Below are 70,779 nucleotides of genomic sequence, written 5' to 3'. Positions count from 1 at the left end.
ATGGTGAACAGAATTCAACCCGTGTTGAAAAAATGTGTTGATCTTCAAAATTGAGGTTTTGCAAAACCTTAGTTGGTCTGGTGTCTAAAGATATTGATGGTGAGGTAAAAATTTATGAGAATGAAGTTCTTCCTTGACCGGATCAATCACAAGTGGGAGAATTGTTATAGTTTAATGAGTTATACACAGTAAATGACTATATATATGCATATTAGAAGATTATATCTCGTAAAGGTATATATACAATAAACTGAACCATATATATCCTTAGAAGCAATGCTTTGAATCTCTGTGTTCTCTATTACTGTACATACTTGAAATCATCAATATAAATCTGTAGCCAATATCTCTCCTTGCACTTTCTCTATCTTGTTCTTCATGTTCTTCATGTTCTTCATCTAGATTGAGCGCGTGAGTTGTTTTACGGTCGTAACATATTACTCTCTACCAATCTCTTCATTTGAAGTAATTTACTAATATATGTGGGTACATCCTTTTTAATCTCTAGGGTCATAGCACTATATTGTTTGTTTTATGTTTCAAGTCATCTGACTGAAACATCTAATTTTCCTAAGCAAAAAACATTTTCAACCGTATACTAGTGTTAAGTAGCCTACTAACCTCTTTCCGAAAGACTATAACTTCATAAGCACAACACGAATCTCACTAAATATAAACAATTCCAAATCATCAATACATCGTATAAGATTCACATTTCATGCATGCTAAGTCATTCATTATAATTCAATGGTATACCTGACGGTGACGAGGCATCCATTGCAAAGTCATGGAAACATAAGGACTATGACTTAAAAGAGGAAATCTAACTATCGTAACTTTGTTCAACCTCTTCAGCTAACACTGTCATCCATACCTGGGAGTCTTACCATTACCTAAAAAAAATATAGTAACTAGGTTTGATTATTTAAACATACTAAGTAGTTCCACTATTGAGATCAAAAGTTTAATCACATAGAATCATGATTCCTAGTGGGGTAACTTTTCGTGACTATTCCTTAGGCTCTACTTTCTTTTCTTTACAGGGTTGGATGTGTAGTACTTCTTTACACATGGTTCACTCACATGCAGTGAACCTAGTGGGCAGACTCATATAAGTAACTCCTAGGCTTGACGACGAGCTAACGCATGTTCATATTGTCGGAAACAAATGGAAGGAAAGGAGTGCATATTGTATCATGGTGTACATGTCTAGTACAAAATATATTGGAAAATATCTCATGCTCGTGACATACGACATGCATGAGATCCCGAAGTTCAAAAATATGGTATATGGTTATGATGCAAACTATACTTTTATTTATTTATTTTTTTTTTTTTCATGATGTAACTCTCCTATGAGACATGCACTCATCACTTTCACTATTATTATACATAGCTCAATGTTTTTTCATAGCATAACACAAACATAGTATCGTAACATACATAGTATAACATACTAGTAGTACATGCATTAATAATACTCGTATCTATCACTTACTCATGGTAAACATCTAAGACCTCAAGAATGACTAAGACATCCAATGCCTTTAGAAAGGTTTAGAAAACTTTTGGAAAATAAATGATAAGCATGCAAAAATGTCATTTTTCTAATTTGAGTAAGCTTGGGGCAAGTTCTTCTAGCTTTACTGAGTGAAAGAGTGAAAGAAGGGGCCCTCGCGGACATGCTACGTCTCGACAAAGAGGACGGAAAGGAGAGGTCCCTCGGTCAATAACACGCTGGTCAGGAAGTCGAGCAGCTTGGCTTCTTTTCCTTCAGAAGAAAGATGAATCAGACAGATTGAACTCGGTAAACAAGACGATTCTCCTGACAGAGTTTTAACTCCTATTGGATAAGGAACTTCAAGATATTAAAGGATGATAAAATTACCAAAATGGGTAAGAAAGTTTTAGAAAAAGTTTGGATTTTCATTAAACATGGCAAAATTACCAAAAAGTCCATGAAGTTTAAGATATGTACGAAATTGTCCATGCACATAATCTACAAAGCGGATTTGATTTCTATACGAACCAAGCTCATAAAATCTTTCATATCTCTTCATCCAACCGTTCATTTTTTCTTAAAATTCGATATGATCGAGAAGACTCAAACTTCAGATCCAACGCCTAGAATTCGAGACCCTCTGATCCGAGAAGATATTTTTATTTTTTTATTTTTTTTTTGTGAGAACTTTAAAATTTTAAACTTCAAAATCAAGGCGGTCCGGACGTTTGAAGGAAGGTGCAAGCTCCTGTAATTTAGGAAGCAAGGATTGTCGTATAGGACAAGAATCAAGCTATAAATGTTCCATTTTTTGGTATCTTTCCTCGAGTTTCTTCTCAAATTTGAGGGTTTTAGTCCACCAATTGACTCCAAACCTATTCCTACACATCTTAAACAAGATTACTCACAACTTTAGGAAGAAAACGAGTGCTTAAAGTGTCCAAACACATTCTCGCAATCCAATTGACATTAACGCTAAGGGAGGGTGCATAAATCGATATCGTGCCTACACACAAATTCGTCCCCTACAATCAATTCCATTCGCTTTCTAGACACTAAAGGAACAGATCTTAACAAGATCACGAAGGCCAACAAGCTCAGAACAGAAGAAAATTTGAAAATTTCGTTTTCGGGAAACAATCAAATGAATTGGGGGTAACTTCTAGTTCCTTTTCTCCGGTTCTTTTCATCTCAAATTAACCTTTATTTAACTTCATAATACTTCGACGAACATCTTTGATGAGAGATTGAAGTCTATTAAGGTCATGTGTGAGCTAACGAAGAAAGAAACTATCGAGTGTAAATTTTGAGTTTGGACTCGAGAGAAACACGTGCTAAAAAAACCGAATAACGGTCAATGTTTTTCAAAATTTTCGTGGGAAATGATCAAGCTTGATGATTTAAAATGGAATGTCAAAGAAAATGAGTGTATAAAACAGTAAAAAAATGCTTAAAATCAAAACTCTAATCTCGAAACCCTAATCCAAGGGTGGGCAAGCTATTAAACAAAAAAGATAACTCTTCTCGAGGCTCCGGACTCTTTAACGTTGCCGTCTGCAGCCACGTCTAAGTGTTTTATAACAAATAAATTAAATTTAGTCTATTTTTAGCCATGTATACATACATCTATATATATATATATATATATATATATACACATGCATCTATGTTTGGAGAAAAGTTCTAATTATCCCTTAAAAGCATGAAGTCCCACCATAGTGGAATAAACAAATGATCAATGAACAATAACATCAAGGCTTTGCTCTCTATTTAAGCTCAGCCAATTATTTCAGTTTCAGTTAATATTAATTCATAGAAGAAAAGAAAAATTAGCTAAAAGGAGTATATGATCTTACACATAAGCCTAATCATCAACAGCATATAGTTTCAAATGCTCTTTTCGCCCCAAGTTCCTGAAATCTCTGGTTGAGACCGACCTCCGAATCCGACCAGACATATGTGTATCACGGTCTTCGATGTTAAAGGTTGAGTATCTTCTCGACTTGGGTAACGGAGGCAATTTGAGGTTGTTGGTAGCCTCAAGACGGCCTTCGGTTCGCGACGGTTTCTTATTAGATGTGGTTGGAGATGGCAAGAAGTTAGAGCTCCCCTTTCCTGATCCTCCCCTGTTAACGCTTGAGGAGGTGCTTGTCGTAGTACTCTCTTTTCTCCCTCCCGTGTTAGCACTCGAGGAGGTGCTCATTGTAGTACTCCCTCGATCTTCACTTTGTTCGTCAGCATCGACCATTTGCTGTGAAAGCTAAAATAACATTAATGTCATTACATACAGCCAAGGTGGTTGCCATGACATCATCTTTGGGCTTTCCCTTTCAGGCTTCCTCTCAAGGTTTTTAAAACAGATTTGCTAGGGAGAGGTTTCCACACCCTTATAAAGAATGTTTCGCCCCCCTCTCCAACCGACGTGGGATCTCACGTGCTTTGTAGCATAAAGTAGTGTCCATTTTTTTATTTCTTATCGACCAACTCAATTGTAGCTATACAACTTTGGGGATATGCTGAAAATTCCTAAGGAACGGAGTCAAAGGCGGGTCAAACTCACATAAGTAGAGCATACCTGTTTGCGAATGTTCGACTCTTTTGGTTTTTCAGCAGCTAAATCTTTCCTCCGACGCCCTTGGTGTGTAGAAGAACGCCTTGTCGCTTTAGGATTCTTGGACCTGTAAATTGATCTACGTAAATAAAAACGTCTCATAAAACCGAAAAACTACAAGACTTGTCACTTATTTCCAACGACAAACAACTTACTTCGGCTGATTCGTTTGATTCGGTTCATCGGGCTCACTATGGATAACAGGAAGACCCGAAACATCACATGCCAATGGGCTTGTGTAAAAGAACTGCAAAAGCATATAGTTCAGGTACATTGTTATACAACTTTGCTACCTAAAGAAGCTTAGATTCTAAGTTGGACTTTATACTTCATTCTCGAGAGCTAACGACGCAGAACCGCGATATGAAGGCTCTAAAGCAAGTAGAGTGCTTAGGAGACCTAAAGACGAGGACGGCAGATGCTTAAACGATTCTCGGAGACTAGGTCGATACGACTGCGGAGGCTTGAAACTCGGTGATAGCTTGAGTTTTCTCCAATATTCCTCAGATGGTGTTCCACATACCTTGAAAATTTTGTGGAGTTGTTCAACCTGATTCAACAATAGAACAGTTTTATCATACATCAAAACATAGTTCAACATGGCTTGAATTATAATGAACTTCACCTCTGTTCGACCGGGCAGAATCGGCCTTCCCGTAAACATTTCGGCCAAGAGGCATCCAGCACTCCATAGATCAATGCCAACTCCATAATCTGTAGAACCTAACAATAGCTCCGGGGCTCGATACCTGTTAAGAATATAAATAAAAATCTGAACAGACCATAATCTATCGAATATCGAACATAGTATCGATCGAAGTTGATACTCATGAACCAATTTGATATCTAAGAACGCACATGAGGGATGTGTTAAGAATAGACATGAAAAAGAATGAGTATTATTAGGAATCACGACTCTCCATAATATGATATTGTTCACTTTGAGCATAAGCTCTTGTGGCTTTGCTTTTGGTTTCCCCTAAAGGCCTCGTACCAATGGAGATGTATTCCTTACTTATAAATTCATTATTAACTCCTTAATTAGCTAATGTGGGACTCTCTCCCGACCATCCTCAACAATCTTCCCCTCGAACAAAGTACACCATAGAGCCTCCCCTAAGGCCTATGTAGCTCTCAAACAGCCTCCCTCCATTAGTTGAGGCTCGACTCCTTTCTCTGGAGCTCTAGAACAAAATACACCATTTGTTTGACACCACTTGAGTCGCTTTTAACTACACCTTCGAAGTTCACAACTTCTTTGTTCGACATTTGAAGATTCTATTAACATGGCTAAATTAAGGGCATGGCTCTGATACCATGTTAGGAATCACGACTCTCCACAATGATATGATATTATCCACTTTGAGCATAAGCTCTCGTGGCTTTGCTTTTGGATTCCCCAAAAGACCTCATTACCAATGGAGATGTATTCCTTACGTATAAACTCATGACCAACCCTTTAATTAACTGACGTGGGGCTCCTCTCCGAACAATCCTCAACAAGTATCCCCGAACCTATCAACGTAAGCGGTTGAATTTAAGGGTGATTAACAATACCAAAGTGTCACAACACGATTTGTAAGATGTATCTTTGGACCGAAAAAATTGGCAAGACCAAAGTCACCAATCTTCAGCATCCCGTTTTTGTCGATTAACAGGTTTGATCCTTTGATATCACGGTGTAGTATCCCCTTATCATGGCAATGCTTCAGACCAGAGAGTAGCTGATGCATATAGCATTTGACCTGCACAAAGAGTTAATACAACAGAAATAATAAACGGCGAAAAATTTGCGTCCGAAACGCCCGAACTGTCATCATCATGTACTGAAGAGAACTAACCTGAGGCTCCGTAAGCCGTACTCCGGGGCGAGAAATAACCCGGGCCAAATCAGTCTGCATAAACTCGAAAACAAGATAAAGACTGAACTGCATTCTTGAGGTGGCCAATCCTTCAAGTTTGACAATGTTGGGGTGATCCAATTTCAGTAATATCATAATTTCTCTTGCCATGAACTTCACACTCTCAGGCTCTGTTGTATCAAAACGGACCTTCTTAAGGGCAACAATCCTTCCACTTTCCCTATCTCGAGCTTTGTACACATTGCTGTAACTTCCTTGGCCTACCTATTACATAAACATTTCAAAACTATCATAGATATTCATCAATAAATTACAGAGATCTTTGAAACATATAATTTTGTTGCGATCGATACCATTTAGAGGTATTAACGTGAGAGAATTGATAAGGAATCAACTCGAAGGAAAGCTCTAATACCAAATGATAAGGAATCACTACAAGGGAAGTAAGATTCGGATTACCTTGTTAATCGAATATCTCAAGGCAAGAACACTTGATTAAGATTCGAATCACTCTACAAGCAAGATCGATCATGTCAAGCTTGAAGGATTTTAAACAAGCAACCTAAACTACATAGAATTGTATAGAAACTTAGCATTTGGCCAAGGAAAGGTAACAACACTTAGCCCTAATGATAATGGAACAGCCTAAACCCACCACTAGTAGATATTGTCCTCTTTGGGTTTTCCCTTCTGAGCTTTCCCTCAAGATTTTAAAACGTGTCTACTATGGAGAGGGTCTAGTCCTACTCCGACTAGTGTCTCGCACCGTTCGGTGACTGGCTCTGGTACCCTTTGTAACAACCCAAGCCCACCGCTAGTGGATATCATCCTCTTTGAGTTTTCCTTTTCGGGCTTCCCCTCAAGGTTTTTAAAACGCGTCTACTAGGGAGAGGTTTCCACACCCTTATACGGAATGCTTCGTTCTCCTCTCCAACCGATGTGGAATTTCATAGATAAGGAATCACTCCAAGGAAAAGTAAAATTTCAATTACCTTGTTGATTAAATATCTCAAGGCAAGAACACTTGATTGAGATTCAAATCACTCCACAAGCAAGATCGATCATGCCAAGCTTGAATGATTCTAAACAAGCAACCTAAACTACATAGAATTGTATAGAAACTAAGGAAAGGTAACAACACTTGGCCCTAATTATAACGAAACATCCTAAACCCACCGCTAGTAGATATTGTCCTCCTTTGGGCTTTCCCTTTGGAGCTTCCCCTCAAGGCTTTAAAATGCGTCTACTATGGAGAGGGTCTAGTCCTACTCCAACCAGTGCCTCGCACCATCCGGTGACTGGCTCTGGTACCCTTTGTAACAGCCCAAGCCCACCGCTAGCGGATATCATCCTCTTTGGGCTTTCCTTTTCGGGCTTCCCCTCAAGGTTTTTAAAACGTGTCTATTAGGGAGAGGTTTCCACACCCTTATAAGGAATGTTTCGTTCTCCACTCCAACCGATGTGGGATTTCACAGATAAGGAATCACTCCAAGGGAAAGTCAAGGGAAAGTAAAATTTCAATTACCTCATTGATCAAATAACTCAAAGCAAGATCGATCAGGTAAGCTTAAATGCTTCTAAACATGAAATCTAAACTACGTAGAATTACAAAGATCACCCCTAAATCAGAGAAGACATCACATGTTCCGTTCTAAAGTTTCAAGAACCTCGTAAATCCCAAATGCCAAACACTCATAACCTACAGGGTCAACATAATCATAATATCCTTAAAACTTACAAAATCATTGCAATAAACAGAGAATCCAATTTCAAGGAAGACAATTAAACAGACACTAGATTTTGAGCTAAAAAAGAAGGACAACCTTATCAAGCTTGTCATAGGCCTCCACACTCTTGGGAACCAAGCCAGCCAACACATGCTTAGGAATATTGCTAGTAAGCCATTTGGGCCATCCATCCACCACCACCTCACTCTTCTCTAAACCTAATCCGCCATTACCGCCGCCGCCATCACAACCGTGGGAGTTCACTGCTTCAGAGGCCTCCCTGTTGACAAATCTCCTCTGCGCCGCTGGCCTCCGATGAGCATTAAAATCCCCAATCCCAACATACCCATTTTCCAATTTCAGGCTCTGAATTCCCCCATTAGGTGAATTCATCGAATGCTTCGCTTGCGCGCAGCCCATCGATTTGGGGGAGAAAATTAGGGTTTGGAATTTGAGGAAAAGGGGATGATGAGAAGCATTTGGAGTGATGGATATGGATGGGGAAAAGAAGACGAGCTTGGCTGTCCATGGCCGGCACTTTAGAGATCTTCTTCATAGCTTTCTCCGCTCAATGAGTGAAGAGGATTGTAGGCAACAACTTTTGTTCATTGATAATTTTGAGAGAGAATCGAAAGCGGAAATTGCCGTGCTGGGATTTGAGAGAAAAATGGAATGATGAATGATCGAATCCAATGATGGCGAATGATGATGAACGCTAATTTGAAGTTTGATCCATTTGCGTTAATTTACAAAATTTACTAGTCACTCCTCTTTTCGATGAACTTCTATTGCAAAGACGATTCGTAGGCGCATTTCTAAGCAACACAAAACGAAGAGGATTTCGGTTGAGAAGGTTTGTTTAAATTACAAACAGATCAAAATAGTAATAAATGGAAATCTCTGTCATAACAGTTAAAATATCTAGATATTTGTATTTAATAAAATATTAAATAATATATATGCTAAACTATAATTTAATATTAAATATCTTTAACACTCCCGAAAGCTGAGCGTCGGATTTGAATGAACATGAAGCTTGGATCTAAAAAATTCAAAGAGAAATCGAGAAATACTTTTTGTGAAGATGTCAACAACCTGATTCGGAGGAGGCATAGATGAACACTTTCTTGCCCATCGAAAACTGCGGAGGGATCGTCGCTTAGCGGCGATGCTGCTTTGGCTTGGGAGAGAATACGCCTAACCCATGAAGAGCGATCGTTGCTCAGAAACGATGCTGGGCTTCGATGATAATATTTCTAACCCAAGAAGTAGAAGGGGGAAACCTAGAGCAAGGGACAAAGACAATGTTGAAGCCGGAAGAGTCGTCACAGTGGGCAAAGAAGCCAATTTTAGCAAGAACGGAGGCGACGACTTGGTTGGCAAAGAGGCCAGTGCGACACTAAGATTTCGAAGGTAAATCTTTGTAGAAGGTCGATAGCCTTCTCGAGATTATGTATATTTTCGATGAGAATGTTGATGAGGATCATGAGGTTAGGGTTTTTGTGAATGTTGAAGAGAAGATTGGGAAGAAAATGAAAGATGCTATATTGGTTAAGGAAAAATCGATTGGGTTGGAAAAGGTGAGGTTGTATGTACAAAGTATGGCAAAGGGTGATTTGGAGGTCAAAATGGTGGAGCCAAAAAGTAATCAATCGGGTCCGCTAGCAGCAGCCATGGCGACTGCCCCTGCGGCGTCAAAGCCAACAATGGTCGTGGAGAAAAATAGTAGAATATTCAAAAGCCATTGAAAAGCCGAAAATGGCTCTAATAACATGGGAATGTTTGTTTAATCCACCACACCTAGATGATGTGTGAAAATTTTGTGTTTATAATCAAATAAATTACAAGAATATGGCAATTTAATAAAATATCAAATATAATATATATGGTAAACTATAATTTAGTATTAAATATCTTTACCAATAGGACTTGAAAATACATCAACTCAAAAATCATATAAAGAATCAACTCATGACCAATTTTGACATTGAAAAACATGAAAGTTTGTGTACACAAAAAGAAGACTAGACTGACGTCCCGGGACATGTTTTCCTATGTGACAATCCACATCTATCAAACACGCCCTCTCTTGACCCGTCACCTCATACACCTGGAAAGGAAAATATAGCAAAGATGATTATAAAAGTTATTTTTTAGTAAGCCACCTATTTGTAGGCTCTCATTGGCTCTAGAACGTTTAGTTCTAGTCTTAACCCCTGGTGCTATTCTGGTTCTCCATCCTTTCATTTAAACCTTGAGAGTTCCTTATGCTGAACTGTGAACGACCGGTGTCCCTCTATGAGGTCCATAATAGTCCCCCTCATTGAGGGGCACAACCCCTCCCTTATCCCATGTAGCTAATGGGTTGTATGACATGGGTCTCACGTTCACCATGCAAAACGACTAGGTTCAGTCGGTTAGATCAAAAACTCTTATTCTCCCACGAAGTTATAGACATCGTTCACACATCTAACGACCTAAGGACACTCTTAAGGTGGTTCTCGTATGTCGTGGTGATCTGTTAGGCTCATACGGGAAACGTTAGGTCAAAACTTAGTGGCTTGTCCCTCTAACCACAAATCCCTAGTCTTAACATAATACTGGATCATGAAAATTGAATGTGCACACATTAAATTATCTAGAATCAACAATACATAATTCATGCAAAATTAAACGTACATGCTCATCGGCGACAACATCCATCAACACCCAGAGCAAAAAGTTCACATATTCTTCCTTTCAGCATGAATTAATCACGTACATATGTATTTAACGGAAGCATAAAACACGATTACATTCTCATAGCATTTCACATTATTCATCCATACTCATATTACCTAAAATCATTTCATGAAAAATCTACAACCTAAGATGTTTTAGCACGCATGTGTGCATCCAAGCGATCCCTACAAGTATTTCTTCCTAAAAATTTGTACGGTGACTTATATGATTGATGCATGCCCTTTTGCTTAGCGTTTCTACACAAATAGGGTGCCCAAAAATATTGATTTTCCTCAATTAGGTCCTAATTCACATAAGAATAGGGTTTGAATTGAAATTAGGATGAAAATTGGGCAAACACGAGTCAAATAGGACAATATCGAACTTACATGGGTCGGCCATGCACTGGGGGAAGTTCTAGTCGTAGGCGTCACGCGCGTGTACTTTCTACAGACACGGGTTAGGTGTTCTGATTCGGGTCGGTTTGGTTCGCAGGTCAGCTGGTTCGGTTTGCTCGAGTTGGACCACGAGTTGGTTGGGGCAACGGGTTGTGGGTCAAAATTGGGTCAGCACGCAGGTTGTGGGTCGGAACGTAGGTTGCAAATGTCACGTGTTGTGGGTCGCTCCACTCGAGGTCTGACATGTGTCCGGTGGCTAATGGTGCCTCTCGTCGGTTAACACGTGGCACGCCGTCATCTTCTCTCTCTTCCTCACAGAAACAACACAATTTTTCGATTAGTTTTTCGTCGTTTGTCTCATTTTCATATCTCTCGATTTTGAACTCAAACCGAGATGATTCTTGAGAGAGATCTCAGATCTAAGGGAAGAAAGTTGATTTACTTACCTAACTCTTTGTTTCTCGAGTGTTCTTGGTCCTTGGTAGAAGGAGGTGTTTTTCGATCACTCAAATCCCAAGAACCTTGGCTGAGGATGAACTCCAGCGGTGTTATATGGTGTTTAGTTAGTCACTTTACATACATAGTTGTTTTTATTATTTCAAGGAAGGAAGAGATAGAGTAAGAAAATCCCCTTTCATACTTAGAGCTCCGTTGAAATGATATTTGAAGGTAATAGAAGGGTTATGAATAATTTCTTTTAGAGTCTTGTTGGTAGAAATTACAAAACGATTATGAAAGTAATCATTATGCATGTCCCTCGAAGGAGGGAGCTAAAATTCACCACAAAATTCAACAACTTATCTATTTAAATTCTCCTAGCCGAATTGTCCTCATTATTATTGATTTTCTCGTTGCTCTTTATTTTGCGATAACGTCATTCCGTGTATATTTTGTTTAGATATGTTACACTCATCAACACACAATAACACTTAAAACTCGACTAATCTTCAATAACAAAAGTAACCAAAAAATAGGTTTTACGTGGAATCGATAATGTACTTATTACATGCTATTGATGATAGTGTATACTTGTACTTATTCTTGTGAATTTCACACTATTTTACTATATACATTCACAAGACATCGGTCATGATGGTATGTCACAAGTTGTATTACACATTCATATTTTACGACACTTCATGTATATATATGTGTGTTTCCGAGCCATGATGATCAGGTAATGTAAAGAGATAGGCAATATGACTCTGCTGTTAGAGTCGCAATATGGTCATAATTATATGAAATTCTTTAAGAGATGTGATGAACGTGATGGAAGTTAAGACCATGAAACTTTAGAATAATTGTGGCGTGATTCATGACATGGTACAGTCATAGGATGCTAGCAAAATTTAGAAAATTTGGTGATATGGCCATGAGAGGGTTGTGATATGGCCCGTATGGTGTAAGGTGTGCTTGCATATTTACATTTTCCGTCCACCATAGTAAAGTCACCACTCACACTAGTTTGACCTATAGAAAAGATCAGGATAATGGCAAATTATTATAAATTTATAACAACTTATTTAAATACATTTTTATTTCATTTTTACAAATAAAAGTTAATAAATAAATAAATTACTTATTTACATTATTAATTAATTAGCTAACAATATCTTAGACATAATCATTAATTAATTAATTAAGATGAGTTAACTTAAAAAAATGTTTTTCATTAATTATAACTCATTACTTATTGAACGTTTATTTGGACTAATTTTAATTAGCTCATTTATATATCATAACTTTAAAGCATAATTGTAATTAATAACAATGAACTAAGTGATTTGCAATTTACTAATTGGGAGACAAACATTGTTTTCACTTTTGTCTCTCATCCAAACTCTGTTCTTTGCCAAAAATATTAAATAGAGAAAATTCGTTTAAAATCTGTTATAACTGGAACTGTGTTGAGGATTATTGGGAGGGAGACCCACGTTAACTAATTTAGAGAATGATTATGAATTTATAAGTAAGGAATACATCTACATTGGTACGAGTCTTTTTGGGAGAGCCCAAAGAAAAGTCATGAGAACTTATGCTCAAAGTTAATACCATTGTGGAAATCTGTGATTCATAACATGGTATCATGTGATTCATAACATGGTATCAATAGTCATGCCCTTAATTTATGTCAATAGAATCTTCAAATGCCAAACAAAGAAGTTGTGAGCCTCGAAGGTGTAGTCAAAAGTGACTCAAGTGTCGAACAAAGGGTGTACTTTGTTCGAGGGCCCCATAGGCCTCAAGGGAGGCTCTATAATGTACTTTGTTTGACATGAGTTTATAAGTAAGGAATACATCTCCATTGGTATAAGGTATTTTGGGGAAGCCCAAAACAAAGCTATGAGAACTAGTCACGAGAACTTATGCTCAAAGTGGACAATATCATACCATTGTAGAGATCCGTGATTCCTAACAAATCCTTCTAAAAATTTCTAAGAACTGGCCATGAAAACGTAATTGATTATTTAAAGTTTATGACGAATTATCAGAGTAAAAATACCACTTTACAACAGATCAAGTAAAGAATGAGAAATCAAACCTGCCTCTATGTTTATGGGGTTGATACAAACTGATTGCTGATACTACCACACCCCCCCCATTGTATTATCTATGCAGGTCCACGACCCGATCCTCATCGAGCAAGGAAAGATCTCGCCAAAGAGCAATATTTTTCTTTATTCTTTTTATACTCGTTGTAACGCAGGAAGAAATAACGAAGGTAATCAAAATCAATTGGAGACATCCTTGCCTAAAAAGTATAATTAAGTGAATGAACATAGAACATAAAACATTTGGGTCAAATAGTATGGAAGGTCAATGGATGAAGTAAGATACCTGTATAAGCGCCCATAAAGCCCAATACAAGTGTGAAGCCAGCATGAATATGTTTGACTCCACGTAGAGAGCTTCAAGATCTTCTTGGGAAACCTTCCACGAAAATACAGTAGTTCAAATTAGTATAGAAAATGATTGCTAAAAAGTACAATGTCTCTGCAGATCCTCGAAGCGTCAGAGAACTAATATATTCTGGTACTCTACATTTACATTCCATCCATGTTCGAATTATCGTAATCATAAATTTGAGATTAATAAGTTATATAACATATGTTCTCAAAAAAGGGAGTGATAAAAAAAAAAAGAGAACGAAAAGGAAAAAAGATTACTGCCTAGGGTAGAGTACCAATTCAGTTTAAGCAAAGAATTGGAAGCCCATAACATTAGAAACCACGACTCTCCACAATGGTATGATATTGTCTACTTTGAGTATAAGGTCTCATGGGTTCGCTTTTGGTTTCCCCAAAAAGCCTCATACCAATGGAGATGTATTCCTTGCTCTTAATTAGTCGAGGTGGGACTTTTCTCCCAACAATCCTCAACAATCCTCCCCTCATACAAAGTACAGTTATAGAGTCTCCCCTGAGGCCTTGACTCCTTCTCTGGAGCCCTCAAACAAAATACACCCTTTGTTCGACACTTAAGTCACTTTTGACTACACCTTTGAGGCTTACAACTTCTTTGTTCGGCATTTGAGGATTCTATTGGCATGGTTAGTTAAGAGCATGACTCCAATACCATGTTAGAAACCATGGACCTCCACAATAGTATGGTATTGTCCACTTTGAACATAAGCTCTCATGGCTTTGCTTTTGGCTTCCCGAAAAGGCCTCATACCAATGGAGATGTATTCCTTACTCTTAATTAGTCAATGTGGGACTTCTCTCCCAACCATCCTCAACATAAAATGCATGAAAAAGAATTAAGAGAAGAAGATTCGTGAGAATGAGCATAAAACCTCAATCCTACAGCGTATGGTGTTGAGGCTCAAAGTAAGATAAGGAAAGCGTTCATGGCAGAGGTCATCATGGGTTGATGAAAAAGTCAACCAGATTCTAGACTTTTTAAACATACATCAACAGAATGCATGAATCTTTGAGCTAAAATGAAATGAGTATTTCTGTCAACGCACCTCGTCTGGTTCTTCAGGTTGTAAATAATGCCTGAAGAAATGATACTGTTCCTCCTTGGACGGATAACTGCTCAGCAATTGATGAAACTATAGTCAAACTTCAATTTTCCTATATTTTAGACGGAAAATTTACAGATGAAAAGAAGATTAAGAACCTACCAGCTGTAGTCACAGTCGTAGCCTGCATATTCATTGAAGTGATTGCCAATGTCGAAGCCTCTGTAATTGTATGATCCATACTCGAAATCAATGAAGTAGAGTCGTTCTGCATGTTAGTAAGATGAGCAATATGAGGTCAATATGATGAGAATCTTATTGGGGGAAAGCAGAGAAGTCCAACTAAAGTTCACAGCCAATCAATCCTTGGTCGTCAAGTTCCCTCTCAGCCTAGTGAGGGAATCAAATTGCTAACCAGAAGAAGATCCACATTCGAAGTCCTAACGTCCACATTACTACCATTATATCTTACTCCGGCATCTCATAAGTTGTTCATTCTCAACAGTCAAAGACATGCTAATGTCCCTTGCACAACTATTTGGAAAGTATAAAAGATCTTATTTAATATCCTTAATATTTGCAATATGAAAGCACATCTTCATAATTCATATCATAAGGGAATAATAATAATATGGAAAATGGAGAAGGATATATAGACGAGAGTACATGAGAGAGCGGGGGGAGTACATATATATTGTTATATGAGAGAAGAAAGTAATATATGGTAATGGAGAATTTGAAGGAATCTAGGGAAGAAGTGGAATGTAGTATTATAGGTGGTTACCTTCTTCCTCATTTAGCATTAGGTTCCCAGAAAGCAGGTCATTGTGCGAAAACACAACGGGTGCATCAAGGAGGCTTGTTAGTTCCTGTTCAATCAAGTTGCATCAATAAACAGACTCTTTTCCAAAGCAGATGGTCACTCAAAAAATAGTCAAAAGCTATTACAAAGAATCAATAAAATGGCTCTATGCAAGAGACTACCTTAATCTCAAGTACTTCATTGTGAATTTCCGTAAAAGAAATTGAATCGTATATACATTGCTTCTCGGTATCATCAAATTGCAGTGCAGAGGCTGAAAGTCAACAATGAGAAACGTGAAAACCAGTTCAAAAGAAAATAGAATATTCAACTGCATGAGGGGTCCTCTGACCAGAAGAAGCTTGTTATTGGTTGAAGAAAAATAACCTTTCCCGTAACATTTAAAAATTTCGATCCATAACTGAGGTTCTGTAGAACCTGGAATATACACTTTGTGGAATTTATTAAGCTGTTTAGCAATTTCTGCAGCTAGCTCTGGCTTTCTTATATCTGCAAAACCAAGCAAAATTAACAAAATATTTGTTATTAATCATAGGATTCAAAAGATTCTCCCATAGAGAAAAAAAAAAAAACAATAGGACATGACACATGAAAACGTAAGAGACTGAAGGGGGAAGCAGTTCCAAGATAAACACACAAGCAACTCTATTGAAAGTAAAAAAGATGGATGACAAATTAAGGGTTAAAGATCCCAAATTGATGTCCACACTGAATCAGGATATAGCTCGGTTTAGTCCATGTAATAATGGCTAAGCCAATTGGTCTTTTCTAATCAACCTCCAAAACAAACCAATATTCATTGTAAACGAAAAAAATGCATCTTAAAGTATCCTACACAACATTACCTTCAAGTCTGATGAAACCACACATCTCCTAAGACAGGCTATCATTCTCCAAACAATGTCCTTCAGCCCAATTCAGCCCAATCAAGAGCTATTTTTTAAAAAACAAGAAACGAAACTTTTCATTGAACACATGAAAAGAGACTAATGCTCAAATATAGGAGCTCTAAAAGGTAATAGGAAGTATGTCTGGTAAAGAGAAAACAAATACAAGCTAAAATAAAGAACACCGTAGGAAATTATGAGAGCAGCTGGGGCAATGCAAAGCAGCCGACAACAGGATCCCTCCAACAGATAAACTTCATAAATGATGCAAAAGGAACTGCTAAGAGAAGGAGAAAACTTCCAACAAAGGGCCTCGGTAAAAAAGAAATCAAATGGATTCAAGGGGGCTTTTAGAGAACATATCAATAATGAAAGAATAAATAGGAGCATTCGGTTTCTTCTTCTTTTCTTCCTTAAACCTTCCGAAAAAGAAGAATCTTACAGCTTAGAAGCTTTGGAGCCTTGAATGCGGAGACTTGAAACTAACGTTAAAACAAACTTAGTGCTGATTGAGGATTCAAAAAGACTTTCAATAGAGAGCCAAACTCACAGCTTAGAAGGTTTGAAGCCTTGAATGAGATAGAGACTAGAAATTGACGTCAAAACAAACTGACTCGGTGCTTGTGCTATTTGGATGTTGCCTTGGGATGATCTAGTTACTGCCACGAGGTGAAGAGTAAGCTCTAGTTGTTAGTAGTAGACATTGAAGGGATGCTCAAGTGTGAAACTTTGTTTGAGGGAAGGAGTGTTTAGAGCAAACAAATTCTCATATTGACCAAGGAAAGGAGAGCTCTATGGTACATAAGTAAGGATAATTATCTCCATTAATATGAAGCACTTTGGGTGGTTCCAAAAGTAACGTCACGAGGGTTTAAGCCCAAAGCAGACAGTATAATACTATTGTGTAGATGTAGCAACATCCACATAACTTCACCTGTTGGACGGTTCATTTATCTCATAAAGAGAAATTGGATCTATTCTAGGAGACATCTTAAAAGGGAAATTGTCCAAATAATGGCAAGCCTCAAAAGACTAAAGAAATTCTTTAGTATTTCCCGCAAACAATTCCATCCAGGGAAATTGTCCAAATAATGGCAGGCACATTGATCAACTTTCGTCCTCCAAAATGATGCCACACAAAATAGACAACTTGCTAACCATTGACAGAGTTGAATTTGGAGAGACGGGAGGTGTCAACCTCATCATATCTTGTGTAAAGAAATAAGCTTTCTTTGGAAGCTGCTATAATTCAACTAAAGCGTCTTCAACCCCATCGCAAATCTGAGGGATAGGGGAATTACCTAGTTGTACTTCACATTTCAATATATAGAACATATCAATTTCATACCAAATGCAAAAACAATTATCACATATACAACGGCTTCAAACCTCCATAATTTGGGATCAACTTAATAATGTAAAAACAAAAAATAACCACGAACGAAATCTAAAAAGAACTAGATTAATCGAACACTAGATAGAATAGTAGGCTTAAGGAAAGAAAATTTTGGATGAAGGAAGGAAACACGAAAGAAGATTATTATCTCCATTGGTATGAGGTCTTTTGGATAGCTCTAAAAACAAAGTCACTAGAGTTTATACTCAAAATGAACAATATCATACCATTGTATAGATATGTAGAGAGGGGTCTTTTGTCCTTATCAATTGGCAGAAAAGTAAGAGGCCTTGTGTTTAAACTCCAGTAACCCTTGTAATATCATTTTCTCTCGAATTAATATTTATTCCATTTGTTTGGCTTTTTACAAATTTTCATGCCCACAAGTAAAGAGCAGTGTTGAAGTATTGATATAATTAAATATAATGCATCCTATTAGTTTAAGATTGTAATTGTGTGAGTTTAACGGTGACTTAACAAAGAGTATTTTCCAAGTCTCTCATTAAAAAAAAAAAAAAAAAAAAAAAAAAAGAAAAAAAAAAGTGTTTTTCTTACCTTGAAAGAGATGGTTGCTACATTCCTTGTGTTAGGTGCAAACAAACTCCAACATTGGCTAGGGAAGGGGCAAATCTATGATGTGACTGACCACAATCATCTCTATTAGTATGAAACTTTTTGGGTAGTTCCAAACGTAAAGTCATGAGGATTTATGTCCAAAGTGGAAATGACCACCCGTTTTATGATGGAAGAGTTTTTTGGATGCTTCTTATTAGGGAACAGCTTGAAGGACAGCATGGAAGGTGATAAAAGAAAAAAAAAATGACCTCCACTGGTATGATATTGTCCACAAACCTTCATGGTTTTCGTATGATATTGTCAACTTTGGACATAAACCTTCATGGTTTTGTTTTTGAAACCACCGAAAGACCTCATACCTCCTAGTCAATGTGGGACTTCGTTTGCACCTAACAATCCTCCCTTCAAACAAGGTGCCTCCTTTCATCCATCCACTCTCAATTGCCTACAAGAGTTTGCTCTTATCAAGGTCCAGAGCAAAATTAGACAGAGCATGACTACAGATCACATTGTTTGATAATACTAGGTGTGTATCACTGTCGCACTCTTAATCTCCTCTTCAAAATCATTGAGGATCTCACCAACACAGCTAGGTTGAGACCATGACTCTGATTCCAATTAAAGACAAAAGACCTCCATCTATCTTCACAATGGTATGAGGTTGTATATTATCTGAGAGTAATTATCAATTCCAACCAAAATCTGGGAGTGCAATGACAAGTAATGAATAAATGGCTGAGTTTCATGAGTAGTTTTACAGATGTGCAGCAATGTGGAGATAAAACCATGTGTGGCAAATGGAGCTGCATTCTCTCAAATGTCTTGATGCCATCGTGGCCAAGTTCCCAAAGGGAAAATTAACCTTCTTTGGATAAAAATCTGTCTATATCGCCTCTTGAAGAGGGTGTAGTGCTGTCCTACAGGTGTCAAGATCGATCAGTAGAGATTTAGTGGAGTAAAACCCCTTGTTATTCCAAATTCATGCGCATTAATCCCTGTAGTGTGTTAAATGAACCCTATTCAATAGGTCCATAAAATTAATCCATTCCTCAGTTTCGTCATCAGAGAGATTTCTCCTCAAATTCATATTCCACCCACCATGTTTCTCATTCCATGTGTCTTGACTGGATATATCTTTTTAAGAAAAGCCAGTGAGAAAAGACATGGGAACTGACGATCATGCCAAAATGAAGTGTTAGCTTATCTCCATTCCCCACTTTTTGTTTCAATCTTTCCCAGACGAGGTTTAATGGAAATTATATAGATCTCCATGGTCCCCTAAACCATCTTCTTCGTAAAGGTATCTTCATATCCACTTGGCTAATAAAGGTCTGTTCTTTTCTGCCAAATTTTGAAGCTCGAGGTCTCCACTAGGGACTTTATCTCATCTAACAAGATGAACTCCGGAATGGGATGTGCTTCCTTTACATAGGAACCTATGGAGTTTTTCAACCATAGAAGAAACTTTCAATGGGGTCTCGGAGAGAGACAAGTAATAAGTGGAAGATTCGAGAGTGCGGCTTGTAAAGTGTAAGATGACTCCCTTGGATATGTGTGAGTGATTTCATGAGTAGAGCCTTCTTTCAATATTCTCAACAACTGGGGTCCAAGAGGACCTAGTTCTTGGCTTTCTATATAAAGGGAGGCCTAGGTATAAATTCAGCCAATGTCCTTGTCTACAATCAAATTTGTTGGCTATTAATTCAACCTCATCTTGCTCTGTATTTACCCCAGTAATCTCAGATTTTTATGATCTATATTCAGTCTGGATGCCTTTTCAAAATAGTCAACAAGGCCAAGAAGGTTGTCAATTGCCATATTCTAGATGAAAAAATAATAGTGTCATTGGCAAATAGGAGGTGATTCATCTGAAGAGAATCTTTACCAATTTAATGTCACTAATAAAGCATGTTTCGATCAACCTTCTACGAAAACAATCCATGACAATAATAAAGAGGAAGCGTGAGAGAGGGTCACCATGTTGAAGGTTCTTGAGGCATATATCTTTCCTCTTGGGTAACCATTGATAATGATGGAGAAGTTTGGAGATGATATACACCCTTTGATCCACTTCCTCCCTGTTGTACCAAAACCCTTGGTATTGAGGATTAAATCAAGAAGATTTCAATCCACTTTGTCAAAAGCATTTTCAATATCAATTTAAACCACAATGCCCTTATTCTTCTTCTTGAAACATATCTCCGCCACTTCATTGGCAATCAATCAGGCATCAACAATTTGTCTACCCCCCACAAAAGATGATCGGTAATTAGTAATGGTGGAGAGGACTTTTTTGAGTTGTTCCAAAAGGACTCTAGCAATGATCTTGTAAAGGTAAGAGATTAGGCTAATAGGTATATAATCCCTGACTTCTCATGCATCCATCCTTTTTGGTATAAGGCAAATGTAAAAATGTAAAAATCTGCATTAAAATCATTCATTATTGAAGTAGGGACTGAGGGGTCAATTACCTTTTACCGTGTATAATAGAGTAGATATGCCTCACTAAAACTGTTTCTTACTTCCTCAAGAATCAGGAATAAGGGGTTGAAAGCCACTGAAGGATCGTGAAGAGACTTTTCTTTAATTATTGCATTTACATCAACAGACGTTACATTAATACCACATTCTTCAATTGGCAGATCATTAATCGTAGACGTACTGTAGATGAAGGAATCTCCTTATAAGTAATGACTGGTCATCAAGCAGCCCTTGGTAATTTAAACACATCAACCAATCATAAGTCGTTGATGCATAATCTCTAACCTTCCGAATTTAATAGGGCCGGAAACTCATCAATTCTTTCATATGTAGGGCCTTTTCACCTTTACTTGCTGACTTAACCCTTAAAAAATCCAAGGAATTCGAAAAGTCACTTTCAGTCAACTTCCTATAAAAAAATAGAGGATCAAAGGAAGGATCAAAATTCCTACTTTCATATAAGCTTCAGAGATATAAGAAGACCTCCAACGTGTTATCGTACTGCTTCAAAAGTGCCTTTCTTCCAATTGATAAAGGTAAATTTTAATTGATTTCCAACCTCCATTCTCTTCAACAAGATCTGAGTGAAATTGTTCTTCTCTTGAACACTTTTCAATCTTCAAATGAAATTTCCTAAGAGTTTCTTTTTCCATTTGATCCTTAATCTTTTAGAAATCTTCCTTCATCCATGTTGAGCAATGCTTTATCGATCATAAAAGGCTTGATCAAAACAGTGACCTCAAGAAATAACAAATAATTCAGTAAAACTCATGTTCACCACTTCATGATCATTTCTTAGCCAAATTGGTTGAGAAGATTTTAAAACTATTAAGATTTTTCAATTGGACATTGGACCTCAGATTTCCGTTCACCATCTCCACATAACTTCTGGAGACTGGAGTTGACAGACTCCTTAACCATGGGCAGCTTAGGCAGATTCTGTGATTTCTGAAATTATTCTCATACTTCTTTAGGAAGTCTTTCAACATACCCCATAAAATGAGCCAACCTTTTTTAGAAATTTCCACAAAGACTTGACTAAGCTTTCTTCCAAGCTCCTGATGATCGCTGTACTGCACACTCAGTGCTCCACCCTAGAGAAGATCTTCTTATTCATAAGCGATTTGTACCAAATTCATCCCCGGGGATTACCAGCTTGTTGACCATGTCTTCAACTGTCATTCTCTAACCAGCATAAATACTTATTGTTTACACAATAGCTCCTTGAATCTTTCACTCAAAACAAGGGTAAACCAGAAACAGAACTTAAAAAAAAAAGTAAGACCTGATGCTCAACTTGGAAGCCGAAGTCAGATAAAACTATTTAAACTTGGATGCATAAACTGATTAATCGGTTGAAGATCCAGTAGCTAAGAAAATACAAGATCAAAGGATGAACACCTAACTTAAATGCAGAAACTGATGAAGAAAAACCGGGGTTGAAGGGAAGAAGGAGAGGTGGGGGTGGGGGGGAGAAGGCGCAGGGTGCTGTGAGCATGAAGTACTTAAAGAATAAACTGGTTCTAAACCAATCAAGGGCTATTTGAATTACTACTACTGAAAAAATTAAGATTCTCAGGTGAAATGTTCAAAACCCAGCCGACATATTGCTGGACGTGAAAAACAAATTTAAGACCAAGATCTAACTATTAAAATGTACATATTAGTATTGAATTAATATTTCATTTCCTGTCTCTAATAGATCTTAACTACAAAGATTTCAACGTGGCCACTCTTAGATGAAATGCTACATAATGATCAACAATCTTCTATATTGAATGTTTGAACTGGATTGTGTGTAAATAAGGTCTACACCAGACAGATTCTCAATGCCTTCTTACCTGATGGTTCTAGCGTACGTGCATGAATAAATGACTGCACCATGCCATTTTTAAAAACTCCAAGAAGCTTGGCACCAAATCCTGCAGCTGAAAGATATTTGATTGCCTAATACAAGATTTCATGAGATTACAGAGTGAAGCCAAGTGAAAAATAAAAAAAATAGTTGCATTATTTGGACAATCAAATTCAAGATAAGAATAAAAAATACATGGTTGTATTATATAGATTGCACACTAGATTTCATGAAATCCACACGAACTTTCTTGAATCCTCTTGGTTCAAGACCATGCAAGTAAGGGATGTAAGACCATAATAGTCGTAGGAAAATCATTAAGAAAGTAAAATGGAACAAAAGACAAGGAAATTGTGGATGAGGAAAAAAAAATCATGATTTAAGAGATTCAGGCCTACACTACACCCTCTGAGCAACAAGTCCAATCAAGTGTCAAAATCTTGAAAGTCACAAGATCCAACCCCAGGCAATTCGCGCCTCTCTGTCAGGAACAGAATTTCCCACACAAAGCAGATAACTTACTCAATTACAGAGAGAAAAACAACTGGCACTCTCTTTAGCAAATATGAATTGATTACAGAGAAGAAGTCTTCAATACTTGTATGCACGCATAAAACAAAAACAAACAGAATACTACCTACCTTAAGAGTTGTATATAGACCACCCAGAACACCAAAATCAATTTTGCCGATCAGATCATTCACAAAACAATAATAATAATAACCACTTCGTAAATGTTGATTCAGTACTCAATTGCTAATGGTTAAAAAAAATTAGATATATATATTTGAATTCTGAACCAATATAGATCAGGTTTGAGCACAATAGGTTTCTGTCAAAGGTACAGTTTTTGATTGTCATGTACACATGAACGAACACCAAATGTACAGCATGAGAATATTTTCAAACATAGCTGAATTTTAGTTTACTGTTGATTAAATAGTGGCTAATTATGGTCATAAAGTATGAAGGTTATAACTCTTGAAATGTCTCGTGGAAGGTCAAGTGTTTTCATTTTGAGGCTATATAAAACCATGTATGTTATATTTCCAAAGGAGACTTGGAAAATGCAGTAAAAAGAGGATTTGTACTTTCCTTTAGTCAGGGACTAATTTTCTATGCAATTCTATGTAGTTTAGATTACATGTTTAGAATCATTCAAACTTGACATGATCAATCTTGCTTGTGAAGTGATTTGAATCTCAAAGAAGTAGTTTAGATTGCATGTTTAGAATCATTCAAGCTTGATATGATCAATCTTGCTTGTGGAGTGATTTGAATCTCAAAAAGTGTTCTTGCCTTGAAATATTTTATCAACAAGATAATTCGAGTTTTACTTTTTCCTTGGGGTGAAATCAAATTAACGGGGGAGTTTTAGCATTTGTGAACTAGGAGTTGCAAATTCAGGCGCTTACGAGGGTTCTTAGATTCAACTAGCTAGAGTTTCCATATCACATTAAGAACAAAACCTATATATCACCTTAAGAACAGTTAGCTTTCGATTCACAGAGTGCGTGGCTAGATTGCTTTAGGGTTGACTATGCAAAAAGATGATACATCATGACAGACAGAGGGAAAAGGTGTTGCCGACGTGAAGAACAACGACTAAAACCAAACACTACACGAAGCATACACAATAAACGGATATTTTCACACGCAATAATCAATCAAGAAGCATCGCAAATTACCTGAAGTTCCCGATCACGATTGATAACATAATCCGTGTTAGGTCCATATAGTCTGACGGTGGTGGAAACGTTACTACCATTTTCCTCCTCCACTGTAACCTTAAGCACTGCAGAAATCCACAAAAAATCCTTTCACATAACAGAAATCCACAAGCAACGAAGAAACAGTAGCCACAACCTCGAACACAGTCTTGCCGTAATCTAATTGAACGAAGAAATACATTGTGTAAGCGAACACTCACGCTGATTCGTGATCCCACCGGAGACCGTTTCAACAGAGAACCGAGAATCATCCAGCTCCGACCACTGCTTAAACAGATCCTTACACAGCTCGCTGCAATTAAGAAACCGATTCAGAACAAAAACATTCAAACAAACTTACAGAATCAACTCCGAGAAGCTGGGAGATGACATCATCAAATTCAAAAAAAAAAACAAAAACAAGAACCACTGTTCGTCCTGCTTCCAGTTCATCCAAAACACAACAGAAATAGACGCCATAAACAATCCGTATGTGGAAACAAGAAAGCAAATGAAAGAGGAACCAATACGAACATTATGCAAGGGATCATGGCGGGAAGAGGAAGACAATGGTCGATGGAAAGATTCGATAACTGATACGACTCGGTATTTCCATCTCCATTTCCTACAGATTCTTCCACATCCACGGAGCCATTGTAGATCTTCTCAGCCCCCATGATTTCTCAATCTTTTTTTTTTTTTTTTTTTTTTTTGGATTCAGCTATGAATCAACGCAAGAACAAAAGAACATAGATTCACGAACTTTTCTTGGAGATTTGAAAGCGCAATATTAATGGGAACATGTGCTCCTTCATCAACGATTCTGTTTTCTGTATGATCATAGCGACGATTCTCCACCGCACGATTAAAAATGTGTTTAACTTATTTGACTGTTATTGCTTAACTTTATTGTTATAATCGTCACATTAATGCGACCCAATTATTAAATTATTGAAAATATCTTATGACTTACATTTATAATTCCAATTTAAAATGGTTCATTTTAACCCGGACCACCTCGGCTCCTCTCTTCTCGAGAATTCATACATCCCTTATCAGTATATGGACAGCTATCTCTCGAGCACAGGTTTAGGTTCGGCCTCAATGGGCATACATCCCTTATCAGTATATGGACAGCTATCTCTCGAGCACAGGTTTAGGTTCGGCCTCAATGGGAAAATAAAACGGAGCACCTAACNACGTATCTTCACAGACCAAGAACTATGAGATCGCCCCTTTCATTCTGGGGTGACGGAGGGATCGTACCATTCGAGCCTTTTTTTTCATGCTTTGAGATCGCCCCTTTCATTCTGGGGTGACGGAGGGATCGTACCATTCGAGCCTTTTTTTTCATGCTTTTCCCGGGCCCCTTTCATTCTGGGGTGACGGAGGGATCGTACCATTCGAGCCTTTTTTTTCATGCTTTTCCCGGAGGTCTGGAGAAAGCTCCAATCAATAGGATTTTCTTAATCCTCCCTTCCCGAAAGCGAAATTACCGTTCGATGTTCGTTACAAAACCGCTCGGGATGCTTTTGTCATTATATTCAAAAATACTATCTCCATTGGTATTAGCGCGTTTAAGAGTTTATACTCAAATACGACAATATCATATTACTATGGAGATCTTTTATTCGGGTCAATTAGCATCAGAGTAACATTGGTATAAGTTTGTCTAATCTCTTGAAATTCTTAGTATACTCTGTGTAATGCCCCTAATTTTCTTACCTAAATTAGAGACGTCATTACATACATTTTTTTGATATATGTGAAAAATTTAATGAAGTCGTTTAAACGAAATCACCGTCATCCGTGCAGAGTCGTTTTAACCTTTACCTCAAATATAAGAGGAAATACTCAGTACGTAATGCAATCGCACACGTACATGATGGGACCTATCTTTTTTGAACAACATAGCATGACTTTGAGCTCTTTTCAAACCAGACACGGTTGGATGTGGTGTATTTCCCCACACATGACCCACGCACGCGCACATGGACCCACCAGGATAGGCTTGTATACGTACCCCTAGACCTAGCTTGTCGAACTAAACGCGTTAACATGTCATCGGACACCATAGAAGGAAAAACTCACATGATATCATGGCGAACATAAATATCGAAAGGTACACGTCTATATTAACATAACATAAGGTAAAAGTATTCAAATGCACATGACATACATAAATATATGAGGTCCCCATGATTTAATATAGTCGTTTACTTCTTTGGCTTTAATCGGAGTTCCTAAATACCTTCAACATCCAATTTACCCTATACGGACTAGTGCCACAACACTATGATATATCAGGGAACTTAGTTTACCTAAACGTATTGAATATTTCCAACTTTTAGCTCAAAAATACTTAATTTGAGTAAATAGTAGTCTTACGGGCCTCAAATACCCTTAATAGGATAAAAAAAACAACTTCGGGAGGGTTGAAAATGTGAGAACGAGTCCGAAAACCCTTTACCGAGCTAAATAAGCCTTAACTCAAGTCGTCGAGCTGTTAAGCAGGTTGAGATGACCACAACTAGTGGGCAGGACACATCCTGCACGTGTGGTGACTAGGAAATGCGCGTGGGTCATCGCTCGAGTCGAACTGCTAACTTCAGGTTATAATAAGGTCAATATCAAAATCGGAGAAAAAATAATCGAACTGAGGTCGAACAATCGAAAAAGGAGCTCACCACGTGTCATACGCACGAACCACGCACTTGGAGAGTGTCCCATGTGTCTCAGTCATGTTTGTTTAGGACGTGTTGTCCATGGCCGGAAGACCGTTCCAAACCCCTTTTACTTACTTTCATGTAAGATAAGTTTTTACTATTCTTAGTGTGTTAATACGAGGGTGTATGACCGATAACGAAAATCATGTCTACACTCGTCAGGGTTAAAATGCCCCAAAATGTACTATAGGGAATATGACTAATTGTCGATTCTTCGTACCCGGGTTATATTTATCAAACCTATTGTTATTGTTTATTCGCTTTTTGCTTATAACATTGATTTCTTTCAAATTATTTTCAACGCATTTCTTTCGCTTACGTTTTCTAATATATTTCTTTCAAACGTGACACAAGACTCAATTATATACTAAGATTGTCCACAAAGTCCAGCTTTTATACGACTAACTTATTCACAGGGTTAGAATAAGCGTCACTACTACAAGAACGCGATTGTGACACTATGCACGCATCCACCCACAAGGACAAACATGCCTCGGGAAGGGGTATGCGCTCTCAGCATAGCACGTGGTCCAGCTGGTTAACTACTTTGACCCATGCAACGCGCATTTGGTCCAAATAAAGAAATAAATAATGTTTTTAAAAACGATGTAAAAAAAAAAAAAATTCAAACACTCTCCTCAAGAATTTAAAATATATTTATGTAATCGGATAAAATTTGTCCGTTAATAATATATGAATTTGGTTAGTAGTATATTTTCTAATTGGTCCATTTTTAATGGAACAAAATAAATGAACGAATAAAATAAAGGAAAAAATGAACGAGTGAAGCACTCTATATTTCAAAAACATCAATGTAATCGGCTATATTTTAAAAATATACACAGTAGGGATGTTAAATTCAACCCGACAACCTGGACCAACCTAACCCGAACTATAAGGGTTGGATTGGGTTGATTAGCATTTCAGGTAGGGTTAGGTTCATTTTTCTGAACCTGAACTGAATTGGTTCGGTTTTGAGTTCATGAACAAAGCTTTCGAGTTGACCCGAGCCAAATAAAAATATATATAACATACTAAGGGACTAAGGCCGGTTCAGGGACACTCATGCTCGAATTCGAGCCAGGCAAATATATGTTTCTTTTTATTATTTTGTTATTTTATTATTTTTAATTTCTTTGTTTCGTTTATTTTATTATTTTTAATTAATTTTTTTGTTTTGTTTATATTATTTTGTTATTTTATTATTTTTAATTTCTTTGTTTTGTTTATATTATTATGTTATTTTATTATTTTTAATTTCTTTGTTTTGTTTATATTATTTTGTTATTTTATTATTTTTAATTTCTTTGTTTTGTTTATATTATTTTCTTATTTTTAATTTGCAATTCAGAAGTATATTAATACATTTTTGTTAATGTTACTCTATATTTTAAATTGAAATTCTAATTATTTATTATCTATGGGAATATTATTATATAACAATTTATATATTTTTATTTTTTTAATAGTTTAGTACCAGCCTATTTCAATTAAAATATTTTTATATATTTTTTAATTTTGTTATATACAATATCTTTAAACTAATTATTTTTATGATTTATTTAATTTCAAGATCTATCTTTATATTTTTTTTGTTATTTAACTAATTTTCAAAATGTTGGTATTTAGTTGTCTTTAGTTATATGACAATGTTGAACTATGTTAATATGTTACAATTTTTGCTCCTTGTTTTTTATTAAATTTGTTTTTTTTTTTTTTTCGTCAATAGTTAATAGATTTGTATTTAGTTGTGAACTTTTAATATATTTTATCTAAGATTTATTCGAATAATGAAGATAAATAAAACTTAAAAAAAAATTGACAACACAACCCGAAAATAGAGGGTTGGGTTGGGTTGGGTTGTCAAAAGTTTTAGGTTGGGTTACCCATCCAACCAACCCGAACTTTTGAGTTGGGTCAAAAAAATCCTCCAACCCCACCCAACCCGGACCATGTACACCCGTAATACACGGTAATTTTAGTCATCAACTCCAAATTCCTAATTTTTTATATTAGAAATTTAGAATAGCATTTTGACAATGTTCTTAAAAACCAGGTACCTCAATTTATTTATTTAATGAGTGAAATTAATTAATTAATTTATTTTTTATTTTTATATAAGAGATAATTTCATTAATGAGTGAAATTTACATTAGGGATTGCCATGATTAGATAGTTTGGTAAACAGGCTTTTCTATAATAGGGCTTTTGCATTCTTGAAAGGGGGTACGTTAAGGCGGGCTTTTGCATTCTTGAAAGGGGGTACGTTAAGGCGGGCTTTTGCATTCTTGAGAGGGGGAACGTTAAGGCGGGCTTTTGCATTCTTGAGAGGAGTACGTTAAGGCGGGCTTTTGCATTCTTGAAAGGGGTACGTTAAAGCCATATCCAAAAAATCCCCTTGACTTTGTGATTCATTTTCTTTCTTGCATAGTAGACACAAGATTGGAGAGAGTGATGTAAGACATTATTTTTTAAAGATTTTCACTCGTACTAATGGCTTTATGCGCTATTTCCCAAAGGATGAGCTTCACCTAAAAGGTCGATTTCCGTCTCACCTATCTGAATTTATGCAAAAAAAAAAAAAAAAAAAAAAAAAGGGATTTGAACTTCACTTTTTACCTTCTAGCATCCTATCTGAAATATCAAGACATTGAAAACATTTGATCTTGAAGAGAGCACGAGAGAGTAGAGTACTATATAATTCCATCAGGATGGTACCATTTGGGGAACTTGGGACAACAAATGAATATTCATTATACAGCAAACGACAACAGAAGGAATATACTGAAGATAGTGTACAACGGATGAAGTCTTACAAATGACAATAATAATAAACAGAGAGCACACGTAGGAACAAAACTGAAAACTGGAATGGTTGATGAACGGTGGTGATCGATCGAGTGGGAGATGTAACACCATTGAATGAAGTTGTCGTCATGGTCGTGACTTATCTGGATTGCGAGTATCGACAAAGAATGTTGAGCAAAGGAGACAGACATGCATGTTCCTTTGTTTTAGAAAGTTGCCCTGTTTCTTGAAGCATCCTAAAGAATTTTGGACATGAGACAAGCTACATAATTGCACAAGAACAGCTTCGCTTGTTTTCACTATCGAACTCGTCGTCCGAAAGATCTGCTTCACTGGCAATTGAACCAGGTAACAATTAGAAAGAGAGACTGAATCATAAGAACACATTCCAGGGAGATGAGAGATGAAACAAAAACAGGACAAATACGAAATGAGAGAAGCATAGTTTCAATGTGCAAATAAATCTTCAACTCTGAGCAAATTTACTTCAAACAGACTCAACCGATTCGAGAAAGAAAACGACATTCTAATTTCAAAACTTGAGATGAATAATATGACATCATTCAGCAGCAAGAACTTTCCAGGCGATGGCATTCAAACAAAAGAAGGATATCACGGTACTGCGAGAGAATTCATCAAATGTGTTCTCCATGAACATGCGTAAATGTAAATCTGAACGAGCAAAAATCACTTCAAAGTTAATTCCAAGTTTTTTAACTTTGGGTACTGGAATGATTTAACTCCTCAACTTTAATAAATGAAATTAATGAATTAATCTTCGACGGTTATGAGTGAGGATTGTTGAGGATCATTGGAAAAGGAGACCTACATCGGCTAATTAAGGGGGTGATCATGGGTTTACAAGTAAGGAATACATCTCCATTAGCATGAGCCCTTTTAGGAAAACCAAAAGCAAAGTCATGAAAGCTAATGCTCAAAGTGAACAATGTCATACTATTATGAAGGGTCGTGGTTTTTAACAAGGAGAAATGCAGCGTCGATGACTTCTATACCATTGGAAACAACCATTAGTTTTTATAAAGGATACTTCTCAGTGAAATGTGTGTAGAACTAAAAAAAGTATTTACTAATAAATCATTGAAATATTGGAAGGTGTCTCTTTAACTCGTAAAAGATGGATGTATTATGATGATAACAAGAGTGTGTGCTAAGAGATTAGTGAGAGAACTATGTGCGGAGAAAAGATAGCACATGGGCACAGTTAATGAGAATTAAGAGTTTTATGTGTAAATAGAAGTAAATGATGAAAGAAATATGCGTTGTAAGAGATTAAAACATCATAAACACACTTTTAATCATAATTAAATCATTCTCAATCATTCATTACATGGAACCATTAGCAAAACAAGAAAACAAGAAGTATAGGTTTCAGAACATTGTTAGAGCTAAATGCAAAGACTAGAAAAGTATACAAAGATTTACTTCTAATTGCCGAGTTCCTAATACAACCCATCAATTGGACAACTCCATGACCTTAAATGCAAGCCGTATGAAGGAAAATAGAGGAAACTAATAAATAACGTTGATCTATTTGGTTAATTGGTGTCCATCAGTATGGTTTTTATAACTTCAAAATTGATGTGTGTGTATATATACATATTTCTGAAAAGAAGCATGAATATAAAATTAAATTTACCGTAACCTACCAACTTAAGCTTTTTGGTTGCAAACCTGACCCTTTAGCAACTTCCTATCCTTCCATCACCTCTCCCTATGCTACACCTGTAGCTAGCTATCTAAAAGTATCACAGACTAAGAGTCCGTGTAAACCATGAAAGCTTGCTGACATAATAGCACATTCTTACATCACTATCTAACTTCTACTTATGTAATCTTCCAACCCCATGCAATCTCTTGCCCCTGCCCTTCAAATTTTGAACTTCAACTTTTCCTCTCTATCAGTGTCCTAAAGCTAGAGCTTTATGCAAACCAGAAGTAATCAGAATCTAGATCACCCAGAACCAGTATATAATCTCTATAAAAGTGATGTGGTTCAAGACAGTTTAGTATTCAAATTGTCATCCACTTCAGTTTAGACTGACTATGCATACACACAGAAGAAACAAATATTTCATTGATAAACTAAAACATACAAATGGGAAGGTACTTCCAATCAAATGGATTACGAAAAGTCCATCCAGTCTTTCATAAGATAAATTAAGATGCACTATGTGAATGGAAAGATAAAATATTTAGACCAACCCAATGTCATCATAAAAACATTACCTAGGAATCTACCAAAGGGCAGAAATTTGTGTGAGGCCTCCGGTTAATTATACTTACATCAGGAGAAGTCTAGAAGGAACTAATTAGTATTTCTTTGTTAACTGCGTACATCCATATTATCTACAAGCTTTTATATTTTGGGGTGTTAAGTTTTACTGGACTTATGTTGGGTGTTAGCTGTATTTGGGCCTGGGTTTTGTTGGGCCCTTAGTATTGTTGTTGGTATTTAGTTTTCTGTTAGGCTTGTAAATTGTAAGTTGGCAGATACCATTTTGGTAAGAACTAGAGTTCTATCCGTTGTTTCTTATCCCAAAATAGTCTGCCAGTTCTATTTTGATCCCTCAACTCAGATGTCTACTTTTTGGTTCCTAAAGTAGGCATAAAACTACTTCAGTAGTTATTAATTTTTTTTGTTGACCATTCAACAAAATTTTGAATTTGTTTAGAAACTCAACACTTGACATATATATGGTTTCTACCCGTCGTTCATGCAGATATTACTTAATAAACAAACAAAAGACGAACCCAAGTCTAACATAGGGTAAATAATTTATATAAAAAAATTATCTAAAGGATTAAATGACTATTTTTCAAAGTTCAGGAACTAAAACAAAATGAGTTTATAGGTGAAAATGAAAAAGCATAAAAGTTTAAGAACCAAAATAGGATTGAAATCAAAGTGTTCCATAAGAGTAGCCTCATTTTTTCCTTCGTTAATGCAATTCCAAAGCCTCCAGGATCTTTTGAAAGAGTGTCTGGGTTGCATGTTACTTGGATAGCAGCTTCCATATGTTCGTGGAGATTCTATCCACCATTTTGCAAGTGGGCTTTGGGATGTAGAATAAAAAGAAAAAATAGATTGAAATCCGTTATCCCCCATATTAAATGCAAATGTTAGAAGAGTAGAAATAGGAATGCATGGAGATTTGGTCAGGAAGTTGTATGGGTTGAACGTATATGTTATGAGGAGATGCTATGAGTGAGACAAACAGAAATTTGATTAGGGAACAGCAGGAGAGAAGCTGGCCCCTCGACCGATAGAGAGAGGAGCGAAGCCACTTTACAATTCAAGAAGGTTCAGGAGTGAAGTTCGTAAACTCTCATTAATCTTGAGTCTTTCCTTCCGTAGAATTGACCTAATACTTTGTACTCAAGATTGTAGCTCACTACAATTGTTCTTACTCATTTTTAGTGAATATGATACCTATACGATGGTAAAGAGAACTCGTTGAACAAGAGTCAACTCATTGCATCTTGAAATGTTGTGATTTCCTCTGTTGATTTTCTTAATTTTTCTCAACAGGATTCCAGCCAGGAGTGGCCTATAAGTTATATCCAAGATGTCATTCCATGGTAGACCATAGGGAGGGTACCAATTCCACAATTCTACATCTCTGCTATAAGGCCCACATTTAAGTATGCTTATGCTTGTACCATCAGCAGTCAAAATTAAATATATGCATTTTGTGGCCTCAGCAGACTTAAGACTTTGATTAGATTGAAGAGATTTCTCAACTTGTCAAATTTAAAGATAAAAGGAAAATGTGACAATAACCAATTAAAGATGCAAAATTTGGTTACTATCATTGCCCACCTATGAACCATGGATGCGAAATCATCCAGACACATGTTTTTACCACCAAAAACTTCTCTTTTTTTTTTTTTAATTTCAGAAGCCTTGAACATGCCTTAGATATATACAACCCACCCCGGCGGCCCATGCGTAAATGCATTAAGCCTCACCTAAAATGTAAGAAATTATAACCAGCCACCTAGTTTGGCAAGAAGGATGAGGTCAAAAAGCTTTCCTCCAATAACAAAGGAAAACTAGCGAGTCAATGATATTAGGAAGCACCTACCACCTCATACCTTGAGTCTGCCTCTAGATGATTCGTACACACCTGCGGCTAGGCTGACAAGTTTCAGTACAGACACACTTAAAAACTTAGTGCTTTGTTCACTGGAACAATGATTTCTATTTGAGATAAGTTGTAGAACATTTCTAGAAGGTCGTGCTTAAAGTGCTTCACCACTTTTCAAATAACTTTAAAGGGTTGAGTTGTGCAAGCCAGGGCTGTATTTTTTCCAGGGCCATTCAAAGTTTCTGCATTATAATGATTGACTTACATTGACGGACAAAGTTTCCAGCAGTAGTTACATTTAGAAAATACACAAATCAAGGACTTCCAAACATTTCAGTAAAAGATCAACGTATTAAAGAAGTCTGAAGTGAGAAGATTGCTCAAAGTCACCTACGTGGAGCATGATCGCATGATTAGAAAAACATGGGAGTGGTTATCAAACTCAATACTCAAAAGGCTTTTGACAAAGTGGATTGGCAATACCTTGACAGGATTTTGGTGGTTAAAGACTTCATAAACACATGAAGGCGGTGGATTTATGGTTGTATCTCATCAGCCAACTACTCAATCATTATTAATGGTAAATCGAGAGGCAAAACTAGAGTCCCCCAGGGTCTTCAACAAGGTGATCCCTTGTCGCCTTTTCTCTTCAATTTAGTGATGGATAGCCTTAGCCGTTTTCTGGATTATACATCATAGAGGGGCATCATCAAAGGCTTTCATATTGGAGATAGTAAGTCTATTAATCATTTATTATTTGCAAATGATACAATTCTTTTCTCCTCCCAAGAAGAATTAGAGGTGGAAAATCTCTGAAATTTTATCCATATTTTTGAAAAAAACATCAGGACTGAATATCAATAGGCAAAAATCTGATTTTTTGGGTATTAATTGTGATGAAAGCTGGATTTCCCTCTTAGCTAACTGATTGGCTGCAAAGTTATCTCGTGGCCGTCTACATACTTGGGTCTCCCACTATAGGTAACCCATCTGTCCTTTTCCTTTTGGCAGCCTATCATGGATAAAATCAGCAGACAACTCCAATCTGGGCAGAGTAATCTTTTAACGAAGGGAGATAGGCTCACTCTAATCAATGCTACCCTCACAAACACCCCAATCTAGTACTTATCCATCTTCCAGATTCCAACAAAAGCAGCTGCAAGCATCAAAAAATCCTTCAGGGATTTCCTATGGTCTTGAAGTAGAGGGAGAAAGCTGTTGCACCTCATCAAATGGGCCAAAGTGAGAAGCAATTTTCAGAGGGGGCTTGAGTATAACTGATATCAAACAGCTAAATAAAGCTCCTCTAACCAAATGGGCTTGGAGATTAGGAAAAGAATGACTTATGGAAGTTATCAGTCTAAAGTTTGGCACTTCACATTTCAATCTTAAATCAAATGCTCCGACTAAAGTCTCTCATAAAAGCCCCTAGAAATTCATTATACAGAATCAAAAGCTTATTGATAAAAAAATATATTACTTGCAAGGTTGGAGTTGGTGATTCTACGTTTTTTTGGCATGATTTATGAGTTGGAAACGATCTGCTTTGCTCCAGGTTTCTCCTATTTACAACTTATGCAATTCAAAATTCGCTACTGTGGCTGAATTTTACGACAGAGAAGTTGTCATGGGTGTTAAGTTTGAGGAGAAACCTCAAAGATACTGAAATCCAAGAGTGGATCATTTTTTCCCGCAAGTCCCATCATACCAACCCTCCACAGAACAAGATAGATGGTTATGGAAACATGAAAAAGACGGCTCTTTCTCATCAAAGTCCTTGCTTCCCCTTCGATCGGCGGGAACTCCCACACAAGCTTGTGGTCTATACAAGAATATTGGAAGGAGAAATACCAAAAATCAATAAAGTTCCATCGCTGGGAACTAAGTCATAGATGTTTCAACATATATGACCGGCTTCAGAGAAGATTTCCATAGTTTGCTAACTCTCCCAACTGGTGCTGTTAATACAAATCTGATGGGGAATCACAGAATCATATTTATTCACTGTCCCTTCACTTCTGAGATTTGGGCTTGTCTATTGAAGGCTTTGGTTGGAATGTGGTGCCTCCTAGATAAGTGTTGCATTGGTTGTGCTTATTACTCATAGATCACCCTTTCCAGCAACACAGAAAGATTATTTGGCAACATTTTGTTTTGTTCGTTCTACGGTTTGGCCCATTTGGAATGAAAGGAACTCAAGTATCTTTCAAAACAAGGATAGAGCTTTGATGGAATGCTTGATTCATCTCTTTTCTTGGCTCTCTATTGGTGTAAAATTGTTTTACCTTTTAGCAATAATAGTAAAAAACACTCTTATATCCATGTGTTTTCTATTGGATGAGCTCCTTTTTGTTCATTTCATTTAATCGATGAAATTGTTTCCTATCCAAAACAAAATGATCAGATGATTCATTGTTCACTCCAAAACAAGAAAACCTTTCATTTCGCCACAGAATTCATTGCTGGCCTCAATGCCTCCAGGAGTTACAAGTGAGTCAAAGATTTTATGAGATATTCCTTTATTTTTCTCACAACCATGAGAGAACACAATCTTTATTTATTGTTCTTTTCAGGTACACCTTTGTTAGGTTTGTCATGTGTTTTCTTATTAAAAAGAAAAAAAATAAACATCTGAAGTTGTAAAAGATACCCAAAAACATGATACCATGGTAGCAAGCAAATCAGCAAACATTAAATAAAGAAATATAGAAGAAGATATAGAGATATGCCAGCATGAAAACAAAAATCAGCTCAAACCAAACAAGGTAATTGGCATAAAACTGCAGAGTCAATAGGAAAATAATGGACGTCTTGGCTTTCTTATCTTTGATTGGGGAGCTTGTTCTTAGACCGGGGTTAGAAGGGGTATTTGTTTTGCCAGTCCAACACCACTAAGGGTTTTTCTTGCAGTTTGTTCTTCTTCTTCCGATGCTTATTGAATACCTCCCCTGTTAGCGAGCCTGTTTTTTTCTTCTCTTTGGAAGATGAAAGTTCCTAAGAAAGTTCAATTCTTTGTTTAACGGATCATCCATGGAATACTTAACACTTTAGATTAGTTTTCGAGAAAAATTCCAACTTTGATCGGTTTGTTTTGTTACATTCTTTGTTGGAGGGCGAAGGAAGACCTTGATTATATTCTTTGGAGCTGCAACTTTACTCGAATTGCTTGAATCCTCTTTTTTGAGGTGTGACTTTTAGTTTGATACACACAAAGGTCTTAAGGAGATGATCAAGGAGTTCCTTTTCCATCAGCAATTTTGGGAGAAAAGAGGAAGTTTTTGTGGCAGGTGGAGGTCCGTGCTGTGTTGTGAGGTTTCTGGAGTGAGAGAAATAATAGGACCTTTAGAGGAGTAGGAATCTAGTGATGTGTGGTCCCTTTAAAGTTCTATGTTTCTCTTTGGGCATTGGTGATGAGGTTGTTTTGTAATTATGCTCTAGGTCTTTTCCTACTTGATTTAAGCTCCTTTCTTTAGCGGGGTTTCCTTTTGTGGCCTTGGTCTTTTAGATGTCCGTGTCTTCCTTCTTTTTTTCTAAGTGAAGTTCGTTTTTTTACTTTTAAAAAAGGTAATTAGCATAAAACAGCATAAACAAGGTGTCGTAGAGGATGATGAAGGATAAAGTTAAAGTTGAGGCTCTAAATAGATGCTGCTAGCAATATTCATAGTCCAGAGAAAGAACATGGTGAAGGAAATCAACAGACATAAATAAGTTTTGTGCTTTAGAAAAAACAATGTAAGTAAACATCAATACCTGGGCTCAAATTCCCTGATCTCTACAAGTTCACTCCCACAAGCATCGGTCCACTGAACTTTCCTTCTATCAGTAAGACAACGTATATCACCATCCTTTTTACTCATTGGTTCACTTACATCAGCATTCTGATGAGAAATTGAAACAACATTACTTGGCCTTTTCAAGCTACTTTTAAGGGCTATATTTCGTAAAATACTACCATCTTCCACATTTGGAGTTTCATCTTTGACCTTATCGATACTTTTAGACCCAGGCAAGGAATCATGTGGTAAGGTTGGGCCTACTTTAAGAGGAGAAGGGGAACTGTCGAGCCCTGCGGAAGTGCGACCAAAGCAAACAAAGGAGGCACAGCCGCGGGAAATGCGGTTCTTTGTGGAAGCCAGCTGGAGGTCAGATTCGGATTCTTGGTCCACCAACTGGTAATGATTCCACGGAGAAACTCTCATGGGTTTATCTTCGTCCTTTTGACCCAAAAGGAGAAGGGTCAAACCCTTGCTATACCCAGAAGCTGAAGCAGAAAAGAACCCTCCTCCTTCTACTGCCAATAACATTAGTTATACCTCATCTGGGGTGCTCAAATTTATTTCTTGGAAGGCTTCCACCCCTCAAGCAATCAAACACACCTGTCCACCACAATTGATTGATAATCAGAACAGTCTACGTAAAAGTATCAGAGAACAAAACCGAGCAACAACATTTCTCACAAATTTATAATGTATTCCTTTACAGATGATACTGAACATAATAATTTATAATGTATTCCTTTACAGATGATACTGAACATAATAAAACTCAATATCAGTGAAGCAAAATCTTAGAGAGAAGAGAGAGCTCGTAACAGCCCAAGCCCACCGCTAACTGATATTGTCTTTTTTGGGTTTTCCCTTCCTAGCTTCCCCTCAGGGTTTTAAAACGCTTGGGAGAGGTTTCCACATTCTTATAAAAAATGCTCTGTTCCCCTCTCCAACCAAGGTGAAATCTCATAATCCACCCCCCTTCGGGACTCAGCGTCCTCACTGCCATATCGCCCGGTGTCTGGCTCTGATACCATTTGTGATAGCCCAAGCCAACCCCCAACAGATATTGTCCTCTTTGGACTTTCCCTTCCAAGCTTCTCCTCAAGGTTTTAAAACGTGTCTCCTTGGGAGAGGTTTTCACACTTTTATAAAGAATGTTTTGTTCCCCTCTCCAACCGATGTGGGATCTCACCGTGAGAGTCCAAGTTGTCATGCATAAAGCAACAGTAAAATTAAGGAAAACAGAGGGGGAATAACACCAAGCAAACATTCACTTAAACGCAACTATTTCTTGGTTTTTAATCCACAATGTAAACTAAGATTGAAAAAAAATTGTAGAGCGTTATAATTTAAAGCTTAAATAAGAATCCACAGAGCTCACAAGGGCCTTCAAGCATTTGGAATGCGAAGATTCTATGGTAACTGACAGGATTTAGGAGGCCAAAAACTGTGACAATAAGACGCATACATCTAAATTCATCATAAAATTGAATCACTGATACAACTAAAATTTAAGTCATTACATCATAATTCAGTAACCCGTCCATGTACACCAGAAGGATGCCTCAGTGGACCTTCCCCTCCAAGTTGCATCGAAGGATACCACTCATAAAAATCATTAAATATTAACTAAAGTCAAACAATAAATCTCATAAACGCCACTAAAACAAGAACCACCATAACCCACCACGTGTAGACGTGATATAACCATCTAAAAAGCAAGCAATTCAAAATTTCAGAGAGCTTCTAACTTCAAAGGAGTGATGGAAGATCGAATAAAACAGGAAGTGGTAACTTGAAAAATCCATCACAAAAACAAACCGGAAATGCCCAATCGCACTTCCTGAGATGCACTTGTAGTTCGCAAAGCAATTATGGAGAGAAAAAAAGGAACTAAATTCGAAATTCGAAATTCGGAATCTTAAATACACTTTATCTTCATTTCCAAACTGCAAACAAGTATACCAGTCACAGCAAGCTCGAATCAACTAACAAATTGACTTCAAAAACAAAAAATTCAAACATTCTAATTCCACTTCAGCAATTTACCAAAAAAGAACCGCATAATCAGATCAAATCAGGAAAAAGAATAGAACGTACAGGACCCGACAGAGTTGAAAGCGAAAGAGATCACTGAAGTTTAAATCGACGGCGCCATGGCTGAAGCATCATTAATCAATCGCCGAGTTAGAGAAAAGAAAGAGAAAAAAAAAAAAAAAGTTGAAACGGATTTTTGCCGCAAATTATATTAAAGCCAGAAAGGCGTAATAGGGACGAATGGCTTTGTTTGTCCATGGAGGCGCATGATAGCAGTGGGTCCCATTCTTTTTTATTTTTTATTTTTTTATTGTTTTATTAAAGAAAATATTTTTAATTTAGGTCATTCACTTTTGTTAAAAGCAATGTATTTTTAATTTGTTTGATAATTAAATAAATTTAATTTAGAAAAGGAAAGCTTGCTTTTGTTTGCTTTAGCATAAGGCTTGTTGTATAATGTAATATATGAACTTTGGCCATCAAGTGGATTTAATTCTTTAATCAACATGTGGGAGAGTTTTAAATGAATAATTAACGAGGGTAGTATCGGTATTATTAATAAGTTGAGGAAGCCCATTAGAGACGTTTGTCAACCAACCAATAGAATAAGTCCAAGTCATCTTCCTTTGCATCACTGGAGCGTGGTTTTCGACAACCGGGTTTAGAAGTTGAATAACCTCTGGACAATTAGATTCAATGAAAAGAGTGGAATCAGTGGTAGTAAACAATTGCAACCCCGACTCAATCACCGTCGTTTTCCTAGTGTCGACCTTTGAACAAGTAGCCACATAGGTCAACGTCATTACCATGCTCTCCTGGTGTCGGCCTCTAAACAAGCAGCGACATAGGTCAACGTCATTACTGATTCTTTATGATAGTCCCTCAATACCCAACCATGCTCTCCTAGTGTCGACCTCTAAACAAGCAGTGACATAGGTCAACACCATTACTAATTCTTTGTCAATAACCCGTCTTTAAAAGAAACAACTCTCCTCTAATAATATTATCGTGATAGTTCCCAAATGTCCAATAATGCTCTCCTGACGCCACTCTCTAAACAAGCAACGACATAGGTCAACGTTATTACTAATTCTTCATGAATAACCCGTCTCTAAAAAAAAACACTTGACATTGTTAGAATAAAACTTGTACGAGACTCGTCATCATTCCATTTTTTTTGCAGCCCAAACACAAAAATTGTTTTTGAAAAAATATTAGAACAATTTCAATAGGTCTATTTCGATACTTGAAATTATCAATAATTGTCCCATAAATTAAATCTTTTACCTTAAGTATCATTAATTCTTTAATGAACAGTTTATTATGATTCAACCATAAACTAAGCCTCTCCCGTCAATGAGAGGGGGGAGACATTGTTCAAGTCTTGTAATCGGCACTTAAATGAACTATTCATCTACTTTATAGGCTTTGATTTTGACATGTTCGAGTGCACGTTTTGGGATGACAAAAATAGAATTTTTTTAGACATTACGACATAGACATTTGATGAGAATGTCTTGTACAAGGAGAAAGAGAAGAAAGACTACAAGACAACGAAGCAAATAGAGTTATGTTCGAACGGTAGAAAATCTTAACAATTGATGTTGTAGTAGAAACTTAAGAAACTTCTTTAATTGTTGCTTAAGAAATAGAGGTTGGAGCACGTGACACCTGAACATAGGGGTGTACATTCAACCCGACAACCCAGACCAACCCAACCCAAACTCTAGAGGTTAGGTTGGGCTGGATTAACATTTTGGGTAGGGTTGTGTTCATATTTTTGAACCCGAACTAAATCGGTTCGGTTTCGGGTTCATAAGACAAAACCGTCGAATTGATCCTAACCAAATAAAAAGGTGTTTCTTTTTATTATTTTAAATTTCTTTGTTTTATATATATATATATATATATATCTTTTTATTATTTTGTTTAATTTATTTTATATTATTATATTATATTATTTTTAATTTTTTTTATTTAATTTCTTTATATATATATATATATATTTTTTTTTTTTGTTTTTAAAATACTTTAATATTTCATACTATTTTAAAATATATTAGAATAAGTTTTATTCTAATAACTAACCTATAACTATTAATACATTTTAGTATTTATTATCGATTTGTTGCAACATTATTATATAATAATTTTTATATATATTTATTTTTTAATAATAATTTTTATATATATTTATTTTTTTAATAATTTAGAACTCTCTAAGTCACGTATAAATAAACCTATTTCAATTAAAATATTTTTATTATTTTTATTATAAATAATACCTTTAAACTAATTATTTGTATTGTTTATTTAATTTCTTGATCTACCTTTATATTTTTGTTACTTTAACCTATTTTTAAGAAATATCGGTATTTAGTTGTGTTTGGTTTGATGACAATGTTAAACTATGTTAATATGTTACAATTTTCGCTTCTTGATTTTATTGATTTTTTTTTTAATAATTATAGATTGATTTGTTTTGTTTGTGAACCTTAAATACGGATTTGTTCGTTACTTTTGGGTTGGGTTGGGTTACTATGTTAATATGTTACAATTTTCGCTCCTTGTTTGTTATTGATTTTTATCAATCCAACAACTTGATAAAAATAACATGTCGATGTTGACTAAGCTACTATAGAAAAGTGAGCTTTGTTAAATAAGTGAGCGTTTAGAATCAAGGCTGAACCAGATGGTAAAAGGAGGTTCAAGGCTCGGTTAGTAGCTAGATGTCTAAGCTCTGGAATTGTGTTACTCTTTCATTTACTAAGGTTGACTATGTGGCAATAGTTGAAGCTAGAAAGGAGATGATACAGATAGTCAAAGTGTCGTACAGTTGGTGAAGAATCTAATCTATCATTCAAAGACAAAATACATCAGAAGACAATATCATTTCACTCGCAGATTAGTGGAAGAAGCTGATATGTGTTTGGAGAAGATAGAAGGTGCAAAGAATTCAATAGATTTTTTTTTTGTTCGTTTGTTCTTCATCTAGATCGGTGTGGTGTTCTTGTTCGATCCTAACATGTGTTTCCCTTCACATAGTGGAGAATGTATCTGACGGTTGAATGATGCAACATAATAGGTTTCTCATGTACCAACTCATCATTCCGACAACATATGAAAGATCTAGATGAGTGTGAGTCAAGTACCTCAAACTGTTGATAAAGCACCTATACTCGATGAGATTCACCAAGCTTCATTCAGTGTCTTTCCCGAGCAGTAACTTTGCTTCCAATGGGATACTTGGCCAAGTTGCACCCTGCCATCTTAAATTGTTGTAGCTATCTTCTTAACATATAGGCTAATTTCTTTAGCATGATGCAATGTCTCTTTTCTGTTTGATGTCTTCCATACTAATTAAGTCATCGATGTACATGCCGATAATAAGTGTTTTGGCTAGATGACATCTTGTATACACTACTTGCCCTTCTCGATGGCTTTAAGCTCTTTTTGTATGGCTTCATGTCACACCATTTCAGTTGTTGCCTCATGATAAGTTGTCGACTCCTCGGCAATGAGCAACATTAGCTTGACATGATCCAACTCTTCGTGGAAGAATGAAACTTCTTTAGTCCACCATCTGTTGTTGATTCTCATAAGCTCTCGCATAAGCATCCTTTGTTCCGAAGAAACTCGTCACGTCTTTTAGTGTCACTAGTGATGACATGTCATGTCTCCCTTGTCTTCTAGAGTTGTGAACTTTGCAATAGTTTATTTGTTATTGCTGATGTGTTAGGATATGGAGCGAGAACCCAACGCCTTTTGTCACTAAATGGTTTAGAAGATACATGGTGTGTCGTATCTCCTCGCCCAGACAATTGTTGAGACTTGCATGCTTTTGACTAAGCTTATTTTGGTATTCAGCGGTTTCTTTGCTCGACCACAGTATTCTGTTGTGGAGTGTACGAAGTGGTGAGTTGACACTCGACCCTTTCCTTTTCCCAAAACTTTGAGAAGTTTTAGGAAAGAACTCGCCACCTCTGTCGATGCACAAGATTTTTACCCACATCCCATGACTATAATCATCAACAAGTAAGGAAAAATAACTCCCGCATCTTTGCAAATTTACCCATTGTTCGGGCCTATGTGAGAATATTTGCATGTTGCTCTTCAGTGCATATGACCTCCACAACAATCTATCGTGTCTTGACACACTCACGAATGTAGTGGAATCACGTGTCAATGTGTGTTTACTTCATCTGTGAAATACCATATTTTTCATCAATCAAATCACAAATTTGTTGTTGACATAGAGGATTACCAACTTTAACTCACGGTCGGTCACTTCGCTCAACAAGTTTCTCAACCACAATGCTTGGCACGACGTCATAGTTGCTGCCATGAACTCAGCCTCACAAGAAGATAGTATCACAGTTCGCTGCTTCTGAGATTGCCAAGTGATCAAATTTCTATTGAGACAAAACACAATTCCTCCAGTATCTATCGTCAATGTATTTAATTAAACAACTATCCGTAAAACCGACTAGCTCTTCAGGTCCTCATCCTCTTGATACTTAAGGATGTTGCTTGTGGTTCCCTTCACATAGCGAAGAATGTGCCTGACCGCTCGATGGTGCATCATAGTAGGCTTCTCCATGTAACTGATAGCATATGAAAGATCTGAACGAGTATGAATCAAATATCTTAGACTTCTAATAATGCACCAATACTCAGTGGGATTCACCAAGGGTTATCAGAGCACATATCGTGACTTGAAAAAGTAATAAATTTTTTCTTTAAAATGTAAATTAGTTTCCAAATAATTAAAAATTATTAGAGAATAAATAATATTAAAAAAATTATGAAATTATATAAAAATAAAATTAATATTTGTATTTTAAAATTAACAATAAATTCGAATTAATTTGATTTAATTAAATAAATAACCATGAAAGTTTCTTCAAGCACAAGGAAACGTTTGGAACGGAACGACGCGTTTCGTGTCCCAAGCAAGAGCATACGGCGTCGTATCAGTTCAAATTTTCAACAAATTTTCTCAAATATCTCTCTGGTTGAGTCCCCTTGGTTTCTCTCCATTTCTTTCCATCTTGATTACATTGATCAGGTTCGGGTTCTTCATCTTAGTCTCGCCATTTCTTCTCGAATTTTCAACTCGATCATAGCTTCCACACTTGTTGATTCTTCCATTGGATTTCTTCGTATCCTGTAATTCGGTGCCGAAAAGGTTCTTTGTTTTGATCTTCATCCGATCTTCATCTCCATGTCCATGCTCGCCTCCTTCTTCTACAAGGGCTTCAAGGCTGCCCAATGGTATCCCTACTGTTTATCTTGATTCTCTTTTCTGTTCTTTGAATTGTGTCGGTCACTGATTTGATTGATTCGTTTGAGAGATTTTAGAATGTCTGCTTTTGATAGAGACGATCGCCTTCTTTGGTTATTTGTTTAATTTTCCCGTTGGTATACAGTAAAACACTGCTTAAATTGACAATTCCACGGATAAAGCTGCTGAGGAATCGGAGGGAGATTCAGCTTAAGCAGATGCGCCGAGACATAGCTAAGCTTCTTGAGACAGGTCAAGAAGCGACTGCTCGCATTCGGGTATGTGTTACTTTCTGAAATGCATTAGGTTAATTTAATATCTAAAGGGGGAGAATAAGGCAAAAGGGGTATTGTTTAAAATCAGGTGTAGTGGTTTTTGATTCAAAGCGAGTTGGTGGAACCATAGTTCCATCAACGTAGTCTAGTCTAGTCTAGCATGTCTTGACTCTCAAGAAGAGGGAGAAGTTGGCTTTTCCAAAGATAAATGGAGGAAGAAAGTTTGATGGTAATCATATGGATTTGAGTTTTGAAAGGAAGAAGATGAGAAGAGGATTCAGAAGCCATAGAAAAAAAAGAAAAAGGATTAGGATTGTTAAACAAAAGGGGTTTTGATTTCATGAGAATATTTGGTGAAAGTTCTCTGTTTATAATCATTTACCGAATCAAATAAATTACAAATAATATGGAAAAGCAATAAGTGGAAAGACTAATAAATGAATACAAGATATTTGCCTATAATAAAAAGGCAAATATGGTAACTATGGTAAGCCGTAATGCTAAATATTTGCCTGTAATAAAGAGTCAATATGGTACCTATGGTAAACCGTAATGGAAGGTTAAATATCATACAAGATATTTGCCTATAATAAACGGTCAAATATGCTACATATGATAAATCATAATTCAATGGATATTTTTGTTGTCTTAATTAGATCTGCTCTTGCATTCAGGTAGAGCATATAATCAGAGAAGAGAATATGATGGCTGCTCAGGAAATTCTTGAATTGTTTTGTGAGCTTATTGTTGTTCGTCTTCCAATTATTGAAACACAAAGGTAAATTTTCAGTGCTTTCATGGATTCTAAATGAAACTGAGTGACTATGTTGCAGTGTTTTCATGGATTCTTGTCCTTCAACCTGCAGAATTCGGTTTGAAGCAGATAGCTCGACCTTTAAAAGCTTTCCACTATATCTAATATATGTGAACTTTAATCAATGAAACCCTTTTTTCTCTTTAGTTTCATTGATAATGTGAAATTACAAAAGATGAGGAAGTTCTATCCATAGGATTTACAAAAAAACTTTTGCAATAGGAAGTAAGAAAAGTTTATCATAATTATAAAAGTTAGGGTACTTATAAAAAGATTACAACGATTATAATGGGAAAATGATACGAATAGGAAATGCTATGGTTGTTTACTGCCTATTTCTTCTTCTTCTTCTTCTTCTTCTTCTTCTTCTTCTTCCTTTTATTTTAAATAAAGATGACTAAATGAATGTAGCTTAGGGGTTAAGGAACACACTCCTTCCTTTGGGGTTCAAGGTTCAAATCTGTGAGATCCCACGTTGGGTGAGGAGGAGAACAGAGCATTCTTTATAAGGGTGTGAAAACCTCTCCCTAGCAAACATGTTTTAAAAACCTTGAGGGAAAGCCCAAAGAGGACAATATCTGTTAGTGGTGGGCGTGGGCTGTTACAAATGGTATTAGAGTTAGATATCGGGAGGTGTGCCAGCGAGGACGCTGAGGTCTGAAGGGGGGTGGATTGTGAGATCCCACATATGAGGGGAGGATAACAATACATTCTTTATAAGAGTGTGAAAACCTCTCCCTAGCAGATTCGTTTTAAAAACCTTGAGCGGAAGCCTGAAAGGGAAAACCCAAAGAGGACAATATCTGTTGGTGGTGAGCTTGGGCGATTACAAAATCCCTATCCTCACTTTTGTTGTGCTGAAAAAATGACTAAATGAGTATAGTTGTTAATGTTTTGCATTTATAAAATCAATTTAAAAATATTTGGTTGAGGATTTCATTTATAATTTGTGACTGAGCAGATGCATCATCATGTACTTAATGTCAAAAAAAAAAAAAAAAAAAAAAAAAAAAAAAAAAAAAAAAAAAAAAAAAAAAAAAAAAAAAAAAGAGGAAAAAAATCCTTCTCACCGATGTTGTACCTACAGTCCCTTATGGTTGTTGAACGAAGTGAATTTTTCTCAACTGTGTTTCTTGTCTAATTGAAAATGGCTTGTGGCCCTTTTTCTCGGGTTATTGTCGTCTTTGTATAACTATGAGTATCATCCCTATATGTGCTCTACTACTCTTTTGATTGATACAAATGCAGATTAGAAATATGGTGTTACTTCACTTTAAAGTTTGAATACATATTTGCATATGAAGAATTTTAGTGAATTACGTAAAGAATATTCTTCCCTATGAGTTTGGACTATTGGAAATTCATCCCACAATGATGGGAGTTAAGTCTTAGAATAGTGTTCATTGTTAACGAGCTAGTTGTCCAACCTGGTCATCCAATTTCTCCGACTCTGGATGATTTAAAACACCAAGCCTTGCAAAGTAGAAATCTAGTTCCTTGTGGGTGATTGCTAAACCTACAAAAAGTAGAAATCTAGTTCTTTGTGGGTGATTGCTAAACCTACAAAAAGCAGAAATCTAGTTGTTTGTGGATGATTGCTAAACCTACGAAAAACTAATTGGTTTCCTCAAAAGGCCTCATATCAATGGAGATGTGTTCCTTACCTATAAACCCATGATCAACCCCTTAATTAGCTGATATGGGACTCTTCTCCCAACAATCTTCAACAATCTTCCTCTCGAACAAAGTACACCATAGAGCTTCCCCTTGAGACCTATGGAGCTCTCGAACAACCTCCCCTTAATTGAGGTTCGACTACCTCTCTGGAGTCATCGAACAAAGTACACCCTTTGTTCGAGACACTTAAGTTACTTTTGATTACACCTTCAAGGCTCACAACGTCTTTGTATGACATTTGAGGATTTTATTGACATGACTAAGTTAAGAGCATGACTCTAATACCATGTTAGGAATCACGAACCTCCACAATGGTATGATATTGTCCACTTTGAGCATAAGCTCTCATGACTTTGCTTTTGGTTTCCCCCAAAAAAACTTCATACCAATAGAAATGTATTCCTTACTTATAAACTCATGATCAACCCCTTAATTAGCCGATGTGAGACTCCTCTCCCAACAATCCTCAACCATCTTAACTGTAATTTTTTTTTAAGTCTTACGTTGTCTTCTCTGTTACAGAGAATGCAGGCATATTTCCATGCGTTCCTTGCTTAATCGGTGCTTATTAGATACAGCCAGCATCTAGATATTCCATCTCGTCTCATTTTTATTTCATCCAGTCCAATGTGATTTTGGTATCTGTATTCATAAATGCTATGTCTTTCTATGCCTTTTCATTCCAATTTCACTTTGTTTCTTATGGTTATTTTATCGAAACGTATGCCCCATTGTACTTTATTTTTGTATTGAGTGTCATCGTGAACTGTCAAAATTTTCAGGGAATGTCCTCTAGACTTGAAAGAAGCAATCTCGAGTGTGTGTTTTGCTGCTCCAAGGTGTGCTGATCTTACAGAGCTTCTCCAGGTTCAGTTGCTTTTTGCTGTTAAATACGGGAAGGAATTTGTATCAGCTGCAACTGAGCTCATGCCTAACTGTGGCGTTAACCGTCAGGTTCGTAAAATTTCTTGTTTACGTTCGATTAGTCACAATCGCACTTTGATGACAGCGAACTTGTGATTGTGCGACACTCACTTCTCAGTAGCAAGTGAGTTAAGCCTATTTGTTCTTGCGTTGCCTACGGCCAAGCGACATATGCTCGAGCCTCTAGCCCTGGTTCAAGAAGAAAGTTTTAGAAAACGGGGGCAGAGAGATTTCGAAAGAGAGTTTTGAAAGCAAGAGTTGAGAAATTGAAATTGGTGTTATATGAGAATGTAAGCAAAAGGCAACAACAACGGCTTACTACATATAACTATCGGGTAGGGGGATAGAAGGAAAGCGCTTTACTGCAGTCTATAGGATTATATATTTCCTCTTAATTTTGATTGCAGTTGATAGAGCTGCTTTCTGTTCGTGCTCCTTCACCCGAGAAGAAACTGAAGCTCTTAAAGGAAATCGCCGAAGAACACGACGTAGATTGGGATCCTGTTGGAACTGAAGCCGAGTATAACAAATCACCAGAAGATTTGCTTGTAAGTGTTGCTTCTTTTTGTTTGTCTCAACTTGTGGTGACTCTTTATGTCTTAGTTTCTGCTCTTTCTTTGCAGAATGGATCAGCACAGTTTGTCAGCCCATCAAAATTGCCCCTTCCTCAAGAGAAACACAATGAAGCATACAATGCACCACAACCTGATTCTGATTCTGAATTGGACATGTTAGACTTCCCTGAAGTTCCAAAGATAACAGTTTCTCCACATTCTACTATAGATCCTGGTTCTGCTTCATCGATGATCCCTCCTCCGTCAACGTCGCCACCGCCTGAAACTAAGCACGATTCATTGACGAATTCATGTAGCCCTGAAACCCCACCACAAGATTTACACATGAGACGTGGGGAGGTGACACCAGTACGATCTGTTTCACCCAGCAAGGATCTAATGAATATTTCGGTTGGGGAAGATAAACAGTTTTTGCCTTTTATAGCTCCCCCATCAAGGACCCTTGAGGAGAAGTTTAGTTTCAAACCACAGTTCGAACCCGAGATAAATTCACCACCACCCTCGGTTTCAAGGACACCTGATGAGAAATATGGTTTGAAGTATGAACAGGAGATAATTTCACCCCCACCCTCTGGTTCAAGGACAAAGAGTGATGTCAGTTTGGATTTGCAGGACGTGTTGACAGCTGCTCAGGCTGCTGTTGAAACCGCCGAGCGTGCTGCTGCTGCAGCTCGCTCCGCAGCTAGTCTAACAAAGGTTAGAATCGACACGCTCACAATGAAAACGAATGATCAGGGCCCTGAAATTTGTTGCGAGAATCCATTCCATGGAGCTACTGCAAGTACACCAGATCATGAACAAACATTCCACCTAAACCAACAAGATTCTATAGGGCATCATTCTAGCTCTATGCCATATTATTCACAAGATTCTTTCCCAGAACATCACAAAGAAAGCCCCGGTTCAGATGTTTCCGACCACCACCGGTTCGAGTCACAGAAATCGGGTTTTGACTCCTCTCCCGGTGATTCACCATCTGAACACATAACGATCCCCCATCAGCCCCAGAGGCTTCCATCAATGGACGACGACGACCCATACTTTTCGTACCCAAATTTATTTACATCACAGAAACCAAATCCAGGATTTGATCATTCTTCAGCTGATGGTTCTTGATCTTCAGGAGGTATGAGTGTTATGCCATGCCTTCTTTACAAAGACAAATTTGTTAGTATCTAAATACACGATCCACACACGCATACATTAACTCACTAGATGGGCTTGTATGCATACACCGGAGTCTAACTACGGTCTAGCACATATTCACGTTGTTAGAAGCCACAAAGGGAAAGGAGTGTGTATCATCATCATGATGAATGCATCTGGACTAATCAAACTGAGAAAGTATCTCAATACTCGTGACATAAAATATGCATGAAGTCTATATTAGATAATTAATTTTTCGATGGGGCTCGGGTATTTCACTAAGAGCAAGTAAAAATGTTTTATCCAACATATAACATTACGCCCCATGATTTGCTTCAGATCTTACCATTCCAAACTAATATATATTGTCTTCAAAACCTTCCAAAACATCCTTAAAAAACATGATAAGGAGGCTATTAATAATTTCAAGTATTTTAATTTTGGGTTGTGGTCAAAAGGTGGCCGTAGAGAGTAATTAATGATTTGTTAATCACGTGTTAATTACATTGGCGTTTTGTGACGGCTATCTAATTCAATATTCAACTTAGTTTCAAATTCTATAAAACCATCCTTTTCGTTTGTTTTTCTTCTCAATTCGAACACAATTCATTAAAATGAATAGAACTATGGGTTCGGTTTGTTCGGTTGCTTGCCTCTTGATTATTGGAACTCTCTTACCCGTCATTGTTGCTGTTGACCACGAGGTTGGAGGTGATTTTGGTTGGAACTTGCCTCCGACGCTCACCTTCTTCTCTGAATGGGCTCGTAATACCACGTTTTTTGTCGGTGACAGGCTTAGTAATATAATTATCGATATCTATTTTTGTTTCTTCGTTTTTTTTTGTTGCTTGTTCTTACTTTTTTATTGAAAGAATAAACGAAAACATATATATATATATATATATATATATATATATATATATATATATATATATTTTTAGACAGGGATGTACATGGGTTTGGTTCGAAAAATCTTCTAAACCAACCCAATTTGGGTTTAGGGTTTGGTTGGTGACTTCAGCAACCTAGAGTTCACAGCCCAATCCAACCCAATTCCTTCTCTTTTTAGATTGTGTTGTTATTTTTCTTTAATTATTTAAAAAATCATATTTATCTACCATATATGTAATAATAATAACTAAAATCTTATGAAACTCAAATATTATATATATTTACAAGTCATAATAGATCACTAACATCGGTTACAAGCATCAAAATGTGAGATCTCACGTTAGTTGGAGAGGAGAATGAAACATTCCTTGTAAGAGTCTGGAAACATTTCTCTAACAAATGCGTCTTAAAATCGTGAGGTTGTCCGTTGATATGTAACAGGCCAAAGAGGACAATAACTGTTAGCGGTGAGTTTGGGCTGCTACAAATGGTATAAGAGCCAAACACCTCACAGTGTGACAACAAGGACAATGGGCTCCTAAGGGAGGTGGATTGTGAGATCTCACATCGATTAGGGAGAAGAACGAAACATTCCTTATAAGGGTGTGGAAACCTCTTCCTAACATACGCGTTTAAAAATCGTGAAGTTGACGACGATACGTAATAGGCCAAAACAGATAAATATATGCTAACGGTGGGTGGGCGGGTGGGTCAAGTTGACGTCGATACGTAATAGGGTAGGATTGAGTTGGGTTGGTCAAGTTGACCCGACCAAAAAAATGTCAACCTGCGAACTTACCCAAATTTTCAATTTTTCAAAAACTCAACCCTACCCAAATCAAAACTAGGGTAAGATTGGGTTGGGTTGTCCCCCTATTTTCGGGTCGCCAACATGCAAACTGACCCAAATTTTCAATTTTTCAAAAAACTCAACCCTACCCAAACCAAAAGTAGGGTAGGATTGGGTTGTGCTGTTACTCTATTTTTGGGTTGATCAAGTTGACCCGACTAAAAAAATATGAGTCTGCGAATTGACCCGAATTTTCAATTTTTAAAAAATTCAATCCCGTCCAAACCGATAAAACAAAATCTAACTTAACTATTACGATCTTGATTGGATAATCCAAGTTATAGGTCATATCAACATAAACGAAACGAGAAACAAAACTCTTAAACATCTCGAACATCATTACTATTTGTCGGTTTATCTTAACTAGAAATGTATATTTGTTTTATGATGTAGAATTTGTACCACGAGCCAACGAGACACACACTTACGCCGAAGCCGAATCTCAAAAGGATTATGATGGATGCATAGAACAAGGAATAGTGTTTGATTCCTCCATTATTTTAACCCTACACAATCCTCCTCGTCGTCGCTATTTTGTGTGCACTGATGGTAACCATTGCAACAATGGCATGAAATTTTCCATTGATGTCTTACCCAAATCAGCAACAACAACGCCCAATATGGCACTCAAAATTGATGTCTTCCCTTTGCTTCTCTTCATCACTATCATGGCCAATATGTTCTTTGTTTGAGATAGATCCTATTGTTCTTTTCGATTCTTGTATTTGTTATAAGTGTTCGTAGTTCGATTGAAGCTATTCTATTGTTTGATTACTTTTAAAGTTAAATTACACAAATACTCCTGAAGTTTCCGTAGGTCAATCGAAGCACACCGAAACAAATAATCGAAGTAGAATGAAACACTTACAGGCACACTTCGTACAAAATATACTTTTAATCATAATGCTTTTTGTCGTCATTAATTGCTATTTAAAGAAACAAAAACACTAATAATTCTAAGTAGATCTTGTGATCGCTAATATATAGATGTTTCTAATAATCCGAGCACCCATGAATTATGAGTTATGATCAAGGAACTTTAACTTTAGTGCTTCCCGATTATGATTAGCCCCAAGAGCTAGTCCAAAAAGTCTTAGAAGTAATAATTTGAGAACTTGTGATAGCTTACCATGTCTATTAATGGTCGTGAACGGTATCACCAGAACGGAGACCAGTTCTTATTCACACGGGTAAATTAGTGTGCTACTAGGGACAAAGATTTAGACATAATAGTGTCCCTACCCCTATCGATGAGTTCAAGTTTTAGTACTATCAAGCTTGACTCATATTGGTTAGATAGACTAGTGTATCGATGCTAATTCATGTTAATGCCCTTATCGTGAGTGAAAATGGTCCTGGGTCTCCGAATAGGGCCTTTTGTAACGACTCAAATTTTTTTACTTAATTTAAGGTTACCACTGAAAACATATCATGAATATTGAATGCGGAAATATTCATTTAAACTTTTATAAAACGTCACCTTCATCTTAAAATATAGCCATGGACTTGCGTGTTTTGAAAACATCTTTAAAAAACGACGCAACAAAAGACTAAATAAAATCAATAAACGTTTAAATTAAAAACATCCTATTCTAGCCGAAGTATAAGAAAATAAATATGACTAACCTATACATGTGTTATAGTCTGAGTTGCGATGTCGTCATTAGCTGTATAGGAATGTCTTGCGATGTTGTCATTATCGTGAGTGAAAAGTGGCTTGAGTATTTAAAAAAATACTAAGTAGTTACTCCACTATTGGGGTTAAATGCAAGGACATGTGAATGCAATGATGAAACCTATCATATTAGTCTATTTTCCTACGACACTATCCTAATGTGCAACTTTGATGTGTACCATATACTCTACACACAACTCATACGTGCGAGTATGAACTCACCAATCAGTTCGCACACCACTAGGCCCCTTTTCTTGTCGGGTGAGCTTACTTTGATAGCTCCTTATGCCGGATACCCATTAGAATTAGTAACTGTCACGGCAACATTTTGTAAAACATAATGATACTTCATCAGCTTAGTGGTGTACGCGTTCGTACCCTTGTGATGGAATAGGTGTATCCCTCAATGCATAAGCACACATAATGCATGAGGTCCCAATATTTTTCCGTTTTCGTCAATTTATCACATATCTCGTACCATAACATATTTCATATCATATCACAACATACATACATACATACATACATACATATATATCCATCATTTACGCCACATGGCGTATCATAATCATATCATATCGTAAACATTTCGTGGTCATATTGTTCCCTAGCTTATCATAGAATACATTGTATGTTCACCATTTACTTAGTTAAATTTCATCTATCATCTATGTATTCTTTAAATTCATGTATTTATTTTAATTTGGTAAATTTCCGTTTTTTTTTCTTTGTAACGCCCGAGGAGCCTCCACTCCATTTCGTTTTGGACTCCTTTGCTCGACATTTTTAGGATTCTATTGACATGATACCATGTTAGTGGAACGACTCTCCACAATGGTATGATATTGTTCACTTTGAGTATAAGCTCTCATGGCTTTGCTTTAGGCTTCCCCAAAAGGCCTCGTACCAATAGAGATAGTATTTTTTTTATTATAAACGCAGGATCATTCCCTAAATTAGCCAATGTGGACTTTCATCCCACAGCCACAACATACCATAAAAATAAATGAAGAATTTTGCAAGTACGAACATTGAACAAAAAGGTTTCTCTGTTCCGTCGACATCTTTATTCTTTATTGTTATATTTTATTTTGAAGTTCTATTAAAAAAACAAAAACAATAATACAACAACATTAATTGTTAGATTTAGAATAAATTGAATATGGCATTGAATTTGAATAAATTGTTAGATTTAGAGTTATCACTCAATTATTCAACTTTTTATCAAATTATTTTGATAAATTCAATAACATTTAAAGCCTCTTTAATAATACCCTATTTATAGTAACACGTTTCCATTTTTTAAAAGTTCAAAAATACCCTTATCGTAATAAGTAATAAAAATATCATGAACTTTCAAAAGTAACATTGAAAAGTTGAGATAATCAAACGTCCACAATTTCCATTTATATATTGTAAAATAAGTGTGTTAATTCAATTTTTAAAATTTTATAGATATTTTTAAACATAATACCGGTTAAGAATATTCTGAATTATAGTTTATATATTATATTTGATCTTTTATTATAGACAAATATTCCATTTCTTATAATTTATTTAATTATAAATAGAGAACTTTCACACAATTTAAATTTTAATAAATATTCTTAATAATATTATTTTTTAGACTTTTTAAATAATTTATTCCGAATTCGTTCGCTGACCGTTAAGAGCAAGTAATCCGTTTTGTTCCCTGTGTCTTTGTTTCTATTGCATTCGCTAACCATTAAGAGCAAGTAACCCGTTCTGTTCCCTGTGCCTTTGTTTCTATTGCATTCTATCTCATCGTATCAAATTCTCTTCTGTCAATACCTCGGTGTAGGTCCGAGATAATCAGATGTACTAGTACTAGTAAGTGCATCTTTGATGCAGTCATTGATTCACCCAAGAGGTCACAATTACCGCATTTTCATCCAAAACGAACGACAAAATAGTTTAAATATCAAAACTTTTATACGATTTTATCGCTTTCATCATAATTTTTCATCTCCCAAACAGTCCACATATACTGGTTCGTTTGTGGGATTGTTCAATCCATCTTTACAATCTTTTGCGTCCTGGCAAGATGATATCAATTTGGAGCCTTATAGTTTTGTTGGAGCCTTGGAGATATCAAAATTGGAAATAGATACTCAAAAACAGCATGAAAGAGGGAAGAGAGGCCTATAAAATGGTACAATTTGCAAATGGACAAAGGCTGATGACTGACTGATGCACAAATGAATTTCACAATATGCAGTGTTACAGAATAATCAGGGCAGGCATGGTTACTTAGAAAAAGAAATTTAAGTCACAAATCATTCCTTTTCTTTACTGACCCGTTCGGGCGAGGTCATCTCGGACCAGAAAGCTCCACTGCATGTAGATTTTCAGTCGAATCCACAATCCAATCGGAATTCGGATGGGGCGATAGGTCGATTTCTTGTCGAAGAATCTCCACCTTTTGCCACTCATCCCATCTTTCTGCCAACCCGTCTCCTTCCAGCATTCGAACCACCTCCGACATCTTCGGTCGGTCCATCGGGGAGCCTTGTGTGCAGAGTAGCGCTACTTGAATCAACTGTTCGACCTCGGATTCGACATAGTTATTCTGAAGGTCAGGGTCAACCAGCATTTCTAGCTTCTTCTCTTTCAGAAGTCCTTTCACCTATTATACATCCAAAACATATGTATATATATTTACACTCCCTTCACTTTCACTGTCCCCCCACCCCAAGTAATTAATAATAAACACTTACCCAATCGAGTAGCATGACATCATCGTCATTGGCGAGTCGAGCCAAATCAAAAGCTCTTTGACCAGTTATAAGCTCTAGAAGCATGATACCGTACCCGAAAACGTCTGTTTTCTCAGAGGACTTACCAGTGGAAAGATACTCAGGAGCTATATGTCCAATTGTACCACGTACCGCGGTGGTGACATGAGTATCTTTGTAATCCATGAGTTTGGCCAGCCCGAAGTCACCTACGACAGCTTCGAACTCCTCATCTAGCAAAATATTTGCAGCTTTTACATCACGGTGAATGATCTTTGGATCACAGTGATCGTGTAAATAAGACAACCCTCTTGCTGATCCCAATGCTATTCGCTTTCTCGTTCTCCAATCAAGAGGTGGTTGGGATGGTGGTCGTTCTAAACCGATAAGAAAACAACATATATGAATCTTATTTAGATTTAAGACGATCTGAATAGGCGATCCAAACGTAAAAGAAGGTACCTCTTAAGCAAGACGCAACACTTCCATTGGCCATGTAGGGATAAACAAGAAGTCGTTCGGTTGGCGTCATGCAAAATCCACGTAGACGTAGCAGGTTCCGATGTACAGCCATGCTGATCATCTCTACTTCTGTTTGAAACTGCAGCTCTCCACCAGGCGTACGTTCTTCCTTGAGTCTTTTTACGGCGACTAAAGAACCGTCTGCCAATCGACCTTTGTAGACCTTACCAAATCCACCCCGACCAAGTATGTTCTTGTTACTAAAACTATCAGTAGCTACTTGTAGCTCTCTCAGTGAAAATCTTTTAAGCTGTCCCAGATGCACTTCCGGATCCTCTTCGGCTGCATAGCGATATAATAATGAACGAATCAATGAGGCAAACCAAGTCCATCAAAAAAAATTTCAAGGAAAAAACACCGACCAGGAACGTCGAAGAAAACTTCTTGGGGTTTCCTACGACGCCACCACGCAAATGCGATTGCTGGAGCTGCAAAAAGTAATGCAGCACCTGCAGCAACGCCACCAGCAATCGCTCCGGTTGCACTGTTTCCTCCTGGTAATTATCGTCATGGTTATTATCTTAAGAATCGATTTCTATTCACAGCAAAAGAATATAGAAGAGACAAGATGTCAAATTGTAAAATATAATAAGGAAAGGGTATATAAACAAAAATCTTCATAAGAGACGACCACAAGAAGCTTAGCCCTTGATTCATAACCCAAAAAACAAGGCAAACAGTAGAAAACATGGTTATAATTGATGTATTTCTTGAATTTGAGCATGTTTGAATGGTAAAATTTGAAATTGGCCTAAAAATGACCGTGCAATGTTTGATAGTCAATTTCGAGGACAATATCTGCTAGCGGTGGGCTTGGGCTGTTAAAAATGGTATCCGAGCCAGGCATCAACCGGTGTGCCAGTGAGGACGCTGGGACTCCAAGGGGGGTGGATTGTGAGATCCCACCTCGGTTGGAGAGGGAAACAAAACATTCTTTATAAAGGTGTGGAAACCTCTCCCTCAAGAGGGCTTGTCTGTCACACATGGCCGATACTTTCAAAACGTCGACTAGCTGGATTTCATATTAAAGAATCCTTCATTCCAATATTGGAAGGTGTTGGGTTATCAGATTTCTTTCCTGACAAAAAAAAAAAAAATGTTGATTGTTACCCAACTGTTTGATTGTGTTTGGTTAACCAACCATAAGGACAAGGTGTGTTCAAAGTGCAAGGAGATGTGAGGGCACTCGTAAGAAATATATTGGGAACTAAAGATATCCATTTAGGAGTCGAGCCCTAGGGGACCTGCTCCAAACGAGATTGGGAATCTCATGAATCCTTGTTTAAACGAAGAACGGGAGGTAGCAGGGAGGGATTTTTCCCCATTTGCTAAATGCTGCAATGGATGGGGATTATATTCTATTGTTTGGAATACTCGACACGAGGATTTTATGTATAGAGGATATTTGGAACATGGTTCACTTCATGTCCCTTTAAACTTCTGGTTCAAAAAAATGACTCTTGAAAGTTGTTTCGTATCTCGGAAGAGAAAAAGAGAAAAAATGGGGAACACTAGACCTTCTAAGGTAGGTGTGAAAGGAACGAACATGAACCGGCTCAGTTTGGTTCAGTTTACTTCCTATAGCTATTCAAACTGAACCAAACCAACCGTTCGGTTTTAATCTAATCACACAATTGTTACGTTTTAGGATTCACAGTTTTCCTTCCTTTTGTCATTGCTACTTCCTTCTAAAGACACGAGCCCTTCGAGCACAAATCATGAAATATCAAAGGAAAAACAAGTGAGACATTTCAAACTTCTATATAGAATTTTATCAAATATCATCTCTGCAACTGCAAGACAACAAAAACCCAGTAAGGAGGTAATATAGCAAAAACAAAATTCCAGGAATACACTAACAACCCGAAAATAAGTCACCTGGTGAAGATATAGGAGGTGGCGGGACAAAGGGTGGAGGAGGAGAAAACGGAGGCGATCCAGGGCAAGGACGTCCAGTTACAGGGCCACAAAGATCCAAGTTGTTGGCAAAACTGTCGGGGGATAAACGAACCAAGTTGTTCAGCTATGTCGTACAAATCAAAGTTAGAAATCACGGACTCGTAACAATCATAAAAAAAAACCTGATGGGGGTGAACAAGGAGAAGGAACCGTTATCTGGAACCACGCCCGAGAGATGGTTATTCGATAGATCCCTAGAAAAGAAACGCTATCCTCATAATTTGTACAATATCCATACAATTTGGCAAGCTTGTGAAGGCGAGAGAGGTATACTCACAACACTTGAAGGGATGAGATATTAGTCAATGACATAGGAATGGGGCCTGATAAGCTGTTGTTGTTCAGCCGGCTATGCATATTAAAACATTCCAAGAAAAAACAATGTAAGAACTAAACAAAACAACTCAATCAGAAGCTGATTTACAGAAGAATAGACTAATTAGAACTGCAACTCACAGGAATCGTAGTTTTGACAGCTTGCCTAACGTGTCGGGAATTGGACCCGAGAATCTGTTCAAATAAAGATCTAAGCTCACCAAACTAGTCAGATTTCCCAGATCACTTGGAATTACTCCACTTATGTTGTTACTGTAGAGCTCTCTGTTATCAAATAAAATTATGTTACTAATTATATTAATGCAATCATGATAATAAGATTGATGATGAAAATGGAAAAAACATCGTCGGTATTATTATGTGCAATCAACAACACGTGGGATTCGAGCCTTCTAGGACGTTCAGGATATTATGTACAAGAGATTTTGGTTGACCCTATAAACGACACGTTAAGTGTTCTTCATCATAGGTTATATTATGATCAAGATCCCATGCCTAAGGTTCATAGTCTTGGAATAAATTATATCATCCCGACGCATAATCAGTTCAAACAGATTTTCCCTCAACAAAATTCGATATGATCGCTGCCATTGTACTGATGGAATATATTACAAGACCATGACAGCTTGAAAGAGACCGAACGGTACTTACAGATACTGCAAATTTTTTAGCAAGCCAAGCTGTGGAACAAGTGTGCCCGATAAAGCTGCGTTTCCAAGATCACTGAAGAAAACGTAAAACAAGAGCTAGATTATTTGTAGACCTGTGAGCTAGACGAGACCATGTATGAGCAAATAGCTTACACTCGTATGACACTATTATCATTGTTGCAAGTAACATGAAACCATGTACAGGGATTGACAAGAGTGGGATCCCAACTCTGCAAGACATTGTTAGGATCCTGCAAGCTGATTCTTAGGCTATGCAAAGCATCACCTGTTTAAAAATAAAAGTGAACTTATTAACAAAAGGGTAAGAATAACATGCCAGCACAAAGAAAAAAGAGTTCCAAGAGACTAAAGTTTTTTTGAAAACACTAATCTAATAGCCCCGAACCGCTGCTAGCAAATATTGTCCTCTTTGGGCTTTCCCCTCAAGGTTTTTAAAACGTGTCTACTAAGGAGAGGCTTCTACACCCTTATAAAGAGTGTTTCGTTCTCCTCCCCAACCGATGTGGGATCTCACAATCCACTCCCCTTCGGAGCCCAACGTCCTCGCCGGCACTCATTCCTTTCTTCAATCGATATAGAACCCCCACCAAATTCACCCCCTTCGGGGTCCGACATCCTAGCTAGCACACAGCCTCATGTCCACCCCCCTTCGGGGCTCAACCTTCTCGCTGACACATCGCCCGATGCCTGGCTTTGATACCATTTGTAATGACCCAAGCCCACCGCTAGCAGATATTCTTCTCTTTGAGCTTTCCCTTTCAGGCTACCCCTCAAGGTTTTTAAAACTCGTCTACTAGGGAGAAGTTTCCACACCCTTATAAAGGGTATTTCGTTCTCCTTCCCAACCGATACGGGATCTCACAACTAAGGTCTCAGCTGCCACAACGACCATCAAGTCCATAGTTTAAGATTTAACATAAACATTCAAAACAGGACCGAAAGAACACAAACAACATCCCATGACCCAGCAATCAACCATTGATCATTTACAACAAGAAATGGAGGAAAAGAAGCAACAGACCCTTTTGTATTATCCTTGTTGAGGCCTATAAACTTTGAATTCCCCTCAATGGAGAACCCATTAAGGTGTCTTCCCACTTTTACAATAGATATTAGATTACATATTTCAATCCTATGCATAAGTCTCTAACAAACACCATTGGCAGCTTGAATATCATCCTAATCTTACAACCAAGCCAACAAGGAGACAAAAACACACAAAATAATGAACTATTAAACCTCCAAGAACAATTCCAGGTATCCAAATACACAAGGAACAAAAAGGAGATAGAGAAGAACAAAGGCATTTCCACATTCAGAAGTGATTTAACACAAAAAGAACGAATTCAGCAAAGAAGAAAGCAATTCCTAGCAGAACAAACCTTCCATGTTAGCAGAAACAAGCCATAGTGAACGAAGCAGCAATATCAAAGAAACGAAACCCAGAGCCAAAACCTTGTAGTGCTCCATCTTGATTAAGTGATCATCAACATCAGATCCAAATGGTAAAACTCAGAGACAAACCCAAAAATCACAGAATCACCAAAACCCCAGTTGGGAAACAAAATCTAAACCCCAAAAAAAAAAAACTCAAGAACTCGAAAACCAGTTCAAAAATCCATGAAGAACTTGAACATTTAAGCTCGAACACAGAATCGTGAAAAAGAAGCAGCACGCAAAGCCGATCTGGAGAGAGGTGAGCCCAGAAGAGAGAAAAAAATCAGGAAATTTCAGACATTATTTGTTTTCCCCTTTCACGGGCATAGCTTTGTTCTTCGATTCTCTCTCTCTCTCTCTCTCTCTGAAAGTGTTTTTGGAGTGGGATTAGTGTTTTCTTTTTTGCTCTCTACTTTTGAGGAATGGATGCAGAAAGAGAGAGAAAGAGATTGAAACTTGAAAGAAGAGAGAGAGACGTATTTTGTTTGTGAGGGTAGGGAGCTGCCCGAACGATGCTGACCGAGCTGACCAAACGCAGTCAAAAACGCCTTCGCGCTACATCGTGGAAAGTGACGTGACAAGCTCCAACCATTATAATTATTATTATTATTATTTGTTTTTTTTAAAAACGCAACATTATATATTATAAATGAAATAAAGAAGATTCGAACCTACCCTTCCTACATAAAATAACATTTTATTATAAGGTAATTTTATGAAAGTAAAAATAAAAAAAACCATGGTAAGATAGCAATGAGTATGCTCGCGTCGTCTTTCAATGAGGACACTGCAAAAACCTAATTTAGCTCTACGTAAGATAGACAAAGTACGAAATGGCGCACAGACCGTGCTCGAGCTTCAGATCAATATCTCCAGAAGCAAGGAGTACGCTCGCGTCTTTCAACGAGAACACCGAAAAAACCTAATTTAGCTCCACGTAAGATAGTCAAAGTACGAAAACGACGCACGAACCGTACTCGAGTCTTTCAATGAATTGGGTGGGTCTTTATCGCCCGTCCCTGAAAAAAAAAATGTTTCTCACTCCCTCGTTACCTGTCTAGATCGGGAATTCCCTCCCGTTTTTAGAACAGGTCCGACATCCACGAGATTACAAATTTCAAAGCCCACAACAATACAAAATTCAAAACCCAAAACAAATACACCTCTAAACGATGCCCAATAAATGTTTTTTTTTTTTTTTTTTTGAAGATTTTATTTTTAAAACTCAAAACAAACATGGGTTTAGTATTCTATACCCATTTCGAACCTCAAAATACCCAAACCAAACATCCCATTAGGGGTGTTTGGTCCACCAACTTGGATTGAGGTGGAGTAGGTTAAAATGGGTCGCTTTTTATTTACATTGTTCGAGTAGCTACACAATTTTAAAAGTTTCATATTGTTGAAATATGCACGATAAATCTATCTTTTTTTTCCTCCATATTAGTAGTGACGACCGTGAATCGGCCTTGTTGAAATATCATCACTAGCCAATAGAGTCAAGCTCAATAATTGTACGAGTCATTTGTATATTGATTTTAGAAAGATATCTGATTTGAGGAGAAGAGATCTAGATATTTTAGAAAAAATATTCAGATTTGTTAGATTTAGATTTGTTAGGTCTAGATTGCGGCTCCAGTATAAATACACCTCCACTCTACCTAGGTTATTCATCCAAGAAATCCAAAAAAGTATTCTACACAATGTCTTGTATTCTCTTCTCGATTGGTCTTAATAAAGAGTGCGAGTGTTTCCCACAGAGAGTTGTGTTCAACAATTGGTATCAAAGCGAGGTTAATGTAGGTTATCTGATCTCTTGGAATTCTTAGTATGCTCTGTAGTTGCAGCTCTGTCTGATCTTCCACATCAGAAACGATTTCTTGAGATTAGTAGTTAGTGAGTTTCTTTTGTGTCGTGAGTAGTCTATAACTATGCAAGTCTTGTGTTGAAAGAGCTTGTTTGGTATTACTGAGGTATGGTCAACATGATGGGTGATTTTCAAATCGTTGGAGAAATCAAGAAACTCAACAACAACAACTACAACACGTGGGCAACATGCATGATGTCCTATTTACAAAGACAGGATCTTTGGGAGATTGTTGGCGAGTGTGAAACTACGCCACCTTTGGAGGATTCTAACGGCGCCTTGCGCAAATGGAGAATCAAAGCAGGCAAAGCAATGTTTGTCTTGAAGACCACAATTGAAGAAGAGATGTTAGAATATATTTGGGATGACAAGACACCGAAAGAAGCATGGGACACGTTCGTGATGTTGTTCTCAAAGAAGAACGATACAAGGCTACAACTTCTGGAGAATGAGTTGTTGTCAATTTCACAACGTGACATGACGATTGCTCAGTACTTCCACAAGGTCAAGTCGATTTGTCGGGAGATTACTGAACTAGACCCGAAGTCCGCCATTGTAGAATCTCGAATGAAGAGGATTATAATCCACGGATTGCGACCGGAATATCGAAGCTTCATTACACTACTGTACAAGGATGGCCTACTCAACCATCACTTGTAGAGTTCGAAAATTTGTTGGCCAGCCAAGAAGCCATGGCTAAACAAATGGGAGGCATCACATTGAAGGGTGAAGAAGAAGCACTCTACACAAGTGAAAGTCGGAGCAATAATAGGCCATCTACCAAACGTGGATACAATGACGACAAAAGAAGAAGTCACAAAGGAACTTCACAACCCAAGAGAGCTCAGAAGAACGACGACAAGAGTTTCCAAGGAAAGAGATTTGAAGGTATTTGCTATAATTGTGGGAAAAAGGGCCACATGTCTAAAGATTGGTTCAAGAAAAAAGTCGGTTGAAAGAAATGTGGCAATATCCAAAAAGAAGATAGAGGATGAATGGGATGCAGAGGTACTATGTCTAATAGTAGAAGACGAGCTAGCACTCATGGCAATGATGGAAGAGCATATTGATTACGAGGATGACTGGATCATTGATTCAAGATGCTTAAACCACATGATTGACGATCAAAGTGGTGCAATGGAAGAGGGGTGGCCCTTAGAGAAGGAAGAATTACCAGGCCTTGAGCTAACTGAAGAAATTCTTTTACAGAACACAAAGAAGCAAACAGAAGAAATTCTTTTACAGAACACAAAGGAGCAAACTGAAGAGATTCTTCCACAAAAGACGGGGGAGCAAATTGTACATATTTGCTTAAGTGCTGATGTGTCTGAAGATTCAAGTGACACTAGTGTTGGTGAGCAAGAGGTGACTCAACCAAGCGAGCCTAGTGAAAATAAAATGACACCTCAACAACTCAGACATTCAGAAATAATCCTAAAGGCAAATCCAGAGTATGCCAACGCAGTAGAAGACGAAGTTAATGAGCCGGAGACATGAAGTAACATCACAAAACTCAGCTTGGCAGAAAGCAATGGAGGAAGAAACTATAGCCTTGGAACAAAATCAAACTTGAGAATTAGTGCCAAGACCAAGAGATACCAAACTCATATCTTACAAGTGGGCTTACGAATTAATGTGTACCCTGGATGGATCAATCGTGAGATACAAAGCTCAGACTATAGATTCAGGGTTCTCTCAAGAATATGGACTAGACTATGATAAAACGTTTAGTCCAATGGCAAAGATCATTATCGTACAAGTTCCTCCAGTACTTGCTGTAAATAAAGATTGAAAATTATGGCAGATGGATATGAATAATGCTTTCTTGCATGGAGAGTTAAACAGAGAGCTCTACATGGACCAACCGAAGAAATTCGAAAATGAAGTTGGAGTCATTGATCAATATATGCAAAATCTGAAAAAGCCTCATTTGGATGCGGCTCGACAGACCTTGAGATATGTCAAAGATACAATCAATTACGATCGTTTATACAAAAGAAGTGAAGACTAGAAGGTAGTTGGATATAGTGATGTCGACTATGCAGGAGACCACAATACCCGAAGATCAATCACTGGGTATGTATTCAAGCTCAGTTCGAGAATAATTTTTTGGTGTAACAAAAGACAACTAACAAAATCATTGTCAACTAAAGAAGTAGAGTATAGAGCAGCTCAGGAAAATACATGGTTAAAACTTTTGATGGAAGATTGACACCAGAAAATTGAGTATCCAATACCACTTCATTGCAACAATCAATCTGCGATTCGCCTAGCAGAAAATTCGGTGTTTTATGTTAGAACAAAGCATGTGGAGGTGCACTACTATTTCATTAGAGAGGTCCTAAAGGAAGAAATCGAGATGCAGCAGATCAAGACAGATGACCAAGTGGCAGACTTGTTTACAAAAGGGCTGAATATTGGCAAACATAAGAGTTTTCGCTGTCAACTCAACATGATGCAGCGAATGAGGACTAGTGCTGAGGGTGTGTTGAAATATCATCACTAGCCCAATAGAGTCAAGCCCAATAATTGTACGAGCCCATTGTATATTTATTTTAGTAGAGATTTTAGGAAAGATATCTGATTTTAGGAGAAGAGATCTAGATATTTTAGAAAAAGATTCAGATTTGTTAGATTTAGATTTAGATTTGTTAGGTCTGTAGGGCTCTAGTATAAATACACCTCCACCCTACCTAGGTTATTCATCCAAGAAATCTAAAAAGTATTCTACACAGTGTCTTGTATTCTCCTCTCGATTGGTCTTAATAAAGAGTGTGAGTGTTTCCCACAGAGAGTTGTGTTCAACAGGCCTTCCAGTGCCTCAAATCTCTAACCCCTCAACCTCAACCAAATCCCTCACAAAAACTTCCCTCTCCACTAAGGAAGACCAAGAAATGTGGATATGAAGAACTTTTGCAATAAGTACAGTTAGTTTTAATGGGGAAAGGAAGATCAAGAGCTCTGGAAAAAGGGTTTTAGGGCAAAATTTGATTATACGTTCATATGCGTCACTTGTGTTTTGTTCTAAGATTCCACATTGGTTGAAGAGGAGAACGTCACATTCTTAATAAGGGTGTCGAAACTTTTCCCAAGCAGACGCGATTTAAAAATTTTGAGGGAAATCCTGAAAGGGGAACTCCAAAGAAAACAATATCTGATAGCTGTGAGCACCATGCAATGCTTCTATGCCATAGGTATGACGAGGGGTGGCTTTGTGCCCAATAAATGCTTCGAGTAAGTGTATGGATTGCCGGGCTGAGAAGAAATGGTTTGGATGAGGGTATAGGAACTTGTAAAGGCTCATTTGGTGAGGTTGAAGTTAAATATGGTAATGACTTGGACACATCAGTTTATAGCACTGGCTTCCTCGTGGAAATGTCCAGATAGACCATAATCAATTGATGCTAAGCTGTGGGATGGATATCAAAATAGTCCTTGGAATCAATTGGAAGGGTCCATGCTTAGACCCATTCGTTGTTACAGTGGCATAAACCGGACTATTATCAAGAGTAATTAGTAATTTCGGCCTAAACCAATTAGGTAAATAACTTCACTATTGTTTGTGTTCCCCATCGGTTAGATAGGAGAATGAAATACCATTTATAAGGGTGTGGAAATCTCTCCCTAACAAACACGTTTTTAAGTCTTGAAAGGAAGTTTGAAAGGGAAAGCTCAAAGAGGACAATATCTGGTAGCGGTGGGCTTGGGGCGTTATAAATGGTATCAGAGCCAGACACTGAGCGATGTGCCAGCGAGGAGGTTGTTCCCATAAGAGAGGTAGACACGAGGCAGTGTGACGGTAAGGATGCTAGGCCCTAAAGGGAGGTGGATTTGGTGGGGGTCCCACATCGATTGGATAAAGGAACGAGTGTCAGTGAGGACGCTGGGCCCTGAAGGGGGGTGGATTGTGATTGTTAAACATAGAATAGATCATATATGTACATAGTAAGATAATCTACTGATGAGGTCGTGACCCATATAGGTCACAGTGCCATTCAACCTAACAGTGATGTCCCACATCAGTTGGGGAGGAGAACGAAACACCTTTTATAAAGGTGTGTAAAGCTCTCCCTAGCATATGCGTTTTAAAGCCTTGAGGGAAAGCTCGAAAGGAAAACCCCAAAGAGGACAATATTTGCTAGCGATGGACCTGGACCGTTACAATTTGGTTGGACGAATTGAATGATGTACGATGTGCATGCCTCGTGGCCCGTGCACGTGTCATGATCATGATTGCCTTGACATGTGTCATGTTATACTATGTTATGTTGTGTTATGACATGTTATAAGTTATGTTATAATATGATTATGTCATGTTGCGGAATCATATTTATGATGCATAAATCTTCTTATACCACGTCATACCATGTCATGTAAATTATGTTAGGTATGAAAGATATACCAAGAATTATGTATGTATGTTTCATAGGTCTGTTATGTTACGAATAAACAGAGGTATGACTTGCATTACAAATTTATACTATAAGTTTCAACTATGTGGACTCATTGATTTATGTAGATCACCTGCATTAGGATACTTTTCTATCATGATTAGTACGGGCGCGTACCTTACAATATTTATGCTCGTCGTGATACTATGTAGTTTCTTTCTCTCTGTAGTGTTTGGTAGCATGAGTGTGTGCTAGTCTAATGAGTCAAGCCCATAGGGTATGTCTACGAGCTAACCGTCCCCGTTGGCTTATTAGGTAGGATAGAAGTCTTCACGGATAACTAGTCAACCAATGATAAGGAAAAAACCCAAGAGAAGGCCCTGACACCAAATGATAAGGAATCACTACAAGTGGAGTAAGATTCGAATTACCTTGTTGATCAAATATCTCAAGACAATAACACTTGTTTGAAATTCGAATCATTCCACAAGCAAGATCGATCATGTCGAGCTTGAATGATTCTCGAATAAATTAAATTTTAGATTTTCGATTGTTTTTAAATTTTAAATTCTCGAATAAAGTAATTTTTTTTTTTTTGATAAATATAACATTTTACGTTGTAAGCCCATTTCATTTTTATTAAATTAAAATATGTATGCAACAATATATTATAAATTATACAATATTGTAAAATAAGAATTATACAAATTTTGTGAAATAAATGATAATTATTTGATTATTTTAATTTTTTTTAAAATTAAACTTTAGTTGATAATTAAAAGGTTTAATGAATGAGTTTAAAAAGGGTAAAAAGGTAAGCACATTTTAAGTAATTAAAAGTAAAAAAGGAAAAATAATTATCTTACCTTTAATTATTATTATTTTTGACTCGCAAACCAAATAGGACCAATTAAAAATTATCCTTTTTTTTTATAATATCGGTAATACAAATAAATAAATAAATATATAGTGGTCAACACCGTGTCCTTTGACCACTCCACCGTTCCTCTAATTTTAAAAATGATTATTAGAAACAAAAAATTACAATTTTGAATATTTTTAAACATGTAACGCTAATAACAATCAAAATAATAGAATAAAAATATATAATAATAAATTAAGTTAACGACCTAAAGATCTTGTTCACATGGGTCGTCCAATGGTTGATCTCTAAATTTGTCGTTGTTTAAGTCAATTCGATCGTAGTCATGGTTTCATCTACCACTCTATTGAGGTTGTTGCTAGCGCTTGACTTAAACATTTTCGATATCTGTCCTTGTTGTATCGGTAAGTGGAACGTTCACTTTCTCTCACTGTCCTCGTTGTGAGTTAATAAGTTTGACTTGTACTTAGTTTTTACTTGATTTACTGATCATTGAGTGTTTATAGACAAAGTTATTAATCATAGAGCATGTAAGTCGTTCGACACTCTATTGAGGCTAATGCTAGAGTTCGACTCAAACATTTTCGATTTTTGTCCTTGTAGTATCGACAAGTGGAACATTTTCCTCTCATTGTCCTCGTTGTGAATCAGTAAGACTTGACACGCTTTCATGCTCAATTTATAATATAGTTTGGTTGAGACTAAGAACGTTTAAGACAGTATAATTCATCATCGTTGAAGGTCGTTTCAAAGTAAATGATTCTCGTGATGAATCTTAGGGTTAGGTAAGATATGTGTAAATTATTGTGATTTGTGTTACATGTTCGATATTTATGATGAAGGGGATAGTTTTACATGCATATTTGTGGTGTATTATTCAATCCTCAACTCTCGATGAATGAGACTGAACAGGCTGGATGAGAATCAGATACTCAACTCCTTATTCATGATCCTGAACTCCTACACCTACTTCACTACTGAACCTACTTATTAATGATTCGGAACAGGATGACATCCAAATTTACCTGGAAAGAGATTTGAAGGGTAAGTAATATTTCAAACCGAGATTATTTCAAATCTTTTCTTTATCCAATATGTTACCCGAAATTATGTCAAAAAAATAATTAAAAATTGGACAATGTCAACCTAATGAAAAAAAAAAAAGAAGAATAGAATGAAAATCACAGAGCTAGAACACATAAAGAGAAAGTAAAAGGAAGAAATAAAAAATATGAGTGAATATAACAACAAATATATATTCTCATTTATAAAATAATTCTCAAAATATATTAGGAAAGTATAGTATGATACTATAATAAATGGTATGTCTAGGCATCGTCTTAAGAAACATTAAATCTAGAGGGAAAGATTAAGAATTTGTTAAATATTTAACAAAATTTAGAAATTAGAATTACGAGAGGAATTGACTGAACATCTTTAATAAGGTTAAGTGTCTTGGCATAAGTGGGAACGAATTCAAGGGACGAAAGTAAGCTAATTTGGAGTTAGATAGAACTTCGGTTAAGATCATCCAAGTAAGTGACCTTATTATCAACATGGTTATATTTGAGGTTGACACGTGCCCCATGGTTCTGCAAGTGTCATATATATTGATATGTGTGAATTGTTTATGGATCGATATGCTTATGATATGATATGTATATGTTATAATATGTGAATTGTATGATAATACTTACGGTACGATGTGTTCAATGATATGTTTGAGATAGGATACTAGAAGAATGCACTAAACATAATGTAAGGATAGGAGTAAGATATGTTCATGAAACGCTAAGGTTAAGTTACGTATCGAAGTGCTATGGATATGAAAGATTGATTTCAAACGGGTGTCTGGCACGAAGAGCTACCAAGCATGCTCGTC

The 70,779-nt window shown here is 36.9% G+C and overlaps 6 protein-coding genes across 12 annotated transcripts; 2 read left to right on the top strand and 4 right to left on the bottom strand.

Moving 5' to 3' along the window:
• Positions 1–3,247: 3,247 nt before the first annotated feature.
• LOC111472686 (probable serine/threonine-protein kinase At1g09600) lies at positions 3,248–8,420 on the bottom strand. Of its 4 annotated transcripts, none has more exons than XM_023118291.1 (8): positions 7,798–8,420; positions 5,954–6,238; positions 5,670–5,857; positions 4,738–4,861; positions 4,441–4,662; positions 4,268–4,359; positions 4,077–4,191; positions 3,248–3,752 (listed from the first exon to the last, which is right to left on the bottom strand). In XM_023118291.1, the coding sequence occupies exons 1-8, from the start codon at positions 8,119–8,121 to the stop codon at positions 3,366–3,368; spliced, it is 1,737 nt and encodes a 578-aa protein (XP_022974059.1). In that variant the 5' UTR covers positions 8,122–8,420; the 3' UTR covers positions 3,248–3,365. The 4 variants fall into 4 exon arrangements, with proteins under 4 accessions (XP_022974059.1, XP_022974061.1, XP_022974058.1 ...); XM_023118293.1 differs by having other exon boundaries at positions 4,077–4,179; positions 7,798–8,419; XM_023118290.1 differs by having other exon boundaries at positions 3,248–3,761; positions 7,798–8,418.
• A 4,826-nt stretch (positions 8,421–13,246) lies between these two features.
• On the bottom strand, positions 13,247–25,239 carry LOC111472689 (probable ethanolamine kinase). The gene is made up of 11 exons (XM_023118297.1): positions 25,049–25,239; positions 24,736–24,827; positions 24,494–24,600; positions 22,792–22,897; positions 15,977–16,099; positions 15,772–15,863; positions 15,572–15,656; positions 14,950–15,055; positions 14,791–14,857; positions 13,659–13,751; positions 13,247–13,572 (listed from the first exon to the last, which is right to left on the bottom strand). The coding sequence occupies exons 1-11, from the start codon at positions 25,189–25,191 to the stop codon at positions 13,456–13,458; spliced, it is 1,131 nt and encodes a 376-aa protein (XP_022974065.1). The 5' UTR covers positions 25,192–25,239; the 3' UTR covers positions 13,247–13,455.
• Positions 25,240–29,906: 4,667 nt separating this feature from the next.
• Positions 29,907–40,168, bottom strand: LOC111472690. 3 transcript variants are annotated; one of them, XM_023118298.1, is made up of 3 exons: positions 40,028–40,168; positions 37,908–38,533; positions 29,907–30,380 (listed from the first exon to the last, which is right to left on the bottom strand). In XM_023118298.1, exons 2-3 carry the CDS (start codon positions 38,459–38,461, stop codon positions 30,311–30,313), a joined length of 624 nt encoding a protein of 207 aa, XP_022974066.1. In that variant the 5' UTR covers positions 38,462–38,533; positions 40,028–40,168; the 3' UTR covers positions 29,907–30,310. The 3 variants fall into 3 exon arrangements, with proteins under 3 accessions (XP_022974066.1, XP_022974068.1, XP_022974067.1); XM_023118300.1 differs by lacking the exon at positions 40,028–40,168 and adding an exon at positions 39,615–39,972; XM_023118299.1 differs by lacking the exon at positions 40,028–40,168 and adding an exon at positions 39,451–39,595.
• Positions 40,169–44,975: 4,807 nt separating this feature from the next.
• Positions 44,976–50,911, top strand: LOC111472688. 2 transcript variants are annotated; one of them, XM_023118296.1, is made up of 7 exons: positions 44,976–45,238; positions 45,394–45,526; positions 46,198–46,301; positions 48,797–48,968; positions 49,346–49,486; positions 49,562–50,668; positions 50,715–50,911. In XM_023118296.1, the coding sequence occupies exons 1-6, from the start codon at positions 45,189–45,191 to the stop codon at positions 50,627–50,629; spliced, it is 1,668 nt and encodes a 555-aa protein (XP_022974064.1). In that variant the 5' UTR covers positions 44,976–45,188; the 3' UTR covers positions 50,630–50,668; positions 50,715–50,911. The 2 variants fall into 2 exon arrangements, with proteins under 2 accessions (XP_022974064.1, XP_022974062.1); XM_023118294.1 differs by having other exon boundaries at positions 49,562–50,911.
• A 357-nt stretch (positions 50,912–51,268) lies between these two features.
• Positions 51,269–53,092, top strand: LOC111472691 (cucumber peeling cupredoxin-like). The gene is made up of 2 exons (XM_023118301.1): positions 51,269–51,457; positions 52,794–53,092. Exons 1-2 carry the CDS (start codon positions 51,274–51,276, stop codon positions 53,090–53,092), a joined length of 483 nt encoding a protein of 160 aa, XP_022974069.1. The 5' UTR covers positions 51,269–51,273.
• A 3,315-nt stretch (positions 53,093–56,407) lies between these two features.
• On the bottom strand, positions 56,408–62,226 carry LOC111472685 (somatic embryogenesis receptor kinase 2). Its single transcript, XM_023118289.1, has 11 exons — positions 61,702–62,226; positions 60,452–60,584; positions 60,300–60,371; positions 59,769–59,912; positions 59,590–59,661; positions 59,435–59,506; positions 59,232–59,344; positions 57,716–57,847; positions 57,294–57,635; positions 56,814–57,208; positions 56,408–56,722 (listed from the first exon to the last, which is right to left on the bottom strand). The coding sequence occupies exons 1-11, from the start codon at positions 61,787–61,789 to the stop codon at positions 56,408–56,410; spliced, it is 1,878 nt and encodes a 625-aa protein (XP_022974057.1). The 5' UTR covers positions 61,790–62,226.
• Between the last annotated feature and the right edge of the window lie 8,553 nt (positions 62,227–70,779).

Source organism: Cucurbita maxima, unplaced genomic scaffold (genome assembly GCF_002738345.1).
Source record: "Cucurbita maxima cultivar Rimu unplaced genomic scaffold, Cmax_1.0 Cma_Scf00084, whole genome shotgun sequence".
In the NCBI taxonomy this organism is placed as follows: Eukaryota; Viridiplantae; Streptophyta; class Magnoliopsida; order Cucurbitales; family Cucurbitaceae; genus Cucurbita; species Cucurbita maxima.
This window is presented reverse-complemented; position numbering and strand designations above follow the sequence as displayed.

What these genes read in the sequence shown, in the direction of transcription:
- LOC111472691 (XM_023118301.1), top strand. Translation starts at nt 51,274, where the DNA reads ATGAATAGAACTATGGGTTCGGTTTGTTCGGTTGCTTGCCTCTTGATT. An exon ending in TTTTGTCGGTGACAGGCTTA is followed by an intron (nt 51,458 to 52,793) that starts GTAATATAATTA and finishes TTTATGATGTAG; the next exon opens with AATTTGTACCACGAGCCAAC.
- LOC111472690 (XM_023118298.1), bottom strand. Translation starts at nt 38,461, where the DNA reads ATGTTATTGGCAGTAGAAGGAGGAGGGTTCTTTTCTGCTTCAGCTTCT. An exon ending in ATCAGGGAATTTGAGCCCAG is followed by an intron (nt 30,381 to 37,907) that starts GTATTGATGTTT and finishes TTCAATTGCCAG; the next exon opens with TGAAGCAGATCTTTCGGACG.
- LOC111472688 (XM_023118296.1), top strand. Translation starts at nt 45,189, where the DNA reads ATGTCCATGCTCGCCTCCTTCTTCTACAAGGGCTTCAAGGCTGCCCAA. An exon ending in ACTGTGGCGTTAACCGTCAG is followed by an intron (nt 48,969 to 49,345) that starts GTTCGTAAAATT and finishes TTTTGATTGCAG; the next exon opens with TTGATAGAGCTGCTTTCTGT. An exon ending in AATCACCAGAAGATTTGCTT is followed by an intron (nt 49,487 to 49,561) that starts GTAAGTGTTGCT and finishes CTTTCTTTGCAG; the next exon opens with AATGGATCAGCACAGTTTGT.
- LOC111472685 (XM_023118289.1), bottom strand. Translation starts at nt 61,789, where the DNA reads ATGGAGCACTACAAGGTTTTGGCTCTGGGTTTCGTTTCTTTGATATTG. An exon ending in ACCTCCTATATCTTCACCAG is followed by an intron (nt 57,848 to 59,231) that starts GTGACTTATTTT and finishes GATAATTACCAG; the next exon opens with GAGGAAACAGTGCAACCGGA. An exon ending in AGTTTTCTTCGACGTTCCTG is followed by an intron (nt 57,636 to 57,715) that starts GTCGGTGTTTTT and finishes ATCGCTATGCAG; the next exon opens with CCGAAGAGGATCCGGAAGTG.
- LOC111472689 (XM_023118297.1), bottom strand. Translation starts at nt 25,191, where the DNA reads ATGGGGGCTGAGAAGATCTACAATGGCTCCGTGGATGTGGAAGAATCT. An exon ending in TTTTAAATGTTACGGGAAAG is followed by an intron (nt 15,864 to 15,976) that starts GTTATTTTTCTT and finishes GTTGACTTTCAG; the next exon opens with CCTCTGCACTGCAATTTGAT. An exon ending in AACCTGAAGAACCAGACGAG is followed by an intron (nt 13,752 to 14,790) that starts GTGCGTTGACAG and finishes TTTTCGTGGAAG; the next exon opens with GTTTCCCAAGAAGATCTTGA.
- LOC111472686 (XM_023118290.1), bottom strand. Translation starts at nt 8,121, where the DNA reads ATGGGCTGCGCGCAAGCGAAGCATTCGATGAATTCACCTAATGGGGGA. An exon ending in AATCAAACGAATCAGCCGAA is followed by an intron (nt 4,192 to 4,267) that starts GTAAGTTGTTTG and finishes TTATTTACGTAG; the next exon opens with ATCAATTTACAGGTCCAAGA. An exon ending in AGTCGAACATTCGCAAACAG is followed by an intron (nt 3,762 to 4,076) that starts GTATGCTCTACT and finishes ATGTTATTTTAG; the next exon opens with CTTTCACAGCAAATGGTCGA.